This window comes from Heloderma suspectum, chromosome 3, assembly GCF_057233095.1.
Source record: "Heloderma suspectum isolate Gila_16-S chromosome 3, 16-S_ref, whole genome shotgun sequence".
In the NCBI taxonomy this organism is placed as follows: domain Eukaryota; kingdom Metazoa; phylum Chordata; class Lepidosauria; order Squamata; family Helodermatidae; genus Heloderma; species Heloderma suspectum.
In genome coordinates, this window is record NC_139460.1 from 312,621,744 (window position 1) to 312,693,832 (window position 72,089).

Sequence of the window (72,089 nt, forward strand, 5' to 3'; positions counted from 1 at the left end):
TCACCACTAGGGATGTACTAAAGTTCCACCACAGATCTCGGGGAGGCCGAATGCCAATGCATTCAGCCCCCCCCGAAATCGGTGGTGGAATGGACCGCCCCCCCGGGACGGGACTTACCTGGGGCGGATCTTCCTGGCGGCGGCGGCTCCGGCGGTGGCTCTGGCAGCGGTGCGGTGGCGGTGACGGAGGCTGGTCTTCCGACCGGCTGCCGCCGCCGCCACCACCATTTCCAAGTTTTTTTTAAAAAAAGTGATAGGCTACATAAAGATTTACGTAGCCTATCACGGCTAAATTTTAAAAAACACTGTGATAGGCTACATAAATCACGGCTGATTAAAAAAACAACAACAACACGCGTATGCAAATGGCAGTGCCCATGGGCGCCGACATTTGCGTTCCTTATTTTGGGACATCTTAGTCTACGTAAACATTTACGTAGATTATGGCGAAAATAAGGGGAATGCAAATAGTGTAGCTTCTATGTTATTTGCGTTCCCCTTATTTTCACCGTAATCTACGTAAATGTTTACGTAGACTAAGACGTGCCAAAATAAGGAACGCAAATGGCGGCGCCCATGGGTGCCGCCATTTGTGTACGCGCGTTGTTGTTGTTGTTGTTTTAATCAGCTGTGATAGGCTATGTAAACATTTATGTAGCCTATCATGGTTGACTGCAGGGATGCAAATGGCGGCTATGGCTGCTGCCATTTGCGTCCCTGCTAGCCAGAGGCCGGATGTCTGTCTGCTGGTGGAGCCGGCCGGCGGCTCCGCAGAATCCCTGCGGAGCGGAGCCGGCCGGCCAGGATTCAGGGGGGGGAGGGACAGAGCACCTCCCCCCCAGCCAGAATTTCGGGGGGAGGGATGGAGCGCCTCCCCCCCAGCATCAGCATAATCCGCGTACAGGTAAGTGACTTTCGTACATCCCTACACCTCTCTAGGGGTCATTTGCTCCCTGGATTGCAAAGTTCTGGACCTGTGCCCCATAGTCCAGCCCTAGCTCATTAAAGAGTGGGCATGGTGGAGTTCCCTAGGGAGGGAGTTCCACAGAGTGGGGGCCACCACAGAGAAGGCCCTCTCCCTCATCCTCATCAGCCTGGCTGTCCTGGCTGATGGGACAGAGAGAAGGCCATCCGAGGCTGATCTTGTTAAGCAGCCTGTCTGGTGTTGCTGGAGGTGCTCCTTAAGAGATGCTGGGCCGGAACCATATAGGGTTTTAAAGGTCAAAACCAACACCTTGAATTTGGCCCAGAAAACAACTGGTAACCAGTGCAACTCCTTCAGCACTGGAGTGATGTGATCTCGCCAGCGGCCGCCTGTAATCAGGCGAGCCGCCGCGTTCTGTACCAGCTGCAGCTTCTGAACTGTATTCAAGGGTAACCCCACATAGAGTGCATTACAGTAGTCTAAATGAAAGGAGACCAGGGCATGTACTACCAACGGGAGCAGATGGTCGGGAAGGAAGGGGCGCAGCCGCTGTATCAGATGGAGTTGGTACAGCGCTGTCCAGCTCACAGCTGACACCTGAGCCTCCATGGATAGCTGGGAGTCTAAGATGACCCCCAGGCTGCGGACCTGGTCTTTCAAGGGTAGCCATACCCCATTCAACACCAGGTCAATATCCCTCAACCTCCTCTTGTCTCCCACCAAAAGTACCTCGTCAGGGTTCAGCTTCAGCTTATTCCTCCCCATCTAGCCACTCACCGTCTCCAGACATTTGGGCAGGGATTCTACGGCCAACCTTGGTGAAGATTTGAATGAGAGGCAGAGCTGTGTGTCATCCGCATACTGATGACACTGCACCCCAGACCTCCCGATGATAGCCCCCAGCGGCTTCACATAGATGTTAAATAGCATTGGGGAGAGGATGGAACCTTGTGGCACCCCACAAGTGAGTGGCCACGGGTCCGAAACCTCCTCTCCCAGTGCTACCCTCTGGTACCTTCCGGACAGGAAGGACCGGAACCACCACAATACGGTGTCTCCAATGCCCAACCCCTCCAGGCGGTCCAGAATGAGAATAAATAGCAATTGCTAGTCCAATTATCCAGTGTGTTTTATAAGACAGGAGTCAAATGCCCTTTGTAACAATTCTTGGAGGTCTTGGATCCTCCTCTTCCCAGAATCCTCTGGTTTGCTGATCGCCTACACATAAACATTTTTAAAAGCATGCATACAGGAGAGGTCCAGGAGATGTTAAGGACAGCAGACATGTTCGTTAGACTTTATTCTGATAAAACACATCAACAAAACATCAGCTTGCTCCTGATGCCTATAAAAGTCACAATTCACAACAGGGGACTGCTGATAATTCTAAAAACTCTTTCAATAGAAGTATTACTTATCTCACCAACTACCAATTTGCTGTGTTCATGTTCTTATGGCTACCACCCATGAAGCTCCAACTTTACCTATAATTTCCCTCTGTGGCTTGGCTTTTGTTTCTCAAATAGCTCACAGGGTATATTTTATTTTAATTGAAAGAAAAGGGGTGCACTCTGTTTACAGATTGCTACCAAATAACACATGGGTTGGATAGGTTTGCATTATGCACCTGAATATCAGTCCTGCTTTCTAGTTTTTCACAATCTTCAAAGGGTCATGGTTGCTGATAATTCTTCAGAATTTGACGAACAGTGGGAAAGTTTTATAGTTACAGAAGAAGGTTGTGCTTTGGGGTTGAGCTCCTTTCCAGCTATATATTATAACCCAATGGAGCTTTGGTTTATCAAAGGAGCCTTATCCTATGAGTGGAGAGAGAGCCAGCGACATGGGTTCTGTCCATGAACTTACACATTAGCACGCAAGGGATCTTTAAGAACATAAGAACATAAGAAGAGCCATGCTGGATCAGATCTAGTCCAGCATTCTGTTCACACAGTGGCCAACCAGCTGCTAACCAGGAAACCACAAGTGGGGCATGAGTGCAACAGCACCCTCCCGCCCATGGTCCCCAGCAACTGGTGTACATTAGGGATGTACGAAACGCACTTACCTGGTCCCGCAGCTTGCTTTGCGGTGGGGGGGAGGCGCTTCGGTTCTCCCCCCGAAGATCAGGCTGGGGGGGGAGGCGCCCTGCCTCGCCCGTCCGAAATTCAGGCTGGGGAGAAGCTCCCCGTCTCCCCGGCTGCGAAATAAAAAAGTGAAAAAAACAAAACACCCGTGATAGGCTACGTAACGATTTATGTAGCCTATCATGGCTAGATTTCCAAAGTCAGCCATGATAGGCTATGTAAATCATTACATAGCCTATCATGGGTGACTTTGAAAAAAAAAAGTGCATACGCAAATGGCGGCGCCCATGGGCGCCGCCATTTGCGTTCCTTATTTGGTCCCGGTATTTGTGTTGCCCTTATTTTCGCCGTAGTCTACGTAAATCTTTACGTAAACTACCGGGTCCAAATAAGGAACACAAATGGCGGCGCCCATGGGCGCCGCCATTTGCGTACGTGCTTTTTTTTTCTTTTTTCAAAGTCACCTGTGATAGGCTACGTAACGATTTACGTAGCCTATCACGGCTGACTTTGGAAATCTAGCCGTGATAGGCTATGTAAATCGTTACGTAGCCTATCACGGGTGGTTTTTTTACTTTATTTTTTAATGGCAGCGGCAGCAGCCGGTCGGAAGACCGGCCGCCGCCCCCGCCCCCGACGAACCGCCGCCGAACTCCCACCGGGACCCACCGCCGAGAGGGACATTCGAGGGAGGTAAGTCCCATCCCGGGGGGGTGGGGGGCAGAGAATTTCACCAACAATTTTGGGGGGCTGAATGCGTTGGCATTCGGCCTCCCCAAGATTCGTGGAGAAATTCTCTGACATCCCTAGTGTACATAGGCTCACTGCCTCTGGTACTGGAGGGAGAACATAGCCATCAAGACTAGTAGCCATTGATAGCTTTTTCCTCCAGGAATTTGTCTAACCCCCTTTAAAAGCCACCCAAATTGGTGGCCATCACTACATCCTGTGGTAGTGAGTTCCATGGTTTAACTATACGCTATGCGAAGAAGGACTTCCTTTTATCTGTCCTGAATCTCCCACCAATCAGCTTCATAGGATGACCCCAGGTTCTAGTATTTTGTGGTAGAAAAATGTCTCCCTATCCACATTCTCCAAACCATGCATCATTTTGTAGACCTCTATCATGTCTCCCATTACCCTCCTTTTTCCAAGCTAAACAATCCCAGTTGTTGTAACCTTCTCTCATAGGAGAGATACTCCAGCCCCTTGATCATTTTAGCGGCCCTTTTCTGCACTTTTCCCAGCTCTACAATACTTCTTTTCCCCTTTTTTTTAGATGTGGAACTATACACAGTATTCCAAGTGTGGTCGTACCATTGGTTCGTACAGAGGCAGTATGATATTGGCAGTTTTATTCTCAATTCCTTTTCTAATTATGCCTAACATGGAGTTTGCCTTTTTTTTACAACAGCTGCACGCTGGGCTGACATCTTTCTTGAGCTGTCCACCACAACCCCAAGATCTTTTTCCTGGTCAGCCACCACTAGCTCAAATCCCTTCAGGCTATACATGGAAGTTGGGATTTTTTTGCCCCAATGTGATTCACTTTACACTTGCTTACATTGAACCACATTTGCCACTTAGATGCCCATTCTCCCAGTTTGGAGAGATCCTTTTGGAGCTCTTCACAATCCTTTTTTGTTTTGATCACCCTAAATAATTTGGTGTCATTGGCAAACTTGGCCACTTCACTCCTCCCTCCTAATTCCAGATCATTTATTAATACATTGAAAAGCATTTGTCCTAATACAGATCCTTGTGGGACCCCGCTATTTACATCCCCCCATTGGGAGAATTTGCCATTTATTCTTACTCTCTGCTTTCTGTTCTTTAACCAGTTACTGATCCATGAGAGGGCATCTGCTCTCATTCCATCTTTAAACTCCACCCCATTGTCAACAGCAAAAGGGGCCCTGTCAGACCTCTCCTGACAGCTGCTCACCAAGACAGAGACCAAAGACAGTGAGATGCTAATGTGCATAAGGGGAGAAATATGACAGCTGCTCAGACACCTTCATTTCCCTCATTGCAAATTGTCCCCTCAGGCTCCCGCAGGGGCCACACCCCTGCTCCCCTTGCCCCACTACCACTGGCTGTGTGGTGGTGACAGCAAAAAGAGGGTACTTTGCTTTAAAATAGCCCCTTTAGTGGCCACTGCACCACCAGATTTCGACAGCAAACTGCAGATTTTTCTTTTAAAAGTGCCTTTTTCTCCTGATGCCATGTTCCCAACAGGACAAGTGAGGGCCAGAAAAAAAAAAAAAAAAAGCCAGGGAGTGCCTGCAACCCACAGGCTGTGTGTTATGCACCTGACTATAAAGCTTTAAAAACCTGTTTGACAAGAAGAGACTGTGGGACAAAAGGCAAGTGTATGCATCATAGGTAATGCTGGCTCTGATTGTAATGCCACTTTCAACAAGGGATGGCCGAATTCACCCCCATCCATGCCATGCACCATTTGTCAGACCCTTGCCGGCTGCTCGACCCTGTTTGCCATGTACAGTGAGCCACTGGGGAGTCAGCTGGTGCCCGGTGAGTGGCAAGCGGCAGCCCATTCCCTTGCCATACCACATTTTGCATAAAATTGGTGGGTTGGCCTTTTTTCTAAATCTCCACTTATGCAAATGGCAGCCATAAAGGGCCATTTATGCAAGATTATGCAAGATAGCGGCCATTATGCAAGATGGTCCATTCACACCTCTAAACCTGCATAAATGGCTCCTTTATGGCCACAATTTGAGTAAATGGGGATTTACAAAAAAGGCCAAGCTGCCATTTTTATGCAAAATGGTGTCTCAGCAGACCAGTGGGGACTGATGCACTTGCCCAGCTCAGCACGCGTAGAGTTGGACAAGCATAGTAGTCCACGGACTGGAGTCTGGGAGGCTGAGCAGGGAAAGTCTGCCAGACTCTGCCCCCTTCCCGGACTCCCATGACCTCCCAACTTTTAACTCCCTTAAAAACTATTGTTTGTGTCTAGCCACAGTCAGTTTTCCCCACCACAGAACCATGCTCAACCACATGCATTCACATGAAGATGGGAAACCATGACTAACCCTATTCAGGTGTTATGATGAATGTATGTAGGGGAAGAACTGAATAAGTGTGAGATGATAACAGCTTTACTAGAGATATACCCCAGGGTGAAATTAGAGACTATTCTAGTCTTGCCTTTGAGTCTTAATGAGTCTTGTCATTGCAGTTCTGCACTGTGATACGACCTCCTCTATTTTTTCCCAGGGTACCTTTGTCCATCTTAAGGACTCAGGAATAGGAAGACTTCCTGCCTAGAGAAACCAAAGTCATGGAGAACTCTGTTCATATGACTGTACAGAACATGACCTAACTTTTTGGGTGGGGAAAAATGAGCAGCATATGTCCAAAGAGTACAGAAGGGAGATGTATTCTCATAAATAGATTCAAAAAGAAGTAGCTAACGCTTTTTGCCTTCATCCATGAGCAACAGCATTGATGGTGAAGTCCCAGGTCTAGTGTCAGGAATGAATCTGAGTATGTGGAGATAGCTAGCAGCTCAGATTCAGAATAGGAACAGCAAGAACAGGGGGAGGCTCCCTCCCTAGTGAGCTCAGATATGGCAAGGTGCTCTTCTCAAGATCTTGGCAAACAGATGGCTCAGTCTGGAGCCCCCCCTTCCTCCTCCATGCAAAGCCAGGTCTCAGGGGAGGAGGAGAGTGAGGGGCATGACTTGAGGGATGCTAGGGTCCATCGCAGAGCAAAGCAGAAGAAGTTAGAGGCAGAGCTCAGAAGCTCCTCCAGGTTGGCTATGCGTGATAGCCTACGTAGGGGCGGGGCCACTGTAAGGGAGGGGCATCCCCCTAAGCTAGTCTGGTCGAGAGCTCTTGTTCAAACTTCTGGCAACTTCTCTAACTTCCACTTTGGCTCCTTTATTGGTATTTGTAGTTCTGTGGAGTAGCTATTTTCTTTGTAGCCTGAGAGTTTCCTAGAATTTGCATTTGTAAGGAACCTGGTCGTTAACTAATAAAGTAGTGAGACTGAAGCCTGGTATCTTGGAGAGTGTTGATTGTGAAGGAGGAGGACAAAGGAACGTGACATCTAGGTGGGAGGGCTGCCCCGTTCTGCAGTGCCTGTATCAATCAGCTAAATGGAACTTCCATGTTAAGAGCAGCACAGTTCTAAATACTAGGGATGTATGAAAGTCACTTACGTTTCGCGGATTATGTTAATGGTGTGAGGGGGAGGCATTCTGTCCCTCCCCCCGGAATCCTCGACGAGGGGGAGGTGCTCCGTTCCTCCCCCCCGGAATCCTTCACGGCCGGCTGTGCTCTGCGGCAGCTCCGCAGAGCAGCCAGCCAGGCCCAGCCAGACCAGAGCCATCTGCAGCTGGATTTCTGGCTGCGGAGGGCTCTGGGGGAAAAAAAAAACCAAAACCGCATACGCAAATGGCAGCAGCTACAGCCGCCGCCATTTGCATTCCTTAGTTTGGGCCGTCTTAGTCTACGTAAATATTTATGTAGACTAAGACGGCAAAAATAAGGGGAACGCAAATAGTGTAGCTGACGCTACTTGCGTTCCACTTATTTTCGCCGTCTTAGTCTACGTAAATATTTATGTAGACTAAGACAGCCCAAACTAAGGAAAGCAAATGGCGGCGGCCGTAGCCGCCACCATTTGCGTACGCCTTTTTTTTTTTTTTACCCAGACGTTTTAGGCTACATAAAAACTTATGTAGCCTATCATGTCTCTGTAAAAAAAAAACACCTGCAAATGGCAGCGGCAGCAGCCGGTCGGAAGACCAGCCGCCGCTGCCGGAGCCGCCGCCACCTGGAAGATCTGCCCCAGGTAAGTCTCATCCCGGGGGGGGGATCTGTGGGGGGCGGGGGGTGGCAGGCCGTTCCGCCACAGATTTCAGGATGCTGGCTGCAGTCAGCATCTGCAGTAATCTTTGCACCTAGAAAGACAAAGTCTGTCACTGCCTCCGCATTTTCTCCCTCTATCTGCCAGTTATCCATCAAGCTGGTTGCCATAATCTTGGTTTTTTTGAGGTCTAACTGCAAGCCAGCTTTTGCACTTTCTTCTTTCACCTTCGTCATGAGGTTTCTCAGCTCCTCCTCGCTTTCAGCCATCAAAGTGTATCATCTGCATATCGGAGATAGTTAATGTTTCTTCCAGAGATTTTAACTCCAGCCTTGGCTTCATCAAGCCCAGCACATTGCATGATGTGTTCTGCGTACAGGTTGAACAGGTAGAGTGAGAGTATACAACCCTGCCGTACTCCGTTCCCAATCTTAAACCAGTCCGTTGTTCTGTGGTCTGTTCTTACCATTGCTACTTGGTCATTATACAGATTCCTCAGGAGGAAGACAAGATGACTTGGCATCCCCATACCACCAAGAATTTGCCACAATTTGTTATGATCCACACAGTCAAAGGCTTTAGAATAGTCAATAAAGCAGAAATAGATGTTTTTCTGAAACTCCTTGGCTTTCTCCATTATCCAGCAGATATTGGCAATTTGGTCTCTAGTTCCTCTGCCTTTTCGAAACCCAGCTGGTACATCTGGCAATTCTCGTTCCCTGAATTGCTGGAGTCTACCTTGCAAGATCTTGAGCATTACCTTACTGGCATGTGAAATAAGTGCCACTGTTCGATAGTTTGAACATTCTTTGGTGCTTCCCGTTTTTAGTATGGGGATAGAAATTTATTTATGTAGACTAAGACGGCAAAAATAAGGGGAACGCAAATAGTGTAGCTGACGCTACTTGCGTTCCCCTTATTTTCGCCGTCTTAGTCTACGTAAATATTTACGTAGACTAAGACAGCCCAAACTAAGGAAAGCAAATGGCGGCGGTCGTAGCCACCGCCATTTCCTTACGCAGAGTTGTTGTTGTTGTTGTTGTTTTTAACCAGCCATGATAGGCTACGTAAATCTTTACATAGCCTATCACATCTTGTAAAAAAAAAAACACCTGCAAATGGCAGCGGCAGCAGGCGGTCGGAAGACCAGCCGCCGCTGCCGGAGCCGCCGCCACATGGAAGATCTGCCCCAGGTAAGTCTCGTCCCGGGGGGGGGATCTGTGGGGGGCGGGGGGTGGCAGGCCGTTCCGCCACAGATTTCAGGGAGCCGAATGCACTGGCATTCGGCCTCACCATGATCCATGGCAGAATTCTCTACCATCCCTACTAAATACTAGATGCTGGAAGCAAGGAAGGAAGGGCTGTTGCCATCATGCTGTTTCTTTAGGCTTTCTGGAGGCATTTGGCTGGACACAGAATGCTGGCCTAGATCAGGGCTAGGCAAAGTGGGGTGGCCACCTCAAGCAGCTGATTTGGGGTGTCACAAAAGGGCAGCAAATGGTTATTTAGAGAGCAATCCTATGTTCCCTGGGCGAGCATCCCAGGGACCTCGGGATTGTTTGGATCCTCCCTTCCAAGGTCAGAGACAGCCCTCCAACCTCAGAAGGGGGAGTCAGATATCCAACCACCCTCTCCCATGCCCTCACAGCTGGCACCAAGAGACCTGTGATGGGTGCCTGCCGAGGTCAGAAAAATAACTTCAGAGGAGGAGGAAAGGAGGTGTTCCAGTTGGCAGGGAGGGGAGGAAACCAGAGAGGACAAGATATGATTTATCCTGTTCTTCCTCCAGCCTCCTTCCCTCCACCTCCAAAGTGCCCTTTCTAGATGGGCTAAAAAGCCCGTCTAGTGAAACGTGCATGTCATGCCTCCCTTGGACACCTCCGAGGATGAATGGGAATGGCAGGCTCCAAACCAAGGGGAAGGGACCAGCACAGAAGGAGCCCGAGCCCCCTCACCCCCTGTGGAGGTTCCAGGCCCAGTGGCAATCTCCCCAGAGGATTTGGAGGGCTAAATGCCACTGACCCCTGCAGAGCAAAGGCAGCTGCATGTCTGGGAGCAGCGTAGGTGAGCCTCTGTCCATTTGAGACAGAGAGGCTCTCAGAGGCAGGAGGACTGACTGGATGCAGCTGCCTCAAGTCATGGACATTAAAAAGGGTTGGCAGGCTGGAGCAAGACTGCTGAAGAGCAACGCCGTGTCACACGCCGGATCTCAGCCTCAGCCCTTGCTCACTGCCCTGTCTGTGTTCCCTTGTGCGTCTTGGACCTCGGACTGGACAACGGACTTCTCTTTGCCTCAACGCTTTGGACTCACTGCCTGGGTAAAATATTCCTTGCTACAAGCTGCTTTTTCATTCACCCAGCCTTGGACAGGTTGACAACCCTGTTATCAGCCTGTGATTTATCGCCGCCAACCATGGTCAGCTGGCAGGAGCTGACAGTGTAGGGCAGGAGGGTGGGGAGGCAAATATCACCACTCCTCCCTCTCTGCATTGGATGATTGAACACCCCCACGTTTGTGGTCTTCCAATTACCGAGGGTGCAATTGAGGGATGGACAGACTCAACCATGCCTGGCTTTGTCGGGTGCTCGCTGAGCCACTGCTGCTGCCTGCCCCTACTCGCAATAATGCCTGAGCTTTGTTGCAGCCCGGCAAGCACCCAACAAAGCTGTGGGGCCACCCGTTCTCTCTAGTGAGCTGCCCCTGCTCCATTCACGCCTGTAAAGTTGCATAGATGGCCCCTTTACAGCTGCCAATCGCACAATATTCTCTACCCGGAAGCTCCTGAGCCACCATTGTTGTGTACAATGGCGGCTCACTACAGAAGACAGGCAGCTGCTGGGCACTCACAGAGCCACAGGGTACTCGCTGAGCAGGTCCGCAAACACCCAGTGGTTCAGTAAGCGGGGTCCAGAAGGGCAGGAGAGGGGAGTCTGTTGGACTCCATCCACCCCCGTGGACTCTCGCGACATCCCTATAATCAATAGGCTAGCACCCTTAATTAATTATAATAGGTTTACTTCCTAGGAGAGGCATTTGTGGGATTAGATGCCAAAGTAATTGGCCAGTTTTGCATACTAGGTACCTTGACTTTGGGGAGTAGATGAACCATTTCCCACTCAGGCTGCAAAATGTTGTAGGCCAGTCCATACTAGAGTTCTGAAAGTTCCCATGTGCTTCCTTCTACCCAGCATCACTTAGGATTAGTTTCCATTGGACAGAAGACTGTTACACACCTTAGGCAGAATACAATCAACTCTTAAATCCACACTCATAGCAGCAGGGAACGAAAAACTAGGGATGTCAGAGAATTCCGCCATGGATCAGGGTGAGGCCGAATGCCAGTGCATTTGGCCCCCTGAAATCCATGGTGGGACGAAGCCCCCCCACCCCCTGCGAAAGGCACACGAAACAGAGCACTTACCTGCTGCCGTTCGCGCTGCTTTGCGAATGGCGGCCGCGTCTGCGGCTCAGCTTTCCTTATGGTCCAGCTCTCGCAGCCATAGGTTACTATGGGGAATACCATTGCTTTCACTATGTGAACCTTTGTTGTCAGTGTGATGTCTCTGCTCTTCACTATTTTATCAAGATTTGTCATTGCTCTCCTCCCAAGAAGTAAACGTCTTCTGATTTCCTGGCTGCAGTCAGCATCTGCAGTAATCTTTGCACCTAGAAAGACAAAGTCTGTCACTGCCTCCACATTTTCTCCCTCTATCTGCCAGTTATCCATCAAGCTGGTTGCCATAATCTTGGTTTTTTTGAGGTCTAACTGCAAGCCAGCTTTTGCACTTTCTTCTTTCACCTTCGTCATGAGGTTTCTCAGCTCCTCCTCGCTTTCAGCCATCAAAGTGTATCATCTGCATATCGGAGATAGTTAATGTTTCTTCCAGAGATTTTAACTCCAGCCTTGGCTTCATCAAGCCCAGCACATTGCATGATGTGTTCTGCGTACAGGTTGAACAGGTAGAGTGAGAGTATACAACCCTGCCGTACTCCGTTCCCAATCTTAAACCAGTCCGTTGTTCTGTGGTCTGTTCTTACCATTGCTACTTGGTCATTATACAGATTCCTCAGGAGGAAGACAAGATGACTTGGCATCCCCATACCACCAAGAATTTGCCACAATTTGTTATGATCCACACAGTCAAAGGCTTTAGAATAGTCAATAAAGCAGAAATAGATGTTTTTCTGAAACTCCTTGGCTTTCTCCATTATCCAGCAGATATTGGCAATTTGGTCTCTAGTTCCTCTGCCTTTTCGAAACCCAGCTGGTACATCTGGCAATTCTCGTTCCCTGAATTGCTGGAGTCTACCTTGCAAGATCTTGAGCATTACCTTACTGGCATGTGAAATAAGTGCCACTGTTCGATAGTTTGAACATTCTTTGGTGCTTCCCGTTTTTAGTATGGGGATAGAAATTTATTTTTTCCACTCTGTTGGCCATTCTTGTGTTTTCCAAATTTGCTGGCATATGGCATGCATCACCTTGACGGCATCATCTTGCAAGATTTTAAACAGTTCAGCTGGGATACCGTCATCTCCTGCTGCCTTGTTATTAGCAATGCTTCTTAAGGCCCATTCAACCTCACTCTTCAGGATGTCTGGCTCTAGCTCACTGACCACACCATCAAATCTATCCCCGATATTATTATCCTTCCTATCCAGATCTTCCGTATATTCTTGCCACCTTCTCTTGATCTCTTCTGCTTCTGTTAGGTCCTTGCCATCTTTGTTTTTGATCATACCCATTTTTGCCTGGAATTTACCTCCCATGTTTCTAATTTTCTGGAAGAGGTCTCTTGTCCTTCCTATTCTATTATCTTCTTCTGCTTCCACACATTGCTTGTTTAAAAATAATTCCTGATCTCTTCTGGCTAACCTCTGGAATTTTGCATTTAATTGGGCATATCTCCCCCTATCACTGTTGCCTTTTGCTTTCCTTCTTTCTTGGGCTGCTTCCAGTGTCTCAGCAGACAGCCTACTTGCCTTCTTGGTTTTATTTTTCTTTGGGATGTTTTTGGTTGCCGCCTCCTGAACAATGTTGCGAACAGTGAGTTGTCCTGGCAAAATTCTAGGGATGTCAGAGAATTTTGCCATGAATCTCGGGGAGGCCGAATGCCAGCGCATTCGGCCCCCTGAAATTGGTGGCGAAACGGTCTGCCCCCCCACCCCCCCGGGACGGGACTTACCTTGTTCGAATGTCCCTGGCGGCGGCGGCTCCAGTGGTGGTGCGGCGGCGGTGCGGCGGCGGCCGGTCTTCCAACCGGCTGCCGCCACCGCCATTTCCAAGTTAAAAAAACAAACAAAATCGTGATAGGCTACGTAAAGATTTACGTAGCCTATCACAGCTAGATTTTTAAAAAAACACCATGATAGGCTACGTAAATGTTTATGTAGCCTATCATGGCTGAGTGAAAAAAAAACAAAACACCGCGCGTACGCAAATGGCAGCGCCCATGGGCGCCGCCATTTGCGTACGCATGGTGTTTTTTTTTTCACTCAGCTGTGATAGGCTACGTAAACATTTATGTAGCCTATCACAGCTGACTGCAGGGACGCAAACGGCGGCGGCTACGGCCGCCACCATTTGCATCCCGGCCGGCCAGGATTCGCAGTGGGAGGGATGGGGCGCCTCCCCCCCCGCCAGAATTTTTTGGGGAGGGACAGAGCGCCTCTCCCCCACTGCGAATCAAGTTTCGGGTTCAGGTAAGGGACTTTCGTACATCCCTACAAAATTCTATCAGCCTATGTTCCGCTTCATTTTGTTGTCCCAGACCATGCTTGCCTGTAATTCCAGGTGTCGTTTGACTACCCACCTTAGCATTCCAGTCTCCTGTAATGAAAATAACATCTTTGTTTGGCATACTATCCAGTAGGTGCTGCAGATCCTCATAGAACTTATCTACTTCTGCTTCTTCAGCATCTGTGGTTGCGGCGTATATTTGGATCACTGTGATGTTAAATGGCTTACCCTGATTTCGAATTGAGATCATTCTGTAATTTTTTGGATTGTATCCAAGCACTGCTTTAGCCACTTTATTGTTAATTATGAAGGCTACTCCATTTCTTCTGTGGTCCTCTTGTCCACAGTAGTAGATCTGGTGGTCATGTGATGAGTAGTGGCCCATTCCAGTCCATTTCAGTTTACTGACACCCAAAATGTCGATATTTAATCTTGACATTTCCCCAATAACCACATCCAATTTGCCCTGGCTCATAGATCTTACATTCCAGGTTCCCATGGTGTGTTGATCTTTAGAACATCGGATTAGTTGTTCACCACCAGCACCATCGGCTGCTAGCTGTCCTTTCGGCTTTGAGCTAGCTGCATCATCACATCTGGGGCTAGTTGAACTTATCCTCTGTTCCTTCCCATTAGCATTTTGACCATCTTTCGACCTGGGAGTCCCATCTTCCGATGGTATACTGACATATCTCTGGTTGTACTGATCCATTTAGTTTTCATGGCAAGAATACTGGGGTGGGTTGCCATTTCCTTCCCCAGGGATCGTATTTAGTCTGACCTCTCTGCCATGACCTTCCCGTCTTGGGTGTCCCTTCACGTTTTAGCTCATGATGTCACTGAGGTGCTCAAGCTCCAGTACCATGACAAGGTAACGATCTCCTTTGCTGAAGAAAATATACATAGCCTATCACGGCAAAATACAAGGATGCAAATGGCAGCGGCTACAGCGGCCGCCATTTGTGTCCCTGTGCAGCCCATTGGCCGGATGTCCAGCCATGGGCAGCCCCAGCCGGCAGCTCCGCGGAGTCGCTGCGGAGCGGAGCCAGCCTGGGAGAATTTTGGGAGGAGGGACAGAGTGCCTCCCCCCCCCACGAATGTCACCCTTCGAAAAGGTAAGTGACTTTCGTATATCCCTACAAAAAACCTAAAACCATTTTTATAAGAAAAAAGCAATCCCTAACACTTTTCCTAAGTAACCAAGAAGCCTATTTCATTCTTTTGTCCTAGACATAATTGTCCTAGACATAATAATTGTCTAGGACAATTATTATGATAGTTTTATTGTTCTTAAAAAAAAAAAAAGACATTCCACATTAATCCCACGTGCAAAAAAAAAATCCAGGGAGTCACTGGAATTCTAAATTGAATATCTGTTTGTATACTTTTTAACTGCTAGATAGATTTCTCAAACACAAACAGTGGGTATTTTGTCATTTACATATGAAAATTAATTCATAAATCTTTTTTAATATTTACAGCAGCCCTGGCACAGCCTATCAATAAATGACTTCCCTTACAGAACTATCCACAGATTTATACATTGTATTTTATTTTATTTTAAAAAGGAAGAAGGAACCTGATCTCATATCCATGACAGAGGAGAGACAAATGAACCTGAGCAGGCAACATTGTCTTTTTTTAATGAAAAAGAAATGCCGTTTTGTTTTGTTTTTGTATGACTTTTCCTTGTAGATGTTGTTTTCTCATTTCATAACTGCTTTAACAAAAAGAATGTGCCATCAATTTTAGCATGCTGCATTGTTCCTGTCAACCATATTCAAAGTGAATGGCAGAGATAGAGAAACAAAATCTGAGGCTCTTGAGATGAAAACAAAAAGTCTCATGGTCTCATTTTAGTGAGGTAAATGCATGACCAACTAATTTGCCATTTCTATCTATCATCTATCTATCTATCATCTATCTATCTATCTATCTATCTATCTATCGTCTATTTTCTTAATCACCCATCTGGCTGGTCACCCGGCCACTCTGAGCAATCTAACAGTTTAAACAATAAAATTCACATTAAAACATTGTATTTCTAAAAATACTCTAACCCACCCCAAATGCCTGCCTGAACACTGACGTTTTCAATGTGTGGTGGAAGCTCATTAAAGAGGGGGCATGGTGGAGTTCCCTTGGGAGGGAGTTCCACAGAGTGGGGGCCACCACAGAGAAGGCTCTCTCCCTTGTCCTCACCAGCCTAGCTGTCCTGGCTGATGGGACAGAGAGAAGGCCATCCGAGGCTGATCTTGTTGGGTGGCCTGTCTGTTGTTTCTGGAGGCACTCCTTGAGATAGGCTGGGCTGGAACCATATAGGGTTTTAAAGGTCAAAACCAACACCTTGAATTTGGCCTGGAAAACAACTGTTAGCCAGTGCAACACCTTCAGGACCAGAGTGATGTGAACACACCGGTGGCTGCCTTTAATCAGGCAAACCACTGCATTCTGCACCAGCTGCAGCTTCTGAACTGTCTTCAAGGGTAACCCAAGAGTACATTACACAGAGGAGACCAGGGCAGGTACTACCGGTGGGAGCAGATGGTCAGGAAGGTAGGGGTGCAGCCACCATGTCAAGTGGAGGTGGTACAGCGCTGTCCAGCTCACAGATGACATCTGAGCCTCCATGGACAGCTGGGAGTCTAAAATGACCCCCCAGGCTGTGGACCTGGTCATTCAAGGGTAGCTGTATCCCATTCAACACCAGGTCAACATCCCCCAACCTCCTCTTGTCTCCCTCAGTCTTGTCAGGGTTCAGCTTCAGCTTATTCCTCCCCATCCAGCCACTCACCATTTCCAGACATCTGGACAGGGATTCTATGGCCAACCTTGGTGAAGATTTGAACGAAAGGTAGAGCTGTGTGTCATCCACATACTGATGACACTGCACCCCAAACCTCCTGATGATAGCCCCCAGTGGCTTCACATAGATGTTAAATAGCATTGGGGAGAGGATGGAACCCTGTGGCACCCCACAAGTGACCAGCCACAGGTCCAAAACCTTCTCTCCCAGTGCTACCCTCTGGTAGGGATGTACGAAACTCACTTACCTTTGCTCCATCCCTCCTCGTGGAATCCTCGATGGGGGGGGAGGCGATCCAGTCCGCCCCCCCAGAATACCCAACGGCTGGCTCCGCTCCACGGCCAGGCCACAGAGCCGCTGGCCTGGGCTGTCCGCAGCTGGCTTTTCAGCTGCGGACAGACTGGTGTGGACACAAACGCGTCCAGCTAGACAGCCGTGATAGGCTACATAAGAACTTACATAGCTTATCATGGCTAACATAAAAAAAAATGCAGCGAACGCAAATGGCGGTGGCTACGGTGGCCACCATTTCTGTGGCCTATTTTTCGCCTACTTATCTTACATAAATATTTACGTAAGATAAAACAGCGAAAAAAAGGGGAATGCAAATAGTGTGGTGGACGCTATTTGCATTCCTTTATTTTTCGCCGTTCTAGCCTATGTAAATATTTACGTAGCCCAGAACGTAGGCATGTACGAAAGTCACTTGCCTTCTTACGAAATTGAATCGCGGTGGGGAGGAGGCGCCCCATCCTTCCCCCCCGAAATTCTGGCCGGGGAGGAGGCGCTCCGTCCCTCCCCCCCAAATCCTGGCCTGCCGGGTGCACAAATGGTGGCGGCCATAGCCGCCGCTGTTTGCGTCCCTGCAGACAGCCGTGATAGGCTACGTAAATGTTTATGTAGCCTATCATGGCTGATTTAAAAGAAAAAAAAACACGCGTAAGCAAATGGCAGCACCCATGGTCGCTGCCATTTGCGTTCCTTATTTTGACACGTCTTAGTCTACGTAAACATTTACGTACACTACGGCGAAAATAAGTAAATACGTAAAAATACGTAGACTACGGAGAAAATTATTTTTGCCGTCTTAGTCTACATAAATATTTACATAGACTAAGACGTGTCAAAATAAGGAACGCAAATGGCGGCGCCCATGGGTGCCACCATTTGCATACGCGCAGGTTTTTTTTTCCTTTAAATCAGCTGTGACAGGCTACGTAAACATTTACGTAGCCTATCACAGTATTTTTTAAAAATCTAGCCGTGATAGGCTACGTAAATCTGTATGTAGCCTATCACTTTTTTTTTTTTTACTGGAAATGGCGGCGGTTGCAGCCAGTCCGAAGACCGGCCGCCGCAGCTGCCGCCGCCAAACCACCGCCGGAGCTGCCGCTGCCAGGATGATTCGCCCAAGGTAAGTCCCGTCCCAGGGGGGCAGGGGGGCAGACCATTTCACCACCAATTTTGGGGGGCCGAATGCGCTGGCATTCAGCCTCCTTGAGATTCGTGGCGAAATTCTCTGACATCCCTACCAGAACGGCGAAAAATAAAGGAACGTAAATAAATTCTAAAGAATCCAGCCTCACTGGAATCTGTGGCGGAATTCTCTGCCATCCCTACCCTCTGGTACCTGCCGGAGAGGAAGGAACAAAGGAACTCGACAGTCTTATAGGCCCCTTCCAACCCTACTATTCTCTGATCCTCTGATTCTATGATATGACCTGTGACTGACACTGTCAAACCTGATGACACCATTTATAGCATCATAGAATCATAGAATAGTAGAGTTGGAAGGGTTGGAAGGGGCCTACAAGGCCATCGAGTCCAACCCCCTGCTCAATGCAGGAATCCAAGTCACAGCATCCCTGACAGATGGCTGTCCAGCCTCATCTTGAATGCCTCTAGTGTGGGAGAGCCCACCACTAGGGATGTCGGAGAATTTCTCCACAAATCTCTGGGAGGCCGAATGCCAATGCATTCGGCCCCCCGAAATTGGTGGAGAAATGGTCCGCCACCCCCCTGCCACCCCCCGGGATGGGACTTACCTTGCGCGAATGTCCCTGGTGGCAGCAGCTCCTGGCAGCGGTACAGTGGTGGTGCGGCGGCGGCCGGTCTTCCGACCGGCTGCCACTGCCGCCACTTCCAAGTAAAAAAAAACAACAATAACAAACGTGATAGGCTACGTAAAGATTTACGTAGCCTATCATGGATAGATTTTCAAAAAAACACCGTGATAGGCTACGTAAATGTTTACATAGCCTATCACAGCTGACTTTGGGGGGGAAAAAAAAGCGCGTACGCAAATGGCAGTGCCCATGGGCGCCGCCATTTGCGTTCCTTATTTGGGCATGTGTAGTCTACATAAACATTTACGTAGACCGCGGCGAAAATAAGGGCAACGCTATTTGCATTGCCCTTATTTTCGCCGTAGTCTACGTAAATGTTTATGTAAACTACACGTGCCCAAATAAGGAACACAAATCGTGGCACCCATGGGCGCCGCCATTTACATACGCGCTTTTATTTTTCTCCCCAAAGTCAGCCGTGATAGGCTACGTAAACATTTACGTAGCCTATCACGGCTGACTGCTGGGATGCAAACGGTGGCGGCTACAGCTGCCGCCATTTGCGTCCCGGCAGGAGAAGAGGTTTCGCAGCTGGAGGGATGGGGCGCCTCCCCCCCGGCCAGAATTTTGGCAGGGAGGGATGGGGCACCTCCCCCCCGCCCAGAATTTCGGGGGGAGAGATGGAGCGCCTCCCCCCCACCGCGAAGCAAGCTGTGGGACCAGGTAAGGGACTTTCGTTCATCCCTACCCACCACCTCCCTAGGTAATTGGTTCCATTGTTGTATTGATCTAACAGTCAGGAAGTTTTTCCTAATGTTCAGCCAGAATCTGGCTTCCTGTAACTTGAGCCCATGATTCCGTGTCCTGCACTCTGGGATGATCGAGAAGAGATCCTGGCCTTCCTTTCTGTGACAACCTTTCAAGTACTTGAACAGCGTTATCATATCTCCCCTCAGTCTTCTCTTCTCAAGGCTAAACGTGCCCAGTTCTTTCAGTCTCTCTTCATAGGGCTTTGTTTCCAGTCCCCTGATTTTTTTCCACAATGCCACAGGAACCTGATACATTGGAGGAAACCAACATGTTGGCCAGATGTTGCACAAACAAGAGTTCTCCTTCCACTTTCGCCACCACAGAAAGTGCTAGGGACAGGTGAGAATTTTGTTCAGTTTGGTGTTGTTGATAAGAACTTGCCAAGAATTGCAAATTTCTTCATAAACAGGATAGAAAGAACTTAAGATTCATTCATTCATTTTTAATGAATGTGGTAGAAACCAAAACTGATAGGTTAAAGGTCTGGGTTTGAATGCTTATATATTCAGCCATGTTTGTGGTAGCCAAGTGGGGTTCCCTCTCCTCTTTACTGACAGGATCCTCATCTTTAACAGATACATGGCAGAGAGTTATAGCATGGTTCCAGTTCTCCATGCTGGAAATACCTGTACCCATTGTTTATTGTTTATTATTTATTATTATTTATTTCATTTCTATGCCGCCCAATAGCCGAAGCTGTCTGGGTGGTTCACAAAAATTAAAACCAAACAACACACAATAAAACAATTTAAAATATATAGAACATTAAAACCACAATATAACAATGCAACCACAATAAAACCTAGCAGCAGTGCAGGAGTTTAAAATACAGATTTAAAACAGCAAAGCTAAAAATTTAGAAAGCTAAAATGCTAAAATGCCTGGGAAAATAAAAAGGTCTTCACCTGGCACCGAAAGGAATACAATGTAGGTGCCAGGCAAACCTCACTAGGGAGCTCATTCCACAGCCGGGGTGCCACAGCAGAAAAAGCCCTCCTCCTAGTAGCCACCCGCCTTACTTCCTTTGGCAGGGGCTCACGGAGAAGGGCCGCTGACGATGATCATAAGGTCCGGGCAGGCACATATGGGAGGAGGCGATCCTTCAGGTAACCTGGCCCCAAGCCGTTAAGGGCTTTGAATGTTAAAACCAGCACTTTGAATCGGGCCCGGAAATGGACTGGCAGCCAGTGCAGCTGGAAAAGCACTGGCGTAATATGAGCTTGCAGGCCAGTCCCTCTTAACAATCTTGCTGCCCTATTTGGGACCAGCTGAAGTTTCCGGACTGTTTTCAAAGGCAGCCCCACATATAAGGCATTATCAGAGCATGGATAACTGTAGCTAGGCTATGTCTGTCCAGATAAGGGCGTAGTTGGTCCATTGGATTTGGGTAATTCATTTTAGGGATGTACGAAAGTCACTTACCTTTTTGCAGGGGTGATTTGTGGTGGGGGGGAGGCGCTTCGCTTCTCCCCCCGAAGTTCAGGCAAGGGTGGGGAGGTGTCCCGCCTCGCCTGTCCGAAATTCAGGCCAGGGGGGGAGGCGCCCCACCTCGCCCGGCCAAAATTCAGGCCAGGGAGAAGCACCCCGTCTCCCCGGCCGCGAAAGAAAAAGTAAAAAAAAAAAAACCATGATAGGCTACGTAATGATTAACGTAGCCTATCACGGCTAGATTTCCAAAGTCAGCCGTGATAGGCTACATTAATCGTCACGTAGCCTATCACGGGTGTCTTTGGAAAAAAAAAAGCACGTACGCAAATGGCGGTGGCCCATGGGTGCCGCCATTTGCGTTCCTTATTTTGGCATGTCTAGTCTATGTAAAGATTTACGTAGACTACGGCGAAAATAAGGGAACACTATTTGCGTTGCCCTTATTTTCGCCGTAGTCTATATAAATGTTTACGTAGACTAGACGTGCCAAAATAAGGAACACAAATGGTGGCGCCCATGGGCCGCCGCCATTTGCGTACGCGCTTTTTTTTTCCCAAAGTCACCTGTGATAGGCTACGTGACGATTTACGTAGCCTATCACGGCTGACTTTGCAAATCTAGCCGTGTTAGGCTACGTTAATCGTCACATAGCCTATCACGGGGGCGTTTTTTTTTCTTTTATTGGAATGGCGGCGGCGGCAGCACGAACACCCGCCGAACCGCCGGCCGGACCCGCCGCAGGGAGGGACATTCGGCGAAGGTAAGTCCCGTCCCGGGGGGGGTGCGGGGGGTGGGGGGGTGCGGAGGATTTCTCCCCGAAACTTGTTCGGGGGGCAGAACACGTTGGCGCTCGGCCCCCTGAAGTTTCGGGGAGAAATTCTCCGCCATCCCTAGTTCATTTTCAATAAGAAATTATTTAAACTTGCAATTTTCTTTATAAAAATTTAGAAGAGTTTTGAAAGAACTTGAACTCACTGAAGTTCTCCAAATTGCATCTCAAACCTCATTCTCACTTGAGTCCATATCTGATTGCAAGCTTTTTTTTTCTTTTCACATGAAATTCCATGCATATTTTATGCATATTTTTCCAAATGTACACATCAGTTCTGTGCATCTTTGAAATGTATGCATTCTCCTCCAACTGATTGAAGCACATTTGTGTGCATTTTTCAAAATTATGATTTTTTTTTATGATAATTTTTCAAATGTATGCACACTATCAAAGGTTTTTTTGGGGGGGGGTCTGCGAATCACAGTACAAGCTTGGAAATGTATGGACTTTGACTGCAGATTGCATCTGACACTGTGTTCAGTCCTGAAATGTTGACCTGGGTAAATCCTGATCAAAAACAAACTGAAATTAATTTCTTATGATCCCTACTAACATGAACCACATGTCTTACCCCAGTATCACGCTGGGGTTCTGTGTAAGATATGTAGGAGTTCTTTGGAAGATGATTCAATTTAAAAATGGGTCCCTTGTGGAAAGTGGAAAGTTTGTAGGGATGTCAGAGAATTCTGCACGAATTTTAAATGGGATCGATTTCTGACAAATCCGGTCTGCGGAATCCTCAGAATGGAGCGGCCTGGTCAACCTGGACCGGAGCTCATGCAGACCCTTTTTTTTGTCCGCCAAATGGTGGATTTTACTAAAATAATTACAAAAAGAAATCTGCAAATTGGAAATGGAGGAAGAACACAAATGGCTTTACCCATTTTATGAGGCATTTCCCTGTTACCCAAGGCTTTCTTTCACTGGGGCTGAGTCTTGAAGTCCACAGAAATCCTCCATCTTTTCTGTTTATTATCTGTGGAGGTAAGGTCAGGTCCGGTGAGGTCAGGTGAGGTGAGGTGAGGTGAGGTGAAGTCTGGTCTGGTGAGGTCAGGTGAGGTCAGGTGAGGTCAGGACAGGTCCGGTGAAGTCAGGTCCAGTGAGGTCAGGACAGGTCCAGTAAGGTCAGGTGGGGTCAGGTGACTGGAAGTTACATGGGGAATCCCCGCAAAGGGCTTTACCCTTTTTATGGAAATAAATAGGCATTTTCCCTATGACTGGAGGCTTACGGAGACTGACGGCCAGTGCGCGGAAAGGGTATTTCGGTGGTACGTATGGAATTATTTCCGTAAGTTTGGGGAGCCGAAAAAAATGGGGGAATCCAAGGCATGTGGATGGCGGAATGGGGCAGCCCTTGGCTCTGCGGAATCCTCACAGAGTGGAACCACTCCGTGCGGATTCTGGGGGGGGGGAGGAACAGATCACCTCCCCCTCCCGTGGATTCCCCACCAGAATGGATGGTGAGGAATCCGTACATCCCTAAAAGTTGGGAATCCAGTGACGTAAGGTAGATTAGTTAGAAGTGGAAAATGATAAGTTTGTTAAGAGTAATCAGTGCATGGACACAGGCCTCCATCTGTCTGTATGTCTGTCTGCCTATCTATCTATCTGGGCTAAGTTTCCTTGTGTAAAAGGATGCTACCTGGAATTAAGAAGCCCTCACATGGGGCAAATTCTGGTTGTTTTTAATGTGTGGAACATGTGTCTTCTTCCTCATTCTCTGTCTAGGCTGCTTCCTCCCCCACCCCCAATTCCATTAGCACATTCTTATTACCATCAATTTCTTTCCCAATACTGGTGCTTTTTTTTGTTTTACTCGTTGGCTTTCTTTCAGGGTTTGAGGAAAACTTTCAGTTCCTGCTTTCAATCCCCACTAACTTTTAGGAATATAAAACAATGCTCTTAGCTGCGTTTGAATAGGGGCTTGTCACATGCTGTAAGTCCATAAATGTATCCAAATGTGCTGATCCTGTGTAATTACATTTGTGGAGAACAAAGCCAAGGATGGAAAATTAGTGTCAAGATTCATTAATCACTGTATCAACTAGTACTGTGCTGAAAATTTCTTCCACATTTTTTATCGTTCGCATTCGATTTGATAGAAAAGTAATTGCTTTTTGAAAAAAAAAACTCAAATCAAACTTCAGTGAAATCTTTATAAGTGTGGTGCAGAGTTATTGAGCTTAGCTACAAGATGGAAAAGGGATGTGACTGAGTGTCCTGCCTATCATTGTACAATCATCATTCCAGTGGTCTGCAGCAGCCTTCCTGGCTTCCCTGGAGGGAGTAAACTGCCCACTACTTCCATGGCAAAATTTTGAAGGTGAACAGGCAAAGAACACCATGGATTAGTTAGTGAAGGAGCTGGCTCTTGGAGCCAGGATGCTCTTGAACCTTTTAAGGTAGACAGTGAAAGAATGCCTTTGTTGTTCCTTAAGTTCTTAAGGGTGCTAACCTATGCATGTTTAGACAGAAAAGGCCTACAACTCCCAGCATGCCTCTCAGCTAGGCCTTTTCTCTGTCTAAACATACATAGGATGGCTCCCTAAGGTTTGGAAGCCTGCACTTGTTGGGACGGGACTTTAGTATGTTCGAAAGAATTTCAAGAAAAAATTTCAATTTTGGAATTCATTCTAAGATTGTAATGAATTTGCTTTTAATTTCTTATTTTAAAAAAATCTGTAGGGTCGGGGTGTAAAGAATATGTCCTGGATGTGGGAATAAGGTGGGAGAACTTTCTGAGTATTTGGGGGTTGGGGGCTAAATTACCTTACTTTACAGGTAAGGGTAGGGTCCCCCCCCCTCCAGCAGCCCAGCACTTTAAAAAAAAAAAAAAACCTTACCAGTTGTGATCTGCAGTCAGTGAGTCTCCCTGCTCTCCACGGTGTTCTTCTTACTTCCTTCTGACCATGTTGTATTCACCATGGAAGCAACACTAGCTAGTGTTGCTTCCATGGTGATCTGACTCAGGAACAGCACCATGGCTGGAAACAAGCCAGAACACTGTGGAGAACATAGGGCAGAGGTGGACAATAAATGGGCTGCATGTGCCCTTCACCCCCAACAGTGTCTCTGAGGTAATTTAAAAAAAAAACAACTTTTAAAAAAAGCTAAATGTAACCCTTTTAGTGCTACCAAGCCCTACGGGTGCACGAAAGCCACTTACCTGGTCTCGCAGCTTGCTTCGCGGTGGGGGGGAGGCGCTTCGCTGCTCCCCCCGAAGTTCAGGCCAGGGGGGGAGGCTTCCCTCCACACCCGGCCAAAATTCAGGCCGGGGGGGAGGCTTCCCGCCTCGCCCGGCTGAAATTCAGGCCAGGGAGGAGGCGCCTCGCCTCGCCCGGCCGCGTAATAAAATGTTATAGGCTACGCATAGCGTTGCCCTTATTTTCGCCATAGTCTACGTAAACATTTACGTAGACTACAGCGACCAAATAAGGAACGCGAATGGCGGCTCCCTATGGGGGCCGCCATTAGCGTACGCGCTTTTTTTTTTTTTTAAAGTCACCCGTGATAGGCTACGTGACGATTCACGTAGCCTATCACGGCTGACTTTCCAGATCTAGCCATGATAGGCTACGTTAATCGTCACGTAGCCTATCACGGGGGTGTTTTTTTTTTTTAAACTTTCGCGTTCACGGCCAGGTGAGGCGGGAAGCCGCCTCCCCGGCCTGAATTTCAGCCGGGGCGAGGCAGGAAGCCTCCCCCCCGGCCTGAACTTTGTGGGGGGAGCAGCGAAGCGCCTCCCCCCCACCGCGAACAAGCTTCGGCGAAAGGTAAGGGACTTTCGTCCACCCCTAGTTCTGTGGGGCTTACTCCCAGATAGGTATGTATAGGATTGCAGTCTAAGGACACTGTCCTGTATATGTTTAGACAGGAAAAGGTCGTAGGACTCCCAGCATTCCTCAGCCAGCCATGCTGGCTGGGAAGATGCTGGAAGTTGTAGAACTTTTTTCTGTCCAAACATGTGTAAGGTTGCACCCTAAATGCCTCACATCTTCATTCTCAGTGTGAGGGCATTAGCCAGCACCCTCATGACTACAAGCCTGTTTTTACACTAAAAATTACATTACAAGGGAGACAGCAAAAGGGGGTTTATCAAGCTCCTAGTAGATCACATTAACACCAGCCAGCTTCCACTGATTTATTTATTTATTGCTTTGTTAACCAGCTAGCCTGATGAAGCATGCTGGAGAACTCAAAAGCTTGCACACTACTTTGTGAACTTTGGCTTGGCCTAATACAGATAGTGTCGTAAAATATATTTTGGAATTTTGAAACCAGTTGTTGATTTTATATATTTTTTACAATGCCTTTGGTTGTTACTTTTTGATTTGTATTTCCTGTTGCTTTGATTTTTATGCTTCACACAGCAAATAGAAGAATTCTGAGAGAAAGACCCATCTTGAAAATCTGAATGAATTTCCTCAGTTATGCGAACTAACCTCTAACATCCCTTATTTACATGAGACGTGCACTTCCAAAGCAACTGTTTATATTATACTATCTGTTGGCATTAATTCATATACAATTATTTTGATTCCCATCGGCATTAAAAACAAAAGAAAGTAGATGTTTATGGGCAAAATAATAACCTTATATGGATTTTGTTATTTTACAGTTGATAGAGAATATAACCCCTTCATGGATCACTGCCTTGTTGTGGCAAAGGGGCTTGCGTAACTCAGTGAAGCCATAAGCTATGCCATGACCCAAGACAGACAGGTCATGGTAGAGAGTTCTGACAAAATGTGGTCCACTGGAGAAGGAAATGGCAAACCACTCCAGTATTCTTGTTAAGAAAACCCCATAGAATGCATCACAAGGCTAAAAGATATGACACTGGAAGATGAGCCCCTCAGGTCGGAAGGTGTCCAATATACTACTGGGGAGGAGCAGAGGGAATTTCCAAGTAGTGCCAGAAAGAGTGAAGCGGCTGGGCCAAAGCTGAAAGGACACTCAACTGTGGATGTATCTGGTGGTGAAAAGAAAATCCGATGCTGTAAAGAACAATATTGTTTAGGAATCTGGAATGTCAGATCAATGAATCAAGGTAAGCTGGAGGTGGTCAAATATGAGATGGCAAGATTGAACATCAACATCTTGGGAATCACTGAACTAAAATGGACAGGCATGGGCAAATTTAATTCAGGTGACCATCATATCTACTACTGTGGGCAAGAATCCCTTAGAAGAAATGGAGTAGCACTCATAGTCAACAAAAGGGTGGGAAAAGCAGTACTGGGGTACAATCTCAAAAACGATAGAATGATCTCAGTACGAATCCAAGGCAAACCATTCAACATCACAGTAATTCAAGTCTATGCCCCAACCACTGATGCCGAAGAAGCTGAGGTTGATCGGTTTTATGAAGACCTACAACACCTTCTAGAACTAACACCAACAAAAGATATCCTTTTCATCAGAGGGGATTGGAATGCTAAAGTAGGAAGTCAAGAAATCACCAGGATAACAGGCAAGCAGGGCCTTGGTGTACAAAATGAAGCAGGACCAAGGCTAATAGAGTTTTGCCAAGAGAACACGCTGATCATAGCAAACACTCTTTTCCAACAGCACAAGAGGTGACTCTACACATGGACATCACCAGATGGTCAATATCGAAATCAGATTGATTATGTCCTTTGCAGCCAAAGATGGAGAAGCTCTATACAGGCAGTCAAAACAAGACCTGGAGCTGAATGTGGAGCTGAAGATCATGAGCTGCTTCTTGCAAAATTTCGGCTGAAATTGAAGAATGTAGGGAAAACCACTAAACCATTAGGTATGACCTAAATCATATCCCTTATGAATACACAGTGGAGGTGAGGAATAGATTTAAGAGATTAGACCTGATAGACAGAGTGCCTGAGGAACTATGGATGGAGGTCCGTAACATTGTTCAGGAGGCAGCAACTCAATCCATCCCAAAGAAAAAGAAATGCAAGAAAGCCAAGTGGCTGTCTGATGAGGCTTTACAAGTAGCTGAGGAAAGAAGGGAAGCGAAAAGCAAGGGAGAAAGGGGAAGATATACCCAACTGAATGCAGAGTTCCAGAGAATAGCAAGGAGAGACAAGAAGGCCTTCTTAAATGAACAATGCAAAGAAATCGAGGAAAACAACAGAATGGGAAAGTCTAGAGATCTCTTCAAGAAAATCGGAGATCTCAAGGGAACGTTTTGTGCAAAGACGGGCACGATAAAGGACAAAGGAGGCAGGGACCTAACAGAAGCAGATGAGATAAAGAAGAGGTGGAAAGAATACACAGAAGAACTATACAGGAAAGATCTGAATGTCCCTGATAGCCATGATAGTGCAGTCACTGAACTTGAGCCGGGCATCCTCGAGGGTGAAGTAAAGTGGGCGTTAGGAAGCATTAGTAACAACAAAGCTAGTGGAGATGACAGTCTTCCAGCTGAGCTATTTAAAATCCTAAAAGATGATGCTGTTAAAGTGCTGCACTCAATATGCCAACAAATTTGTAACACTCAACAGTGGCCACAAGACTGGAAAAGGTCAGTTTACATTCCAATTCCAAAGAAGGGCAAGGCCAAAGAGTGTTCAAACTACCGTACAATTGCGCTCATTTCACATGCCAGCAAGGTGATGCTCAAAATCCTACAAGCTAGGCTTCAGCAGTATGCGAACCGAGAACTACTGGAAGTACAAGCTGGGTTTCGAAGAGGCAGAGGAACTTGAGATCAAATCGCCAACTTTCACTGGATCATGGAGAAAGCAAGAGAATTCCAGAAAAATGTCTATTTCTGCTTCATTGACTACGCTAAAGCCTTTGATTGTGTGGATCACAACAAACTCTGGCAAATTCTGAAAGAGATGGGGGTACCAGACCACCTTCCCTGCCTCCTAAGAAACCTGTATGAGGGTCAAGAAGCAACAGTAAGAACCAGACATGGAACAACTGATGGGTTCAAAATTGGGAAAGGAGTACGACAAGGATGCTTATTTAACTTATATGCAGAGTACATCATGAGAAACGCTGGGTTGGATGAATCACAGTTCGGAATTAAGATTGCCGGGAGAATTATCAACAACCTCCGATATGCAGATGATACCACCCTAATGGCAGAAAGCAAAGAGGATCTCAAGAGCCTCTTGTTGAGGGTGAAAGAGGAGAGTGCAAAAGCTGGTTTGAAACTCAACATTAAAAAAACTAAGATCATGGCATCTGGCCCCATCACTTCCTGGCATATAGAAGGGGAAGAAATGGCAGCAGTGACAGATTTCATTTTCTTGGGCTCCAAGATCACCGCAGATGGTGACTGTAGCCATGAAATTAAAAGACGCTTGCTCCTTGGGAGGAAAGCTATGGCAAACCTAGACATCATAGTAAGAAGCAGAGACATCACCTTGCTGACAAAGGTCCGTCTAATCAAAGCTATGGTTTTCCCAGTAGTAACATATGGCTGTGAGAGCTGGACTATAAGGAAGGCTGAGCGCCGAAGAATTGATGCTTTCGAACTGTGGTGCTGGAGAAGACTCTTATGAGTCCCCTGGACTGCAAGGAGGTCAAATCAGTCCATCCTACAGGAAATCAACCCTGAGTGCTCATTGGAAGGACAGATAATGAAGCTGAAGCTCAAATATTTTGGCCACCTAATGCGAAGAGAAAACTATCTGGAAAAGTCCCTGATGCTGGGAAAGATTGAAGGCAAAAGGAGAAGGGGACGGGAGAGGATGAGATGGCTAGATAGCATCACTGATGCAATAAATATGGACTTGAGCACGCTCCGGGAGAGAGCGCAGGACAGGAAGGCCTGGCGTGCTATGGTCCATGGGGCCACGAAGAGTCGGACATGACTGAACGACTGAACAACAACAACAAGAGAATATAAACCTTGTGTCAAAGAAGTTTGTTTGTCTGGCTTGCACCTTTTCCTAATTTTTCATTGTCAGGATTAAAGAATGCATAGTGTATTAAAGGATACATTTATTGGTCTCACATATTCACCTTGTGATAGGGATGGCTGACCTCACCCCTGCCTGTACCACACACCGCTTGCTGGACCCCAGTTATCCTTTGAAATTTGCACATCTCTGAATTTTGAAATGGAGTTCTCCAATCCAAAAATGTGTACACTAGGGAAAATAACAGGGAAAGGCATTATATTAAGAAAGTTGTTTGCAAAAAAATGTTTTTATTAGGCAAAATGCATTCAAGTATGGATGTATTATGAGAAATGTGAACAAAAATGCTTATGCGTTTCCATTCAGACTTCTGTATGTTGGCCTAAGTATATTGAATTTTAGACTACCTTACATTTTGGGGAGCTTTGTCTTCAACAGGCAGACTTACTGTATTTTTAATGCTTTGGGTCCCCCCCGGCTATTAATGCTCGTGTTTTAACTGGAACAGTATTAAACTGCTAAGGTCGTGTTTTTTTCTCTCAATGCAGTTGGGAAAAAAGGTGGGATATAAATGTGATACACCACACACACACAAACACACACACACACACAAGCATGCAAATGGCGGCCGCTATGATGGCCGCCATTTGCAGCCGCAGCAGCCCAGCAGTAGGGATGTACAAAAGTGACTTACCTGTTCGCGGATGTGATTTGCGATGGGGGGAGGTGCTCCCTCCCTCCCCCCAGAATCTTTGAAGTGGGGGGAGGTGATCCGGTCCTCCCCCCCGGAATCCTACCTGGCCGGTTCCACTCCGCGGCGGCTCCGCAGAGAAGCCGGCCAGGGCTGTCTGCAGCCGGAGTTCTGGCTGCGGACAGGCTGCTGCGGACGCAAAAGGTGGCCACCGTAGTGGCCGCCATTTGCGTCCAGCTAAGCTGACTGCAAGCCACCTCATATCCATAATAGAAACTCTGTGATTCTCCATGGAGCCTCCTTAAGGAGAAAGCAGGCTTGGACGTATGTATAGGGATGGACAAAAGTCCCTTTCCTGTTCTCGAAGCTTGCTTCACGGGGGGGGAGGCGCTTCGGTTCTCCCCCCCAAGTTCAGGCTGGGAGGGAGGCACCCCATCCCTCGCCAGCGAAATTCAGGCCATGGAGGAGCGCCCCGTCTACCCAGCCGCGAAAAAAAAGTAAAACACACACACACACACACCCGTGATAGGCTATGTAACGATTTATGTAGCCTATCATGGCTAGATTTCCAAAGTCAGCCGTGATAGGCTACGTAAATCGTCACGTAGCCTATCACAGGAGACTTTGAAAAAAAAATGTGTACGCAAATGGCGGCTCCCATGGGGACCGCCATTTGCGTTCCTTATTTTGGCACGTCTAGTCTACATAAAGATTTACGTAGACTACAGCGAAAATAAGGGCAATGCAAATAGCGTTCCCTTATTTTCGCCGTAGTCTACGTAAATGTTTACGTAGACTAGACGTGCCAAAATAAGGAACGCAAATGGCGGCGCCCATGGGCTGCCGCCATTTGCGTACGCACTTTTTTTTTTTTCCAAAGTCACCCGTGATAGGCTACGTGACGATTTACGTAGCCTATCACGGCTGACTTTGAAAATCTAGCCGTGATAGGCTACGTAAATCGTTACGTAGCCTATCACAGGTGTGTGTGTTTTTTACTTTACTTTTTTTTTTGTAATGGCGGCGGCGGCAGCCGGTCAGGAGACCGGGCGCCGCCCCCGCCCCCGACGAAACGCCGCCGAAACGCCGCCGGGACCCGCTGCCGACAGGGACATTCGGCCATGGTAAGTCCCATCCCGGGGGGGGGGGCCGGCGGAGAATTTCTGCACCAATTTCGGGGAGCCGAATGTGTTGGCATTCGGCCTCCCGGAGATTCGTGGAGAAATTCTCCACCATCCCTACGTATGTATCAATCAATCAACCAATAAGTAACTAAATGTCTCTAATTCAACTCCAGTCGACTTTTAGTGGGAGAACAGTTCGGTCAAAGCTGATCACATCTGAAAATGCCACACTATGAATGTCAATGCACATTTTCCATCCCAGTTATGACCACAGAGCTGACATAACACATTTCTATTATTTCCTAGAAACCTCCCACTCTTTCCCTGTACTTTGGAACCACCAGATTAATCTTCATCAGTGCTTATTCCTCCTATTGTTTGCTTTATTTCCATTCTTTATCTTGCAGAAATATTTGTTCTTTCACCCATGTTATTTATTTGGCTTTGCTGGCTGTCTCATTTGCTATTTATCTTATTTCCATTTCTTATTACTGGCAATCCAGGCATTCTTTCCCCCGGAGAGCTGTCGTAGAACTATATTCATTTTATCCCCTGTTCTCAAATTCCTCTGTGTTAATCATTTATCAGCCCCTTGCAGAGGGGGAGAAGGGAAACAGGGCAGATTCTCTTGAAAATAAATGATCACGTGGCTTCACTTTGATCACTACAGTAAGTTAGGAAAGCATCATTGCACACATTATGCTGCCTTCACATCGCATCCCTTCCTGTTAGTAAACCAAACAAGTAAACCATGTCAGAACAGGCTATCCCCCATACAACTGTTATTGCTAAGAAGATTTAGCTCTATGCGCACAATGAGGTTGCTTGGCAATTCCCATATGTATCAACCTCATCTTCACAAGGGTCAATGTTCATTTTAGGATGTAATTTGAAGTGTTTTCTGCTTGGGCTTCTTGCCATCTTTTCAAAAATCAGTCATAGAAGGAAGCCTTCCTGGTGGGATTGACTGCAGAAGGGAAGAAAAGAAAAAGTGGTTGTTCAGGAGTTGAGCTCAGATTCCATTTTTGCGGTCAAAAGCCTTGCTGTGCTGCTGCTACGCAGCAATATTTTATGGGTGTAGGAATTCTTGTTTACATGGATTTCCTCTCCCTGTAGGAGCCTCCCCATTCATTTCAATGGAAGAAGTATTCCAACCAAAAGTCTAGAGTGTCAGACATAGAATGGAGAGAACCAAGCTCAAATCCCCACTCACCAGGCAGCCCCCCCAAGTGATCCTGGACCAGTTTCCTAACCTAATCTACTTTACTGTGATATTGTTAAGTATAGCAGTCGAGACCATACATGCCACCCCATGCTCCTTGCCATAAAGGCATGAAAAAGTGCCATAAAGAATTCAAAATAAGAAACAGGCACAATGAGGACTAATGAGATCCAAATTAGTCTCATGTCATTTCAAAAAGAGCTAAATTATTTTCTGACCTTATAGAAAAATAGCCCAGTCAGGCAAACACAATTCTGACTCTAGCCTAATGTGGGTTTCCCTGTCCTTAACTGTGAATAGCCCATTCAATAATATAAAATGTCAAAAGACAAGAGTAACTTGTATGGAGGAACAATAGTACATTTTTTGCATACAGATTAGGGATGTGTGAATCAGCAAAACTTGAGTTCATCAAGATTCTCCATTGTCTATCTTGAAGCTTATTCAGGCTCATGTCCATCTTGGATTCTAAGATCTTTTTTGGCACAAAAAAATCATGTGCATTTTTGTGCAAGTTTTTCCAGTTGTATGTATCAGCGATGCACATTTTTGAAATGTACACAGCTTCCCCATGGACTAAAGAGTGTTTATGCATATTTTTCAAATGTACACATTTTTTTCATGCACAGCTTTCAAATGTATGCATTTTTAAAGCACATTTTTGTTGTTGCATGGATCACGATGCAAACATGGAAATGTATGGACTTCAGATCACAGATTCCATTCACATCCAGGTTCAGATTGGATAAATTCTGGTCAAAAATGAACTGCAATTAATTTCTCACCCATCCATAAGACCAATGTTCGCAGGTTCCATCCATGACATTGTCAGTTTAAAAAAGATCACATACAGTAGCAGGAGATATGGATGACCTCTGCCTGAGACATTCATGAGCTCATGATGGGCCCCCAGGTCCTCCTCACAAGAAGCAAGGCGCAAGCCAGACTCCTACTGCTTGTCCGACAATGGTGGGCAAGTGTGACAAGCCACCAGAGGGTCCACGGGCACCCAGTGAGAGCTCGCTGTTTCCCACTTTTCTGTGAGCCACCATTTTGTGCAAGATTGCAGGTAAGCTATTTACAGAAACCTTGATTTTGCACAAAACAGCAGCCATTAATAATGCAATTGGTGCAAAAATGCAGGTGTAAATGGTCTTATTAGAACATTTACACCTGCAATTTTGCACAAATCATGCTATTTACGGCTGCCATTTTGCACAAAATTGTGAGTTCCATAAATAGCTTACCCACGATTTTGTGCAAAAGGGCAGCCTGTGGAAAAGTGGAAACAGCGAGCTTGCCCAACTCAGCACATTCCAAGTTGGGCAAGCTCAGGAATCAGCAAGCTGGTGTCCTGGGAACTAAGCTGGAGAAAACCCACTGAGCTCCACCCCCAAACCGGATTCCTCTGACATCCCTGTCAATTGCTACTGACAGCCAGAGAGATGACTATGCTGGAATGGATTGATGCTTACTCTGACCTGGTACAAGGCAGCTTCCTAACTATAGGAACGTATCAGGAAACTCCCCCCTTCTTCTTGATTGAACAATAAATTCTTACTTCCAAGTGCCAGCTTCTTTTGGAGACAGTAACGCTTGGTTTCTGCTTCCATGCCACATAAATCTTTGGAAGAATGGTGGTGGAGGTACAGCTGGGAGCACTTTCCATCACTCATGAAAACAAAGATAAAACAAGGTAAATCCTTTCAACTCAGCCCTAGTTCCAACAAACTCAACATCTTCCATCACAGCAGTTCTGAATCCTAGTTGCATTCTGGGAGCTAACTAGCAAGATAAATGGAATTATGTTGGCTGCCTATGTCTGAATGCTGTCTAATTCTAGACTGCATTGCTCAAATTAATTAATGCCACATCATTATCTTTAGATGGCAGGCAGATGTTCAGGTTATGGTATTTGTGAACCCTGAATACTACTTCTTTGCCGATCAAGAGCTGTTGCTTTATAATTGAGAAATCAAGGTCTAACCCTACTGGAAGTGAATTGGTTTTGTAATTATCTTAGTAATAGACATCAGTTATTATTCAGTGAGGGTCCTCTTTCTTCAGCTGATGGGTCATGACAAAACCCTAGGATCCATATATGGTCCATTTCTAATTTTTCCTCTGTAAATGACTTGCCATCTGTTAGTCATTCAAGTTCACCTATTCTCGTTCCAGAAACACCAATAAATTAATTGCAGACTTGCAGGTTGGGTTAAGATCATAACATTGATTTAGGTTGAAATTTTTGTGCCCACCCCCCTTTGAGATGGATTTGAGCTGCTAAAAATAATCAAGCATGTTTGGCAATGAAATGAGGTTCAGCACATTTTATATTGGCTTCCAACAGAGATGGGTTCTATTCCATTTGAAGGACTGATTTAATGGATAATGTAGGTGGATAATCCACTAACTTTCCAGGATCTTGATTGCTCTGCTGTAGTTCCTTTGTTCAGTGAAGGCTTGGATTTTTGGAATGTGCATGTTGAAGTTATTTACAGCTGTGCATGGCAATTTGATTTGTCAGTGCATTGCATCTTGGGAAATGCAGTTTTTGTAGGCACTATGGGATACTTGTCAGAAATTCTTGCACATGTGAATATTTATTATGCTATGTATTGGCTTGTAGGGGAGGTTTGCAGGCCACAGTGGAACAATAAACAACACTCCCTGTAGCGGCAGTGGCTGAAACAGAAGACAGAAGTGCACCTAGATATCTCTGTTGTGTTCAAAACAAACTGTTCTGCCTAACAGACTCTCAATGGATTTGGTGAGCTTTTATACATAGATTTAGTGTGGACGAGAGCCTCACAAAGTGGCAGTCATCATGGCAAGCCAGGCAGTTTCCTAGAGAATAAATCTACTTGTGACAAAGCTTTGCAGCCCACCATGCTGAGTGAAAGGCTGAGGGGCTGCCTCTTAAGGAAATCCATTCCTAAACATTTATCTGTGGGATGGCTACAGTGGGTATTTTTGAGAGAGAGAAATAGGAGTAGAGTGGATAAGAGAAGGAAACAGGTTTATTCTGTAGCTCAGTGGTAGAGCACATGCTTTGCCTGCTGAAGGTTGCAGGTTCAGTCCCTGGCATCTCCAGGTAGGCTGAGGGATGCTCCTGTTTGAAAGCTTCTAGAGCTGCTGACAATCAGTGTATACCAGCTAAGGATGTCTATCACTGGGAAATCCAGTTCTTTTTTTGGTTCGACTGATTTCTGCAGCATGGACAACTTGCTTTGCATCTGCGAGCTAACCTATGAGCTGTTCCCCAAACTCCAGCAACTTTTCTGCACACTTTTGGAATGTTCTGCTATTTGTACAAATGGTGGCCGGATTCCTGTGAATTACACAAATTTGGCCATAATTTGCGCAAATTCAGCTGTAATTTCTACAAATTGCTCAGAAATGTGCACAAATTGCAGAATCTTTGCAAAAAAAAAATGCCCCCAATTCCCAGAAAATCCACAAACAGGCCTGGCTCGCTGCAGTTCGAGTCAGGTGCCTCAGTGGGCAGCAAAACGAAGTCCAGGAGGCCAAGCCTTGGAAAACCCATTGAGCGCAACCCTGAAATGGTTTTCTCTGGCATCCCTAGCACCAGCCTTTCCCAATCTGTTGCCTTTTAGATGTTTTGGACTCCAGTTCTGAGGATTCTTGATCATTGGCCATGCTGACTGAGGCTGATGGGAATTTAAGTCCAAAACATCTGGAGGGCACTGGGTTGAGGAAGGTTGCTGTACACAATACTGAGCTAGATGGACCAATGATGTAGCTTAGCAGCAGACAGCTTTGTGTGTGAAAGAGAGAAGGGTGGTGGTAGAGAGACTGCACTGCAGCAGCAGCATATGGCTAGAATCCAAGGAATTAAGCAGGTAGTTGCACCTTTTTATCCAAGAAGACTTGTGCTGCTTGACCAGCAAATTAGCAAAACTTGAGCTCACCAATTGGAGCTCACCAATTCCAATTGGAATTCCAGAGAATTCCCATGTGGACATTTTTCAAATGTCCACATGCTGTTGAATGCAATTGGGGGGTGGGCATGAATTCCATTGGAAGCTCAGAAACGTACAGACTTTCACTGCAGGTTTTGTCCAAATCCATGTTCAGTCCAGAAAGTGTGAACTGCAAAAATCCTTCTCAAAAACAAACTGAAACAAATCTCTCATACATCCCTATGCAATAGCCTGCCCTACACTGGATTCAGAAGCTGGATGTGTTAGAGACAAACTAGAAATGACATTTGCCACCTAGTCTGTCCTCACATGCAAGATTTTTCTTTCACAAACATCATGTCTGCTTCTGCCTTTAATAAATTATGCATAACAATCTATTTTTAAAATGTAAGAAGGTAAGAGCAAATGAATGCTTGTAACTTCAGGTGCATGCTTACTTGAAAGGAACTGTGCATAGGACAGCAGACTTTGGTAAAACAGATGTTGCCTCATCTCTGTTTCATCCCAGGTTAAGTAATCCTGGCTGCAACATAGTGGCACTGTAAGTCCCACTGAACCCAATAGACTTGCTTTTCACCCAAAAGTCGAAGTATGGAGAAACAAATATACTGTTTTCCCAGGTTCATGTACAGCAAGTAGGGACTGCCCCTGGTAAATAATGCAAATGGAATATAGTGTATATGTGAGTGTGTTTGTGTGTGAAAAGTAGGGATATATGTGAATTTTGCTTCTGTTTAAAAATCATGAGAACATGTCCCGTTTGCAATCCTGAACATGAACAGGAGCAAGAGAGCTTTTAAAAATTATTTTGCAAGGTTCCAAATTTGCTATCAAGTTTGAAAAGTGTATTTTGTTTTTTAAAAAGTGCACTTTGAGATGCACATCTTTCAGAAAATATGCACTCATGTACCAATGAGGGGGAAGTGCATACTTCTGAAAAATATGCACAGAAATGCACACTTTTTGCATTTGTAGTGTCCAGTTTTCCATTCAAACAAGCTGAAAAACAGGTTGAAAACTAAAATGGTAGGGACTTGAACTGAGCTTTGTAATAATGATTTTCAGAGAATTTAGGCTAGCTCAAAATCTCTGGTTCTCCCATCTCTAGTGAAAATTTATTTTATTTAGATATTACATTTCTATACCACCCAGTAGCTGAAGTTCTCTGGGTGGCTAAATTAAATAAATTTAACCACCCAGCTTGAATATATTTGTTTTATTCATTCATTTACTACATTTATATCCCACCTTTCCTTCAAGGACCTAAGGCAGTTTTAGGGATGTCAGAGAATTTCTCCACGAATCTCCGGGAGGCCGAATGCCAACTCATTCAGCCCCCCAAAATTGGTGGAGAAACAGTCCACCACCACCCTGCCACCCCCCAGGATGGGACTTACCTTCGGCGAATGTCCCTGGAGGCGGCGGCTCCTGGCGACGGATCGGTGGCGGTTCAGCGGCGGCGGTGGTTGGTCTTCCTACTGGCTGCCGCCGCCGCCATTTCCAAGTAAAACAACAACAACAACAAACGTGATAGGCTACATAAAGATTTACGTAGCCTATCACGGCTAGATTTTCAAAAAACACCGTGATAGGCTACGTAAATCTTTACGTAGCCTATCACGGCTGACTTTGGGGGGGGGGAAGCGTGTACGCAAATGGCGGCGCCCATGGGTGCTGCCATTTGCATTTCTTATTTTGGCACGGGTAGAGTACGTACATATTTACGTAGACTACGGCGAAAATAAGGGCAATGCAAATAGCGTAGATGCTACGCTATTTGCATTCCCCTTATTTTTGCTGTAGTCTACGTAAATATTTATGTAGACTAACCGTGACAAAATAAGGAACACAAATGGCGGTGCCCACGGGCGCCGCCATTTGCATACACGCTTTTTTTTTCTTCAAAGTCAGCTGTGATAGGCTACGTAAAGATTTACATAGCCTATCACGGCTGACTGCAGACCAGGGACGCAAACGGTGGCGGCTACTGCCGCTGCCATTTGCGTCCCGGCAGGAGAAGAACTTTCATGGCCAGAGAGGCAGGGCGCTCCCCCCCAGCCAGAATTTTGGGGGGAGGGATGGAGCGCCTCCCCCCCACTGCGAAGCAAGCTTCGGGAACAGGTAAGTGACTTTTGTCCATCCCTATTTTACATTAGTGCAGTGCTGAAAATTTCTTACACATTTTTTTTAACCATTCACATTCAATTTGAGAGAAGAGAAATTGCTTTTGAAAAGAAATTCAATGGTGAAGAAATTTCAGAGCAATTCTGATGGGTTGGGTTTGGGTTTCTCAGGCTTTCCTTACTTAGGAGGTGGCTGAGGAGTGAGTGCAAATGTCCTGTTTTTCATTGTACGATCATCTCTCCTGTAGCCTGTAGCCTCCTCAGCTTCCTAGCCTTCAATTAAAGCCCAGTTTAAGGCACCATGAGGTAGTTCCTCCCATAGGGCTTTTTCAGAACAGGATGTGCAGTCACCCTGGGAGGCTAGCTGTGACTGGATAAGCTCAAAACACCACAAAAATACCATATAAAACATCCTGAATGAGGCAGAACAATGGAAGCCTCTTTCATTGGGGGAGAAAACTTTCAGGAAATTGGAGGACAGATTTTGGCAGAGCACCAACTCCACCTCATCCCCGGAGCCAGACACAACACTGCCCCTACCTTCATTGTGGTGGCTGCAAACTAGGGGCCAGCCTGCTAAGACAGTTGATACTTTCACAGCACAACCCTGCCCCCCCAAAAAAAAAACTTGGGGGGAAAAGAAAGAAGCTCTGTTACAAGTCCTGCCAATAGGGAACCCTACCTGGGAGAAACTGTTGAGAATTTCTCCTCCCCCTGGAGAAATTGGGTGAAATGGTCTCCCAAATTTCTCTGCCCACAAATAAGGTGGAGAATTTTGAGAGGCCATCTGTGAACAGCTCTAGTTTACATAATTCCCCTCCCACCTTTTTATCATCACAACAATCATGCAAGGTTGGTTGGTCTGAGAGACAGCCAGTGGCCCAAGGCATCATCTAATGAGCTTCATGGCTGAGGGAGGACTTAAAGAACCCAGTCCTAGTCTTTGGCTACTTTTTTATGCACAGCTTAAGACCCTGCAAAAATAACCCTCTTGATGTGTACTTGAAATGAGTGATGTCCAATGTAATGAATTTACAAAATGCACCAAGCACTTCTTTCCTTTATCCCTTAATTATGTTTACATAGCAGACTGTGCTAATATGGAATTTTAGAGTTAACAAAACTGATAATGTCATCACTTGCTCTTTCTGTGTTAAAGTCGCCTCTGTGTAATTGGTACTGTTTCATACAAAAATTACCATATAAATTATGCCATTGAATTCGGCAACTGAAATAACAGCATTTGCCCACAAATGGAGAGTCTCAGTTAACTATTGATTGCCTACCAAACAAACCACTCTAACCATCATAGTATTCATTATTAATACATTAATATGAAGGCTTATTTTGCATTCATTGCAGGGGGATCAGTTATGATTAAAAGTTACAAAATGAATGGGCAATGCAAAGATTCGTACAGTATTTTCTTCTAATGGAAAGGAATTTTAGAATCCATGTTACGTAGAATAAACATTCATTACATCTTTTGTTTTTGTCAATTATAATATTTGAGCTGGGGGCCAGGGGTGGGGGAGTGGAGGCAGGCTTCTTGTTGAATTTTTTTTTTCATCTATGCTTATGTTCATGGAAGAGGTGAGACACACAGATACTGGGTGAATTGGAGGCACAAGTTTATTTAACTGTTTATAATAAGATGTGCTGCAAGCTTAACCAGCTGTGTGGGAATATAATAAGGGGGTGGTCATGCTTGGACCTCCTCAGTGCAGGGTTATGGGTCACCCCACCTCTGCCCCTGGCTGGCAACCTATTGGGTGAAGGAGCACCTTCCAGATCACAGTGTCACCCCACCTCGCAAGCCTCTAGTCTGTGAGTGTGTGCCCTCAAAGCAGGGATATCAGAGGAATCCATCCAGGACATGAAGTTCACTGAGTTTTCAGCACCTCAGACCGCTGACTGTGTCGAGTCAGGGCAGCTTGTGGATTTTCAGGGTTTCTCCTCCCTTAAAACATCATTTAGGTAAACTGCAGCCACAATTGTGGCTGTAATTTGCTTTCTTTGCGTAAATTGTGCCCGTAGTATGCTTAATTTGTGCAAACTGCACCTGCAATTTGCACAGATTCCAAATGCAATCTGTGTAAAATTAAGCATTTAAGGCCACAATTTGTGCAGATTAAGCATATTATGGCCCCATTATGCATACATTATGCAAAGCACAGTCACAAGTTGTGTAAGTGGCAATTTAAGGAGGAAAAAAAGCAGAGAAGGTTCACAGATTTTAGGGAAAAGCCCTTGACTCATGTAGCAAATGTAAGCTGGGCCAGGACTTCTGGGGAAATCTGGTCAGCCCCCAAAAGGTGGATTTCCTGAGACAGCCATCCCTATCTCAAAGGCTGGCCTCAGAGAGGCTCCTTTCTCTATGCCTGGGTCCCACAGTGCAAAGGAATCATTTAGGGAATCCTCCTTCACCATCAAGGAGCCTCAGGGTGCACTGCTCACCGAGGAGCATGTTGGTCTCTACACCACACTGCCCTGCCACTCTGACTGATCTGTTTAGGGAGCAATCCTATACTATTTAGACAGGAAAAACTCCTACAACTCCCAGCATGTGGAAAGTGGCAAAACTCAAGCTCACTGGGGTTCTCCAAATTGCACTTCAAAGCCTGTTCCACTTGTGTCTGTATCAGAACACAAGCTTTGTTTGTTTCCCTTTGAACAAAAATCCATTCATACTTTGAACAAAAATCCATTCATACAATGTATGGACTTTGACCACAGATTGCATTCAGGTCTGTGTTCTGTACTGGGAGGTGCAAACAGGGTAAATTCTAGGGATGGTGGAGAATTTCTCCACGAATCTTCGGGAGGCCGAGTGCCGACGCATTCACCCCCCCGAAATCGGTGGGGAAATTCTCCGCTGGCCCCCTGCCCCCCCCAGGATGGGACTTACTTTCGGCGAATGTCCCTCTCGGTGGCGGGTCCCGGCGGTGTTTTGGCGGCATTTCGGCAGGGGCGGCGGCCAGTCTCCCGACCGGCTGCCACCGCCGCCATTACAAAATAAAAAAGTAAAGTTAAAAAACACACACACACCCGTGATAGGCTACGTGACGATTTACGTAGCCTATCACGGCTAGATTTCCAAAGTCAGCCGTGATAGGCTACGTAAATCGTCACGTAGCCTATCACGGGTCACTTTGAAAAAAAAAAAAGCACGTATGCAAATGGCAGCGCCCCATGGGCGCCGCCATTTGTGTTCCTTATTTGGACAGGGGTTGTCTACGTAAAGATTTACGTAGACTACGGCGAAAATAAGGGAACGGCCCATGGGGCGCCGCCATTTGCGTACGCGCTTTTTTTTTTTCCAAAGGCACCCGTGATAGGCTACGTGACAATTTATGTAGCCTATCATGACTGACTTTGGAAATCTAGCCATGATAGGCTACGTAAATCGTCACGTAGCCTATCATGGGTGTGTGTTTTTTTCTGTACTTTTTTTTTTTGCGGCCGAGGAGACGGGGTGCTCCTCCCCGGCCTAAATTTTGCCCGCGAGGGATGGGGTGCCTCCCCCCTGGCCTGAATTTTGGCCGGGCGAGGCGGGGCACCTCCCCACCTCGCCTGAACTTTGGGGGGAGATGCGAAGCGTCTCCCCCCCACCGCGAAGCGAGCTGCGGGACGAGGTAAGTCCCTTTCGTCCATCCCTAGTAAATTCTGGTCAAAGTGAACTGAAACAAATTTATCATACAACAATAGTCAGAACAGGATGTGTACCTGATGTAGATGGACCTGAGTCAACTTCCCTCCACTGGTGCATGAAAACCCCCATGGCACAGCTGCCTAGGGATGTATGGATTCCCCACCATCTGTTCTGGTGGAGAATCCGCCTGGGAGGGGAGGCGATCCATTCCTCCCCCCGCCGAATCCTCCGGAGTGGCTCTGCAAGGATTCTGCAGAGCCACCCAGCTTGAGGGCCGCTTACCTGACCTGTTTGCTTCCATGCCGATCGCCATGTTGCTTTAAAAAATGGTGATCAGTGGGATGTGCCCATAGACTTAGACGCAAATAAGTCTATGTGTCCATAGGCTTATACGCAAGATTCCCGGCTCTATTTTGCATATAAGTCTATGGACACATCCTGCCAATCGCCATTTAAAAAAAAAAAATGGCAATCGGTGCAGAGGCAAACAGCTCTGGTTAAGCAAGCAGCTGAGAGCCATTCCTCACGGAATCCCCCTGAAGTGGAAGTAAGTGGGGCCATCCCGCCGCAGATTCCAGTTCTCAGTTGAATCCACGGCAGATTTCTCTAACATCCCTACGAGCTGCCCAACTCAGGCTTATGCGTGGGAGCTCCCGTTGGTTGCCTAATATCACAGCACATTATTTTCCAGATCACAGAAACCTCAGAGGCTGCAACAATTGTGGCAACTTCTTGACTGGAGGTTGCAAATGCAAGTTTACAGCACAACTCAATGGCAGAAACATAAGGCTCTGAATATGTCCATAATGGGGCCTTTTCAGTGGAGGCTGATGGTGCCAATTTCAGTGGGGCTGTGAATCCACTCTGGGTTTCAGTCAGAAGCAGTCAGAACTCTAATGCAGCTATCCAAGGTGCTGAACCCGATAGCTCTTTAGAATTCTGAGTGGTGCTGACTCTGAATCTGCCAGAGCAGATTCATTGTCCCATTGAAATTGGAGCCACCAGCCTCCACTGGGCCTTTTCAAGCAATGTTTCCATTGCTCTCAGACCATCTTTACCATGACTGCTAGTAGACATTTAAATAGCACCAATGGCTTGCTGGATATTAGGAACAAACAAATGTAGCTCTGATGCACATACAAATTTGTAATATGCTGAACGTGGCCTACCTTAAAAATACAAGAGGAAATTTGCAAGTCCAGAACAAGGGCTTTCCTGGTATATCACCTTGTTGCCAACAGTGGCCAGTCCACAAGGCAACAGCCCTCTACTGCCGTTGCCCTCCGTCACCTGTCTCAGCTAGTAATGGGCAAACTTACCCCCCAATGAATACACCATTTGCTCAGAAAGCTGTGAATTCATCCATGTAATCCTGGATGAGAGTTCTCCTATAATCTGAGATCTCATTTTGTGTACATGAGTTTTTGTATATGTGCAATATTAAACTGCATCTTGGGTACTGTGGTTTGTAACTGTGTAACGTGCCATGATAGCATAATGTTCTGTACCCCTTCCTGTTTGATCGTTTCCACGTGACCTTCCTACATAATGTAGGAAAAGGGTTAAACTAACCCATTCAGTGAACACACAGAAATGTTTAGCTCAGATGCAGACTGTGCATGCTCCCCAGCTTGAAATCTATTCTGAAATTAACAAGGAAGTGTAGGACAGTGATCCAAGCTTGCTACAAAGGTGAGCATTATGAATGTATGAGTTTCAATCCATGAGCCAACTAATTATAAAATCTGTTGGCATCACTAACCACATCTGATATTCAGAGGCATACTGCATCTGATCACAGAGGTTCCATTACATCATCATGGCTAAGAGCCATTCATAGACTTACATTCAGTGAACTTGCCCAATCTCTTTTTCATTTCAAGTTGTATAAGCCAGTGCCAGTCATCACCGCATCTTTCAATGGTGAACCTGTGGCAATCACATGCATCCGACACTGACATGTAGAGGGCAGGCTTAGAAACCATACAGGGATGATAGCTCTCCAGCAGACCAGAAAGAAAGCATTCAGCACAGCCCTTAACTGTTCTAGTTATCAATAGCACTGTGCACTAGGGCTGTGCACTAGGGCTGTGCACTGCTTTAGCCCGAAGCCTGAAGCCCGAGTCAAATTGGGCTGCTTTGGGCCCCTTCCAAGAAGCAGAGGGGACACAGAGCAACCTGAAGTGGGTCAGGGGCTCTCCAAATCACTTTGGTGCACTTCAGAGCTTCGGCACCCTGGCCCAGTCGCGCCAGCACCTCCAGCTCCTTACCTGAGCTGGAGTCACTATCGTCAATGCCATCGCCATTGTGGCCACCACCTACATCACCGCCTCCATTGCTGCCACTGCCACTGTCTAGGGATGTCAGAGAATTCCACCACGGATTGAAATGGGATCAAATTCCCTTCAGTCTGTGCCACGGAATCCTCTGTGGAACGGCACCACGAGGTCCTGCAGAGCCAGCAGTCATGCGGCTTTTTTTTCATTGTCCACAAAGAGTAGCAGAATTTTCGTAAGTAAAAACGCAGTGTAGTATATTCCGATAATAAATACGTACTTTAAAACAAAAAAAAAGGAATTGTGCTCACCGCCTTGTTTGTGGGTGTTCTTTTTAAATTGAAATCCTCCGTCTCCACTTATTTTCATCCAAAACACTTCCTCTTCCTAGGTGCTTCCCAAAAGAAGGCTGTCTTAGGTGTGCCTGAGTGATAAACTCTTTGTTTAAAGTAACGCTGTTTTAAAGAAAGAAAAAAAAACTTTTAAAATGACCATGCCGGTCCTGGAGTGGCATGGTCATTTTAAAAGGTTTTTTTTTTCTCTTTAAAACAGCGTTGCTTTAAACAAAGAGTTTATCACTCAGGCACACCTAAGACAGCCTTCTTTTGGGAAGCCCCTAGGAAGAGGAAGTGTTTTGGATGAAAATAAGTGGAGACGGAGGATTTCAATTAAAAAAAACACATAAATATTTACAAAAAAATAGCAATTCTTACAGAAGTTATGCAAACTCACGGAGACGGCTGGGCACCGGAATTATGGTTTTTGGTATGGATTTATCTTCGTAATTTTTGAGCAGGAAAAAAAGAGGAGAATTCCAGGGTCTTGTGAATGGTGGAACAGAGCACTGGCCGCCAACTGCGGAAGTCAAGCGGCACTGAAGGTACACAATTTGTACACCCCTACCACTGTCTCCACCTCTGCTATCACTGCTGCCACTGTCACTGCTGCCATCATGGCTGCCACTGCCTGCTCCTGCCGCCAGCTCCTGAGCCCTGGACCATGCTGGCTCTTGTTGCAGGGAGTTGCCATTTCTAAAGTGGCAACCCCCTGCAACAAGAGCTGGTGCACGTCCAGGACTCAGGAGTTGGCGGTGGTTGGGTGGTGGTGACGGGGTGGTGACAGTGACAGCAGCCACAGTGGAGGTGGAGGCGGTGGCAGTGGTGGCAGCATTGGTGGTGGTGGTGGCAGCCACAACGACAGTGATTCCTTCTCGTGATGGCTGCCGGCGTATGTCCCGAGGACCTAGACAAGGGGCTGGGAACTTGCACAGCATGGCAGGCGAGTGGGGGTGCTCTGCAGTGGGATTCAGCCATCCAAATCCTGCTTTGTGTTTGGGGCCAAGGCAGGTCAGGGCCCCCCTGAATCATCCCGAAACAAATTGGGCCTACCTCAGAGCTCCGAAGTGGCTTCTGAGTTGGCTCGGGGGTCCATGCACAGCCCTAATGTGCACCCCTTCGGTACAAAGCCTGAATAACAAGGCAAAGCGGGCTGATTTGACGGTGCCTCATTGTGATACGAAGCAGATCAGACCAGCACCGAGGTGCACTGAAGCAAAGTCGCTCCTCCATGAGGCTCCTTGTCTGCCTCGGAGATTTGTAGCTCTTCTTATGCCTTCTGAGAAGCCCAGACAGGCTGTCTCCAAAATGTATCGAGTTCTGAAAGATCATGCAGAAGGGGCAGAGGAGGAGGAGGAGGAGGGACTGTGCTTTGGTGAATGGGAACTCTAGGGCTGAACCTAAGCCAGCAGTCTCCAATCAGAGACAGTGATGGAGGAGGGGGGTATATATACAGTAGCTTGACAAAAAGGCTGTGTTTGTTCATTGCGTGAGGTGGTTGGTTGGGAGAGGGCTGTGTTTGTTTGGTTAGATCTGGTGTGTACGTGTGCACTCATTGAAGTTTCTTTACATATTCCTTCCTTCTCCATTCAAATCTGTCTTTTCTAGATTATTTAAAAAACCATTTACTAGTTAGCTTCTTCTTGGCTTGTTCCTTCGCTCCCCCCTGCCCGCCCCCATTCCATTGTTCATTGTGCAAGGTGGTCAGTTTGGACTTGGGTGAGGGCTGTGTCTGTTTATTTGTGGGGTTTGTCCATGCATTCACTGCAGCTTCTTATTCCTTCTTATTTTTCTTATTTTCTTATTCCTTCTTATTTTTCTTATTTTCTTATTCCTTCCTCCTAGTCCTTCTCCATTCAACTCTGTCTTCTCTAGATTTTTAAAAACAAACATTTACTTCTTGACTTGTTCCTTCACTCCCCATCTTTAATTATCATTCAACCATTTAGTTTTTTCTTTCTTTCTAAATTCTAAAATAAAGAAACATTACTATAGCAGCTGACCCCTGCCTTGCCTTATTGTTTTGGCCACTCCCTCCTCCCCGTTCTGAAGTGAGCTGTCTGTTCCTTTTCTGGCTTGATGCTTGAAAAACATAAATTAACGAAAGTTTTTTTTCTATTCTTTGCTTGCTCTTAGCTTTTATCCACCACCACCACCCACCCTGCTGTCCTCCTGTATTTCTTGAACTGTATATGTTTTCCTTAAGAAGAATTCAATATAACATAATAAAGAAAGCCCTTTTCTTTGCTTGTAGGTAGTTCTGCATTTGGTTTTCTTTTGCTCTTCTGTGTCCCTGTCTCTCTCTCTGTGTATGCTTATGTTGTGGTCAAGCAAAGCAATATGCCCACATTGCAGTGCAGTGGTCAAAGCATTGTCCTGTTTCAAGAATAATTTGCCCCTGTGGGGAAGGCACTACCTATTTCAGGAATAAATTTGCCCTGGTAGGCAGATACATTTATAAAGAAATAAGTATTTCCAAGATCAAAGTATAATCTTTTTAACTGCAGCAACTATAATATGCACTATGGGATCAGATATGTATATAAAAACTAGATCAACCAGGCCACCCTCCCACCTTGCCATGTGTGGGTGGAACAGCTGAGCTTGGAGGCACTGATAACTGTTTCCCAAGATCCAGTATCATGGCTGCTTGCACCAGACTTCCCTCCCATGTAGTCATTCATTCCCCATTACTGGGCATAGGCTCCGGGATTACTTTCCCTCAGTACTTCCCCCTGGCACCAGACTTGCCCTCATGGATGTTTGTTAAAGGCTGTACAGTGTAGTCAGTCCTACAGGGCCTTATGAGCATTGTATGGTTAATCTCCTCTATTCCCCTCGCATGTAGTCATTACTGGACATAGACTCCAGGATTGTTTTCCCTGGCCTTGCTAACTCCCTCACACCAGACTTGCCCTGCATGGATGTCCATTTAAGGGAAGTGTACTCATTAATTCCAATTACCGTGCCTCAGAGCCCTGTATTGTTTTGTCATCACTACCTCGCCTGGTCAGGAGTGGGTATTCCATTCAGCCACAGACAGCCTGATTTAGTGGAGAAGCTGGTCTTCCTCAAAGTTAACCTGCCCCTGCTGGGCTACCCCACCCACATGCCCTAGGGCAACTGAGCGGCACACTCACACACCCACCATGCTGTTTCTTTTTATTATTTCTGTGAGCTAGTTTTTGTCTTTATTTAAGTCAGCCAGGGCATTACATTTTTATTACAACTACTAGTATTACTTTATTTAAGCCTCTGCACACCCGCCTGCCTGCCTTGCCCAAAGGAACCATAACTGATTTAATGAGCCTTTCCTAGTTTCACTGTAATGCTCATGTGTATGCATGGCTTAATCTTTGAGACAAGCCTTGCAGGATCAACCTGATCACCCTCCTGCCCCACGCCCCATGTTCCATGGCTAGGGAGGAATAGCTGAGCTTGACGGCTTTTTTTTTAATATATTTTTATTTATTTTATCTTTATAAACACTACCAAAATTACCAACAACCTACTCAGTACTTCAGTTCTCATCCATACAATGTTTTAGTTAGGACACCATAATAACAAAAAGAAAAGAAAGAAAGGAAAAAAGAAAGGAGAGAAAGCAAGGAAGTCAAGAAACAAGAAACAAGTTATTTCCCCTTCCCTCCCTCTCTCCCCCTCTCCACCCCTTAAGAATTAAATTTAAACTCCAACATCTCCCAACCTCCAATGGTATTCTATTTTTAAAAAACTATATCTATTACACAATCTTATAATTTAGTAAAACAATCTTTTATATCAACACAACAGTTCTACACTTCATTCCCAAAAGCCTGAATATTAGTCATAATAATAATAATAATAATCAAAAGAGAGAATATAGTATTGTATAATAATAAAACTTAAGATGAATCTTCAACAGTCAATAATATTTTTATACTAGATATTTTGTCTATTTTAAAATATAAAATAGAAGAAGAAACATAAAGAGAAAGAGAAAAAAAGAATAAAAAGAGAATACATTAAGGTAAAGAAATATGTATAAAACCATTTCTTCTGAGTTGGCCTTGATCATGAAAGCTACACACAAGCTGTTAACAGTACTTGTTTAGAAATTCCATTTCATGGAATTGTGACAGAGTTCTCACGCATTTTAACTTTCAACCAAGCCTCCGCCATTTCATGATTCGTAAACTTCTTCATCTGGTCTTCAGACACAATACGAAGTGTAGCAGGATATTTTAAGTAATATCGTAAGTTCATTTGTTTTGACAGATTCTTTGCTTTGATAAATTGCCTTATTTTATTTGCCACTTCTTTGATGTAATCTGGGAACAGCATAATTTTTTCCTGTTTCCAGGAAAGGCTTCCAGCTTGTTTTGCCAAATTCAGGATATAACACTTTGTGGAGACTTTTGCAAATTGAACTATAATTGTATAATCATTCCCTTTAGGATTTGGCACACGAAATGCCTGCTCAATATCAAGAGAATAATCAGAGGATATACAAATTATCTCATGAAAAAAATTATCCACAAAAGTAGACAATTTCACATCAGTAGACAAGGTTTTAATCCCCACTATACGTACGTTGGCTCTCTTCGTATAGGCCTCCAATTGAGAGATTCTGTCAGATATATTTTTACAAATAACTTGTGTTATAGTTTCATTTCTTGCCACTCAGACTTCAAGCTCATTAATTTTGGACTCCATTTTTTTCTGTGATGCATTAATTACATCCATGGCTCTCTGCATATCAGTGATGGAATTTTGAATTAAGTCCAGCCTTTGAACGAGTCCCGAAAATTGCGAAGATAGGGTTTTCATCTTCATAAATAATTCTGCTAACCCTCTGTTTTCGGCACCTTTGACACCGGAGTTTGTCAAAAGACCCTTTTCGTCTCCTCGGTTCAGCCAGTTTTCTCCAATAATTCTTACAGGTCCTCAGATGTTCTCAAATATTGTTCAAAATCCTTAAATCGTCTCTCATGGGTTGCTGATATTTCTTGCAGGATATATTGTTATGGAACATGCCAGCCCTGTTTTCTCCTATAAAATAGGAGTCTCATTACAGCTTTTCACGTTGGTACAGCCCTGGGGGAAACCCTGGCATCCAGCTCCTCCACTATCGCGTGGTGGTTACCTTACTCCAGGCAAAAATCCAGAGCTATTTGCCTTGCCCCCCCTTTCAATTCTAGGGGAGATGAAAAGATTTTGCAACCTTTTAAAAACCTGTTTGAGAAAGCTCCCATGGAGAGCCTGTGGAAGCTGCCAGGGCTACATCGGTCCCAAACTGGAAGTCGGGCTTGACAGCTTTGACACCATGGGTCTATTGCATATTTGGACCCTGTTGCACCCATGGGTCTCTCTCCCTCTCTCTCTTCCTGCCTGCCTGCCTGCCTGCCTCTTCCAGCCTCTGCCTGCCTCTACCTGCCTGTCTGCCCCATGCCTGGGTGGAATAGCTGAGCTTGGTGGCTTTGATTAGGGATGGCGGAGAATTCCACCACAGATTTTAGTGAGGCCGAATGCACTGGCATTCAGCCCACCGAAATCTGTGGCGGAATGGCCTGCCACCACCCCGCCACCCCGCGGATCCACCCTGGGATGAGACTTACCTGGGGCGAATGTTCCGGACAGTGGCAGCTCTAGCAACGGCTTCGGCAGTGGTGGCTGGTCTTTCGACCAGCTGCTGTGGCCGCCATTTGCAGTCTGGTCTTTGCTGTGATAGGCTACGTAAGTCTTTACATAGTCTATCATGTATGGGTAAAAAAAAAACAACGGCGAACACAAATGGCGGCTACGTAAATATTTACGTAGGCTAAAACGGCAAATAAAAAAAGAATGCAAATAGCGCCCACTAAGCTATTTGCATTCCCCTTTTTTTCGCCGTAATAGTCTACGTAAATATTTACGTAGACTAAAACGGCGAAAAATAAGGAACGCAAATGGCAGCTGCCATAGCCGCTGCCATTTGCGTACGCCATTTTTTTACACAGACATGATAGGCTACATAAAGACTTACGTAGCCTATCATGTCTCCCTGGCTGGATGCAAATGGCGGCTGCTACGGCGGCCACCATTTGCATCCGCACCAGCCAGTCCGTGGCTGGAAATCTGGCTGCAGACAGCCCTGGCCTGGCCGGCTGCTCCATGAAGCCGTCGCGGAGCAGAGCCGGATGTCGAGGATTCCGGGGGGGAGGACCGGATCTCCACTCCCCCGTCGAGGATTCCGGGGGAAGGGATGGAGCGCCTCCCCCACCACCATGAACAGAATCCATGAAAAGGTAAGTGACTTTCGTACATCCCTAGCTTTGATGCCAAGGGCCTATTGCTTATGTGCACTGCACGGCACTCACAAGTGTCTCTCTCTCCCTGCCAGCCATGTGCCTGTGCTCTTGCCTCAGTCTGTCAAGACAACTGTCATGGTTCTTATCCAATGTGCCCTCCCGGCATGGGTGGATTTCTGTTTCCAGGAAGATGGACGTTACATCAGAGGAGTCTGATGTCCTCAGCACAAGAGTGGTACACATTCTCCAGTTTCAAGTCCGATGAGTAATGCACTGTTACTCCCTTCTCCTTACACATTGGCATGTAAGGAGTTTGCTATCTGTATCTGCTTTTCATTTGCTCTTGGTGCTTGCCCCAGGGCAGTCCAGCCTCAGTCACCCCTCATAGTCTTCCCCTATTACATAATATGCCCTCTTGGCAGGCTTGGCTTTAGTTTGTCTCCACCACCATGTTCCATATGACTTGGTGGGCAAGGCAATGTTGATATGTTGTAACTTTTCCCTTTCTCCCTTTATTATGAAAAGAAATATGTAAACATAATTAATGAGCATTTTTTGTAGCAAATTCAGCATATGCTGTTGGAGGTGGCATTACTGTGGCTGCATGCACCACGCTTGCCCTTCAGTAGCTCCTCGCTGAAGGACTTAAAGTCTACTCATTCAATCTAGAGTGTCCAAAGCATTGCAATAATTATTCTATGCCTTGGTAGGCAAGGCACTGTTGATCCACTGTTGAGGCCCTGGGTCACTCCTCTGCATAGAATATGAGGTCAGTGTCCGTTGCCACGTCTTATCTCTAGAACTACCACAGGCCCCACCTGGCAGAGTTGCTGTGTCTTCCTGCCTCTGTCAGAAGACCACTGAGAGCCTGAGGTCATCGGAGATCACCAACAGCAAGGTTCAAACTGGATGATGATGTGCACTTGCAACACTCTCAGTTCCTTCAGTTCCCTTGCAACTTTTTTTTTAAAAAAAGTAAATAAATAAAAGCTGTTTGAAATTAGGCAGGCATCAGGCATGGTGTGGCTAAAACAAAGCAAAACATGAAAATATAAAAAAAAATATAAAATATTCATGTTGCGTGTGCTGGGGTGGGGAAAGCACATCACTAAAAAAATGAAGAACTCTGCCAGCCAGCCTGCCAGGTAATGTGTGTATTTAGCCAAAGAGAACCTGAGCCTGTGATTCTTCTGAATATAGGGATGTCAGAGAATTCCACCACGGATCTCGGTGAGGCCGAATGCCAGTGCATTCGGTCCCCCAAATTCCATGGCGGAACGGCCTGCCACCCCCCTGCCACCCCCCGCAGATCCCCCCCGAGACAAGACTTACCTGGGGCAGATGTTTTGGGCGGCAGCAGCCTTGGCGGCAGCTTTGACGGCAGCGGCGGCAGCGGCGGCAGCAGCGGCAGCGGCTGGTCTTCCGACCAGCTGCCGCCACCGCCATTTGCAGTCTTGTCTTTTTTTTTCTTTTTTTTTACAGAGATGTGATAGGCTACGTAAGTTTTTACGTAGCCTATCACGTCTCTGTAAAAAAAAAAAAGATGAAGAAAAATAAGGAACGCAAATGGCGGCGGCTGTAGCTGCCGCCATTTGCATACACATTTTTTTTTTACCCAGACATGATAGGCTACGTAAGATTTTATATAGCCTAAAATGTCTGGGTAAAAAAAAAAATAAAAAAAAAGGCATACGCAAGTGGCGGCGGTCGTAGCCGCCGCCATTTGCGTGCGCGTTTTATTTTTCCCCTTACCCAGAGCCCTCCGTGGCCGGAAATCCGGCTGTGGACGGCCCTGGCCTGGGCCTGGCCGGCTGCTCCGCGGAGCCGCCACGGAGCACAGCCGGCTTTCGAGGATTCCGGGGGGGAGGACCGGATTGTCTCCCCCACCAGCGAGGATTCCAGGGGGAGGGACGGAGCACCTCCCCTCCCCAGCAGAACCCGGCGGACCCAGGTAAGTGGGGTTTCGTACACCTCTATCTGAATAAGGGTTGTTTTGCACTTCAAAGAAACATACAGCAGAGATTAGGGATAGTGACCTCCACTTCAACACCTTATCCCTTCTGAGTTTGTCTGAGTTTCTGGGAACAGCACATTTCATCTGTGCCTAGCACAAGAACTCCTGGGCCAAACTGTCTGAGATTTGGCTGTTGGGAGGCCCTCCAGGGGGGCTAAGAGGGGCCCAGATTTCAAGCACTTCTGTGGAAACAGTGAAAAGTTTTAGCTCTTTGCTTTGAGAGTTTGTGTGTGGGGGGGGGATTAAAATTTAACTCCACCTAGCACAAAATCCATCAGGCCAAACCATCTGAAATTTGGCAGTTGGAGTTCCCTCCAGGGGTGCTGAGGAGGGCTAAAATTTCACATATGTATAATAAAAATTGAAAAAGTTATGGCTGTTTGTGTTTTCCCATGCAAATCAATGGAGAAACACCCAAAATGAGTGATTCGGATGTCCAAATCTCACTTTGGATCTGGATCCAAGAAGAAGCAGAGGGGGTCCAAATCAGTCCAAAGTGAAGTGGGGCCACTTCAGAAGATCTGAAGCGGTATTTGAAGTGGAGTGGGGCCTCTGTGCACAGCCCTAGTTATCAACCACTCCTTTTGCAACATGGTGGGGAGATTAAGGCATTTCCTTAATAAGTGAGATGGCACAATTATCTGGCAATTAAGGTTACAACCCAAAAGGTAACCTAGAAATAATTTGAGATAGATAAATAGAAAGATGATAGATGGATGGATGGATGGATGGATGGACAGACAGACAGACAGACTGACAGATAAGATAGATAACAGATGATAGATAGATAGATAGATAGATAGAATTAAATCACCAGTTAGTATAATATTTATACATTTTCAATATGTGTACATGTGTATGTTAATTAATTCTCCAGTTAATTCTTGATAAAGGGAATGAAAGTTTTTATTTTCCTCTTTCAAGATTTTGTTGGAACATATTTCAATAGACAATTGAAGCAGAACTATATAAAATGAGATGTCTTCTCAAAATACCCGTTGTCAGTGCCATATATTTGACACGCTTACTGACCTGACAAGTTTGAGGAACCACGTCAGCTTCCTGAAAAGGCAGGATTACTTTTGACTCCTACAAATGACAAATCAATAGGCATTTTAATCAAGCAAAACCCAGTTAAGGACCCACATTCAAGATGGCTCACTTGGGGCTGAAATAAATGACACTAGGCTTCCGAGAGCTGAAATGTTCTGAAGGATTTGGTTGTATCCAGCTGTGTCCATCTGCCAGCAGAATAGACACCACTAGTAGAAGAGATGTCCCCCTCTTTATGGAACCTCCTGCATGCCCTCAAACCTGCTCCAGAGGATGGGGGGGGGGATTTGGAGCAAATTTGGAGGACAGGGGGGAGCCTGAGGGGGGAAAGGTCCACTCATGTGGTGTTGAATATCACCAATTATTCCAACAGTAGCCTGGTTTGGGGTTTCTGGAGTAGAAATGTATATAGATCTGGGAGTCCTTTATTGCCACTGTAGAAACAAAGGAAGGAAGAAACTGGTGATCAAAATAAGTCCTCACACGAGCATGACCATCACCATGTATAAAAAAAAATGAATGGACAAATTCTGATATACAAAGTTATGACCCACATTGACTGCAGTCGTATTCTTCAGCTTTTTAAAATGCCCCTTTTAACCAATTCTGAAGCCAGCCATTTAAACAGAGCATGATCTAGTCTTGCAAATGGCCATTTTCAATAGTGGAAGTAAATGAATGGTACCATGAATAAGAATGGTGTGTTGTGCTCATACACAGCAATTTAACTGTGTAGAGCCCATTTCCCAGATTCCCTGCTCCCTCTCGTTGGACTAGGAGAAAGCCTGCTGCAGGCCTGTATTAAGACTCCTGCCAAAAAGCAGTATATAACTCTGTTAATAAACCTGTTACATTACCAATACCTGTGTGGGGCCTGAATAAGTAGTTGAGGTTCAACAGACCACAGAAATGGCTCATGAATAAGTCTGTGGACAAAATGGGTCAAAGTCCAGTAATCTAGTGAGCTGAGGTGAGCTAAGGTAAGCACTGGGGTTGAAAACTGGTTTGCAAAGTACTGCAATTTCTGTCCTGTATCACAGGAACTATTTCTATATTTTGGATACATGGGTTTTTAAAGAACATCTATTTTGATCAAGGTCATGTTTATTATTATTATTATTATTATTATTATTATTATTATTATTATATTTCTGCATGTGATAGACTGCCATTCTTAATAGTTTGGCTATCTCTCTATCTAAAATTATTTCTAGGCCTCCTTTAAGGGTGGAACCTTTCAAGGCGGCATATGAGATAAAAACCACACACAGTGGGTACAATTTGAAAAAAATCCATAAAAACATGTTCCAATAAAATCCATAAAAACAAAATGTGCCAGTAAAAACTAATGCCCCATGCCTAAGGGAAGGTCAGTGAAAACTGGTGGGTCTTCAGAGCTTTCCTAAAAGTCCCACAAATAAGTGGTCTGACAAACTGCTGATGGAAATTTATTCCAGAGGTGTGGGGCCACCACTGAGAAGACTCTCCCTTGTACTCACCAGCCTAACCACCCCTGGTGGCAGGCAGGTGAGAAGGGCCTCTGTTGATAACCTCAGTGTCCAGGCAGGCCAGTACAGGAGAAAGCAGTCCTTTAAGTAGCTTAAGCCCAAACCATTTAAGGCTTTAAAGGCACTTTAAATTGGGCTCATTAATCCACTGGCAGCCAGTGCAGCTGGCACAGTATGGGTGTCACATGAGCTGACTGCCTGGCCCCCACCAATATTTGGGCAACTGCATTCTGCACCAACTGAAGCTTCTGAACTGTCTTCAAAGGCAGCACCACATACAGTGCATTACAGTAGTCCAGCCTGGATGTCACCACAGCATGAATAACTGAGGCAAAATCCTCCCTCTAGTTAGGGTCTCAACTGGCTTACCAGCCTAAGCTGGTAAAAAGTACCCCTGGCTATCACATGAGTTTCCCAGTTAGTGTCGAGTCCAGGAGCACTCTCAAACTGCACACCTGTTCCTTCAGGGGGAGTGCAACCCCATCTAGGACCAGATGTAATCCAGCTTAGTTGGTTTCCATAACCACACTACTCCTACAGTGCTTCCAACTTTTCTGGGTAAGTCTCAGCTTGATTGTTCTCATCCATCCTAAAACCACCTCCAGGCACCAGTTCAAGTTGTCAACAGCCTTCCTAGGACCATTCGATGGAAATGAGAGGTAGACCTGAGTGTCATCTGCATATTGCTCATGTAGATGTTGAAAAGCGTAGGGAACATGATGGAAACCTGCAGCACCCCACAGGCCCAATGGCGATGGGGTGAAGCAGAAGTCCACAAGAACCACCTTTTGTGTACGCCTTCCTGGCTTTTGTGCAGTTTTGTCTCCATTCTAAAAGATCAAAATGCCTCTCCTAAGGCTTAGTTACTGTCAGGAAGAGCTTTAAGCTAAAGTATGGTGGCATTTTTGGTAAAAACAAAAACCCTCCCTGTTGCCTTTGGCCCTGTCCACCACTGGAATGCAGCCTCCTGAAAGCTTCTCTGAATTGGAATTTAAAAGAGGTTCAGTATCCCTGGAGTAAACTATCCCCTGCACTGGGTAAATGTTGAAACAGAGATTAGCATCCAGCTCTAACTGGGTACAAAAATACCTTTCATGCAGTGGTGTCTGGTGGCTCCTATTTCGGTGTGGTGTGAATCCATTCTGGGTGTAAATCAGAACCAGCCAGAACTCTAAGGAAGCTACCTAAGGTGCTGAACCATATCCGCAAAATAAGTTCATCACCTTGGGTAGCTCCTTTAGAGTCCCAGGCTGGTTCTCACCGACACCCAGAATGGATGCACAGCCCCACCAAAACCGGAGCCACCAGCCTCCACTGCCTTGATATCTTTTACATCAGAATGCCATACTTGGCAGCAGGGCCAGTCCTACAGTTACATAATAGGCAGACATTGGCCAAATAAATAAATAGGAACAACTATTCCCAGTATGGAGAGGACTATGACGCACCTTCCATGTCGCTTTTCAAGATGAGAAGCCTATCATAAAAAAAGAAGTGGCAACCCTAGTTCAGCACCAGAAACATGCTTGAATACACAGGAATCGAAAGCCAGATTTTAAGAGCCCTGGGCCTGGGTGGACGAATCCACTAGTTTCGTTTTGTCCCACGTTCATCTTTTTAAAAACTGTCTTTCAATCCCATACAGTATATGAAGAAATTAGTGAATTATGGTAAGTACTTCTCAAAAATGAACTGAAACAAAATTTTCACTCCTCCCTAAGTCTACCTAGCCATGCACTGTGGTCTGCTAAAGAAGGCAGCCCACAGCCCTTTTTACAAACCCAGGCTGATAGCAAAACTGGGAGATTTATGGAGACTTTGATGGGCTCCCACATATTTCTGAGGCTGAGTTTAGCTGATGGGCCATGAATTGTACTGGCTTACTATACATTTTACTGCTCAAAAGTTGCCAAATCAACAAGATAGTAATGATCTCTGCTTTTCACAACCGACATAGAATATGTTTCTCCTTCTGTGTGTATATTGCACAGTGTATTGTTGTTGAGGTGGGTGGGTGGGTAATATTAAAATCTTGCCATTTTGGTAAAAAAATATTCCCAAGAAAATATTCCACCCTCTAAATCTGAAAGGAAGGAAGGAAGGAAGGAAGGAAAAAACACTGCAAATATTTGCGTACATCTCGAGCCTCCTGAATACCCACCTGAAATATTCATTTTTTCCCTAGTCAGGTCTGCAATGGGATGAGCAAACTGTGCTCCATCATTTCATGGGACATTTCAAAGCTGTTGTGTTGTTTGCTTTACCCATTCCTGGGGAAAGCCTGAACATTCTTGAGCACTGCCAACGTGGAGAGGCTCACAACCCAGGTTTTGTACTGAACACATTGGGGATCGTTGTTTTCCCATAGGTTTATTTCTCCCCACCTTATTTTTATTTCATTGTATTGTAAAAAAAAAAAAGGGGGGGGGAGCAAGAAAAAAGGTTAGTCAATCTCTAAGCTCCAAAAAACAAAACACCCCCACCCCCAGCACACTCCTGTTGCTGAATCCATAAAATAATAATCATAGGAGTTCAAACACCTTGCAGACACCTACAGCGATGGATAAGGGTATTTCAACAAACTGAAATATAAATAAATATCAAATAAATAATTCAGGCAGCCATGTAGCTATTTACTTTCTACTGCAGAAGGGAGCTTTTTATCTATTGAGTGACAAAGCTAGGAGAACAGCAACACTTTGAAAAGGAAAACAAAACACACACACACATACACCCGAATGTATATATTTTAAAGAGACTTTTTTAAGCAGTAAAAATACTCAGATGATAAATTAATATGGGTGGCATGTTTTGTTTGATCAAAACTACACTTTGAGAATGAGGAGGAAATGTATTCAGGAGATGAAGACATGCTGGATCAAAATATGCAACGCTCTTGCTCTCAAGGATTGGAAAAGCCAGTAATCTTGAACTTTATCCTGACCAGTGCCCTGTTCTGAGTCTGGGGTATTATGCTCGAGCAAGATGCTCTCATTGCAGCCGCTTCCATGAAAACATCCTCCTCTTTGCCACTATTGCTACTACCCATTTATGTCTTCTCCCCCTGGGACAAACTGGGCAGGGTTCGTAGCTCAGTGGCAGAGCAAATGCTTTGCATGCAGAAGGTCTCAGGATCAATCCCCGGTATCTCCAGTTAGGGCTAGGAAAGGATCCTTCCTGAAACCCTGGAGAGTCGCTGCCAGTCATTGTCAGCAATACTGGACTAGATGGACCAAGGGTCTGACTAAGTATAAGGCAGTTTCCTATGTTCCTATGTAAACTGGCACCACTTCCCAGAGAGAGGTCAATTCAGCCCTCAAATACTGTTCCCTCTCTTCATTCCTCTCACTCTTTCCTCACCCAGGGCCAGGGGCTCTGGCAGTGGGACCCATACTCGGGCATGGGCCTCTGCAGGTGCCCAAATGATACTAACCCCTGACCTTGGCCATAATATTAACTCATGGATCAGGGATGGGAAACCTCCAGCCTGCAGGCTTGCTAAGGCCCACAGGGGTTCCCCATCAATCCTGGCAACTCCTTCCCCTGGTCTCACCCCCCTCTGCCACAGAGGGAAAAACTCTTATCTCCAATCAGCAGCTGGGCCACTCTTATCACATCTATGTTTATAGCAATCAGCTTGTGAGCATGTGCAAAGACAGTGGAGTTTGGATGCTTGGTCATGGAGGGTGCGTATGAGCAGAAAATATAAATATGCATATTATAATAATAAATATTACAAAAACGTTAATGTTCATTGGAATGATGTCACAGCTCATTGTGCCATTAAGCAATACAAACCTACCAGCTTTGACTTACAAGTTGACTCATTTCTCATTTCGGCAGCATTATTAGATAATTATTCATTAATTAGCTTAGGCATCCTGTACCTTATCTTGCCTGATGCTTTATGTGTGTGGTTGAGGGGATGAAGGGAAGGGGTAAGATGTTTCTGCCTTTCCATCACACGAGGGGAAGTGGAGCTATGTGAATGCATCAACCAGTGATTAGCCACCCATTTGCCTTCAGAGGTAATTTTTCAAGGAGGTTCAAGGAATTATGAAAACAATAAGCACTCTTTTGCCATGTGATCCTTGCATTTTGCTATTACTTTCTTTCAACATCTATTGGTTTGTCCATCTCTCTGTCAGTCTTTTTCCATGAAGGTTAACCAAAGGCACTGGGGTCTAGATCCTCTAAACCAGGGGTGGGCAACACATGGCCTGCAGGCCAGATGTGACCCCCACTGGGTCCCCTGCCTCTATGCAGCCTTCACCACATGATTGGCAGATGGGAGGGCGGGGGGAACTCAATTTGAGAGCTAGTGTGATGTAGTGGCTAGAGTGTTGAGCTGATTGCCGGGAGAACCAAGTTCTAGTCCCCACTCAGCCATGGAAACTCACTGGGTGACTTTGGGTCAGTCACAGATTCTCAGCCCAACCTACCTCACAGGGTTGTTGTTGTGAGGATAAAATGGAGAGGAGGAGGATTATGTACACTGCCTTGGGTTCCTTGCAAGAGGAAAAAAGGCAGGATATAAATGCAACCAATCAATCAATTCTGCTGGGAAAGCAGCTGTGTGGCCACAACCGGTTGTAGCACAGTCACTTCTGACTGCAGTGGTATGGACAGGGTGCAGTCATTATGGGGTTCTGGGGGGTCCAATGCAACCCCCCCAAAAGCCTTTGAAATTGCCCACACCTTGTCTTACCCCTTTAGGAAGGCCAGCAAATCTCCCAGAACTCTGAGAAAACCAGTCTAGTATGTCACTGCGAAGAAACCTGGATGCTTAACTTTCTTACCCAATTTGAACAATTCACCGGCCACTTCTACCGTTTTGGAATTCAGTTTTCAAGCTCTTCCCACCCCCCCAAAAAAATTGAGGTAGAGGATGAGTCTACCTCAGTTTTTTTGGGGGGTGGGGGTGGGAAGAGCTTAAAAACTGAATTCCAAAATGGTAGAAGTGGCTGGTGAATTGTTCAAATTGGGTAAGAAAGTTAAGCATCCAGGTTTCTTCGCAGTGACATACTAGACTGGTTTTCTCAGAGTTCTGGGAGATTTGCTGGCCTTCCTAAAGGGGTAAGACAAGGTGTGGGGAATTTCAAAGGCTTTTGGGGATTCCAAAACTGAAGTACTTTGGCCACATAATGAGAAGACAGGATCCCCTGGAGAAGATGCTGATGCTAGGGAAAGTGGAAGGCAAAAGGAAGAGGGGCCGACCAAGGGCAAGGTGGATGGATGATATTCTGGAGGTGACGGACTCGACCTTGGGGGAGCTGGGGGTGGCGACAGCTGACAGAAAGCTCTGGTGTGGGCTGATCCATGAAGTCACGAAGAGTTAGAAGCGACTGACCGAATAAACAACAACAGAGGATGAGTCAGGGTAGGGAGTTGGGATTTACACATTACAAGGCTCAGCAGTTGCCTCCTGATGTAATGCTAAGTGGCATTGACTTTAACACCATGAAACATTTAGTATTAGTTGAATAGTTAATGGGCAAAACAGGTTTGAACAGGACACAGAAGTCTGTTTTCCCCAAAGCTCAGTCTTTAAGATGCACATGAAAACAAGATGTAATAAACGTATGCCTCTTGTATGAAAACAAGAGCTTTAACACTACAGAAATCCCTGCAGTGTTATCAGGCTGTAAGGACGTGGCTCCTTCTCCCTTATTTACAAGCTCAGGGGAGAAAGGAGGTCATTGGAAAGAACCAGCCATAGCTGAAAGACTTCAGCGCATAAGAAAAGCAATGCAGAATCAGACCAAAGACTAGTCCAGCATTTTGTTCACACAATGCACTGGCTGCCTGTGGGAAACTCACAAGTAGGACATGAGTACAATAGCAGGACCCCCTTCCAGTCATGTCCCCCCAGCAGCTGGTATATAGAGGCATACTGCCTCCAATACTGGAGATAGATCACATATAGCCATCAGGACTAATAGCCATTGATAGCCTCATCCTCTATGAATTTGTCCAATCCACTTTTAAACCCATCCAAGATGGTAGCCATCACTACATCTTGCAGCAGAGAATTCCATAGTTTAACTGTGCGCCGTGTGAAAAAGTCCTTCCTTTTATCTGTCCTGAGTCTCCCACCATTCAGATTCATGGGTTGACCCCAGGTTCTAGTATTATGAGAGAAGGAGACAAACTTCTTCCTATCTACTTTATCCACACCATTCATAATTTTGTACACCTTTGTCATGTCTCCCCGTACTCGCCTCCCCCCCCCCACCAGCTAAACAATCCTAGCCATTGTAACCTTTCCTCATAGTGGAGTTGTTCCAGCCCCTTCATCATTTTGGTTGCCCTTTTCTGCACTTTTCCAACTCTGCCATATCCACTGATTTTACCCTATTTTCAGAGTGTCCATGACCATGCATTTTTGGTTCAGGGTCCCAGCATACTAACAAGGAGGACGATATCTCTATGAATCCCCCTCCTCCAATATCCAACTGGAGGAAAAGGGATTGCAGTGTTTGATTTCACAATGCATATGCATCCAGTCCCCAGATGTGTTCCAACAAAGGAAAGAAATTGCCACAGAAACCAGGATTAGGATAGATCTCTGAGCATCTAATAACACTAGGGAGCTGATCTAAGACTTCCCAATTTAATAATTATGGGAGGATACTGTAAGGGTACAGAACCCAATTCAACTTCCCTTGCTCCAAAGAGTAGTTCCTTTAGCTCAGTGGTAGAGCTCATGGTTTGCAATATGCACAGGATCACAGGTCCAGTCCATGGCATTTCCAGTTAATTTACATGTACATGAGATGTTGAAAAGGTAAAGAAAATACTATCAGTGGATATGGATGAGAATGTGGATAGGGAGACATTTTTCTTCCTCTCTCATAATACTAGAACCCAGGACCATCCCATGGAGCTGATTGGTGGGAGATTCAGGACAGATATAAAGAAGGACTTCTTCACACTGTGCACAGTTAAATTATGGAATTCATTACCATAAGATGTGGTGATGGCCACCACTTTGGATGGCTATAAAAGGGGGTTAGACAAATTCCTAGAGCAGAAGGCTATCAAAGGCTACTAGTCTTGATGGCTATGTGCTACCTCCAGTACCAGATGCAGTATGCCTATGCACACCAGTTGCTGGGGGACATGGGTGGGAGGGTGCTGTTGCACTCATGCCCTGCTTGTGGGTTTCTCGTAGGGATGTACGAAAGTGACTTACCTTTTGCGAATTATGTTGATGTTGGGGGGAGGCGTTCCGTCCCTCCCCCCGGAATCCTGGCTGGGGGGGGGAGGTGCTCCGTTCCTCCCCCCCGGAATCCTCAAATGGCCGGTTGTGCTCCGCAGCATCTCTGCGGAGCAGCCGGCCAGGCCCGGCCAGGCCAGAGCCGTCCGCAGCCGGATTTTCGGCCGTGGAGGGCTCTGGGTAAAAAAAAAAAAAAAAAAAAACAACGCGTATGCAAATGGCAGCGGCTACGGCTGCCACCATTTGCGTGCCTTCTTTTTACCGTCTTAATCTACGTAAATATTTACATAAACTATGATGGCGAAAATCAAGGGGAACGCAAATAGTGTAGCGGGCGCCATTTGCGTCCCCTCTTGATTCCCCCTTTTAGCCTACGTAAAGATTTACGTAGGCTAAAACGGTGAATGAAAAAGGGACGCAAATAGTGCCTGCTACGCTATTTACATTCCCCTTGATTTTCGCCATCATAGTCTACGTAAATATTTACGTAGATTAAGATGGCCAAAAAGAAGAAATGCAAATGGTGGCGGCCATAGCTGCCGCCATTTGCGTACGCATTTGTGTGTTTTTTAAACCCACCCCCAACCATGATAGGCTAAGTAAAGATTTACATAGCCTATCGCGTCTTTTTTTTCTTTTTTTTTTAACCTAGCCATGATAGGCTAAGTAAATCTTTACGTAGCCTATCATGTCTTTTTTTTCTTTTTTCACAAGCCTGGAAATGGTGGCAGCGGCAGCTGGTCGGAAGACCGGCCACCGCTGGAGCCGGAGCCACCACCGGAGCCGCCGCTGTCCGGAAGATCCGCCCCAGGTAAGTCTCATCCCGGGGGGGATCCGCGGGGAGGCAGGGGGTGGCAGGCCGTTCCGCCACAGATTTCAGGGGCCCAAATGCACTGGCATTCGGCCTCACCGAGATCCGTGGTGGAATTCTCTGACATCCCTAGTTTCTCGTGGACAGCTGGTTGGCCACTGTGTGAACAGAATGCTGGACTAGATGGACCCTGGGTCATATCCAGCATAGCTCTTCTTAAGTTCTTATCATGAAAGACAGTCCTAAACTAGAATGACCAATGATCTGGCTTGATATAAGGCAGTTGCTTCATAGTTCCAAAGTAACAAGGTAAAGGTAATTCTGAGGAATTTGAAATAGTCACAATAAACTAGGGATAGGAGACCCAGGGATGTTGAAGCTCACCGAAATTCTATTAACTTCATTTGATGCTTGGTTCAGCTTATCCCCATTTTCACTTATGACATGTTTAGTGTTAAAGTGTGCATTTTGAATGGAAAAGTGTGCATTCCTGTGTGCATTTTTTCAAAAGTGTGCATTTTCCCCATTGACTAAAGCATAAAAATGTGTATTTATTTTTTTAAATGTGCATTTCAAAGTGGGATTTTTAAAAAGAAATTATGCAATTTTTTTTACACCATCGCAAGTTCAGGAATCTGCTAATATTTTTTCAAAAAAATGCAGTCCCGTTTGCACTTGCAATCAGGGTTGCGAAAGGCACAAGTTCAGATGTTCTGTAAACTGAAACAAAATTCTCATTCATTCAATTCTCAAGAAACACCAGAAAACACCAAAACAGGACTCTCTTCTTTGTTACACTTGTGCATTTACTTAGATACAATAAGGGTATCACAAGATGTTCATTGATAGCAGTTATAATAATGGCAACTATAATAAAGACCAGATGCTTCGGTCTCCTCTTTCATAAGGGGTGCTTCTAAATGAATGGCTCCTATAGCTAACAGTCAAAAGACATTGTGCCTCTATTTTGTCCTTTCTTCCTTACTGGATTTTTTGCTGATAAGAACAAAAAAAATTGGAAGAAGCAGTGGGAAAACATTGGAAGGCTTTAATTGGAAGCAGATGCCATCTGAACACCCACACCCATAAAATTCCATGAATGAGGCCAGATGATTGCAAGATCATGCCTCATCTGAAGCACCCCATGGCTGCTTGTGCTCTGTCATGACCTACACAGAGAAACATACACATCAGATTCTTGAATTCTTGGTTGCTACTATTCTACAGGAATTGGTCCAGGTACTGGAATTCTATTTTGCTGCACAAATCTATCTTCTCATGAGTCCACAAACTTGGCGCTCTTGAGCAGTAGCAGCTTCACAGTTCTGGCTTACCATGTATTGTAATTTATGAGATAAAAACCAAACAAGCTCAGAATTAGAATCACTGGAACATCAAAATAGCACTGGCAGGTGAGACCAAATGTCCCGCCATGGCCACACAGGTGAAAAAATGGGGAGAAGTGTCCAAGTACACAGAAATATATTTAATGCATTTCAAATTTCTTCTTTGGTGGCACTCTTAGGGTGCAGTCCTATTGGATCCATTCTGGGTAAGTACCCAAACTCAGGGGCTTAGAAGTGTCTAATGCAGAGTGGGAGGCTCAATGCATTTTAGCTAGATAGGTATTTTCTCCCATCTAGCAGAGGCTTCGGGGCGAGGGAAGGAAGGAGGCTGGGGACTGCTGGGGATAGCTCCTATCCTCACTTCCCCAGTCTCTTCCCCTCCCCACCCACCGGCACTCCCTCTTTTACCACTCTACAAGCTCATGTTTGCAAGCTTATAGCAGCAATCAGCCCAGTTCCCTCCCTACCAGCTGCATGGGGGTGGGGGCAAGGGAGGGGAACATCAGTTCCTGGCTTCGACCTTGGAGCCCTGTCTCCAACCTTGGAGCCTGGAAACTGAAATATCCTATGTCTGCCAGATGTCTGGTCTGGGGAGGAGGTCACCATGGGGAACATGGGTCTCTTAGGACCCCGCAGACTTCCCTGGAGCCCTAGCACATCTACCATAGCTTGCAGGGTGTAGGGATGGCGGAGAATTCCACCACGGACTTTGTGTTGTTGTTTTTCCTGATAAGGGTATATACAACATAGTTCCCAGGGGCCAGATCTAGCAAGGCATATACAAATAATAAAGAAAGAGTGACCAAAACCAACCACCATCTTGTAGAATTCAAGAGGGATTCTCTAGAGCTAAAATATAAGGAATACATGGGCTGAATCATGCTTGCATTAAAACTCCTGTATTTGTATCCAAGTAAGGGAATGATATTCTCTCAGCTTTGGTGCATTGAGACCATTATACTTATGTACACTTAATAGTCAACTTGATTGTTTAAACAGAAGCCCTCCCCAGCCCCCAGCCCATCAGTCATTTTCTGTCTAAACCATCACCTTGATTCTGACATTTAGAAAAGGTAAATAATCATTTATGACAATCATGTCAAACAGTTTGGTATGATACCTTATAACAGGGAATTCAGAGGTTAGGGATTTTGTTGGCACATCATATCAGGCTATTAAATCTGCTTTGATTCTGTCAAAGTGATTAGCAAAATGAGCTGGTTAATGCAGTCATCCCATATGCCACACGGAACTTTGGCCTACTTTGTTGAACGGCAGTTCAGTAACCACCCCCTTCACTGACAAGTGAATGCTCATAAATGCCATTACTTGAACATTCACAGTGCAATGCTATACACGTCTACTCAGAGATTAGTCTCTCAGTGGGCAGAGTACAATGGGGCATTTCCAACCCTGCCAATTTTCTTTCGCCCCACCAATTGCAGCGCGCAAGTGGCCCCCACCACTTGCTCAATGATGATTTAGCACTTCAAGGCAACTCAAAAGAAGCAGAAACATTTGTTTCTGGAAGGAGGCATGTTGACGGAGCTCATATAAGGGAGGTTTGCCAACTTGCCTCCTTCCAGAAATGAACATTTCCACTTGTTTTGGAGCTTCCCCTTGGAAGTGCTAAATCTCCCTTATGTAAGCAGTGGGTCCTGCTTGCACAACACAATAGGTGGGACCCACCACTTGTGCAACAGAATCAGTGGGGTGGAAAAGAATTGGGGGGGGCATAAGCACCCCATTGGATACTGCCCATTGATTTCAGTGGAGCTTACTCCCAGGCAAGTGGCTACAGGATTGCATTTGTCACCTTTGCTTATGTCTCATTCATCATCTTTCCTTATGTCTGAAGTTGCTGGATACAAATGAACTTGAATGACTCCATAGGCATTCCCAAATCATCTAATTTATTTATTTCTGTATTTCTATACCACCCAATAGCCGAAGCTCTCTGGGCAGTTCACAAAAATTAAAACCAAAAAGCTCAGGATAAAACAATATAGAATATAAAAGCATTAAAACCACAATGTAACAATACACCCAAAATAAAACCTAGCAGCAATGCAGAGATTTAAAATTCAGATTTAAAACACCACATCTAAAAGACTAGGAAGCTAAAATCCCTGGGAGAATAAAAGGTCTTAACCTGGTGCTGAAAGGAATACAGTGTAGGTGCCAGGCAAACTTCTCTAGGGAGCTCATTCCACAGCCGGGGGGGGGGGGACAGCAGAAAAGGCCCTCCTCCTGGTAGCCACCTGCCTCACTTTCTTTGGCAGGGGCTCCCAGAGATGGACCCCTGAGGATGATCTTAGGGTCTGGGCAGGCACATATGAGAGGAGACGATTCTTCAGATAACCTGGCTCCAAGCTGTTAAGGGCTTTGAATGTTAACACCAGCACTTTGAATCGGGCCCAGAAATGCACTGGCAGCCAATGCAACTGGAAAAGTACTGGACTAATGTGATCTCATTGGCCAGTCTCTGTTAACAATCTTGCTGCCCTATTTTGGACTAGTTTCCAGACCATTTTCAAAGGCAGCCCCACATATAATGCATTGCAGTAATACAGACAAGAAGTTATCACAGCATGGATAACTGTAGTTAGGCTATCTCTGTCCAGATAAGAGTGTAGTTGGTATACCAACTATATATCTAACAGAAAATGCAATGAAAAATAAGGAACCTTCACAGTGATGAGTGCTAAAATATAACTTCAATCCAGCCAGAGAGATCCACAGGCACAGCTTTGTGGGTTCACATTGTGATGGCTCTCCAGGTTGCTTTTAACTTTACATATGCAGCACCAGTTGATGTTGTTTATGCTGATCAGGTTCCACATTCACATCGTAGGCAGATGGATGCTCACATGCAATCCAGTGACCACATGCAACCAGAATTGGACTGGTGTGCACGCCTATGTTATGAAAGAGTTGACTGATTTCACAAATGCCAGGTTGTTGGGTACATTTAAGGGGAATGTCACTCTTGATGTGATCATGCATGCGATCACATCAAGCTTGCTTTTTTACAGTGCTTTGTCAACACTGATGAAGCAGAGGGCAGAAAGGCAGGAAGGAGCTGACAGCTTTGGGCAAACTGCGTGCATGCACCATGCTTTGTACACAGGTTTGATATAAAGAACAGAATGATGGGGAATTTCTAATGCATTGATTCCACTTTGGAAGCAAGCCTACGCCATCTGGAACTGCAAAATCCAAGGAAAAATTCGGATGTGAAGAATGTAGGCTGTATTCTTAGCTATAGGGGCTCCTGTGAAACATGGGCTTGTGGTCTGAAACACATGGGCACAGCCACCTGTCCACCATCAGTAGCACCTCTGGCTTCATACAAATGTATGAAGCTGCATTATACAGGTCAGGCTTTTAGACCTATTTGTCAGACGTCTTTCATATTGCCTGCTACCTGATTCTTTTATCTAGAGATGCTGAAGACAACATAGGTCTTTCTGCATGCCAATCGGGTGCTCTGCCACCAAATTATGGTCTCTCATCATAGTGCCCCCTATGGGCCCTCCCTAGAGGGCATACCTGAACAGGTAACAAGCCTCTTCTGGGCAACAGTGTAGGGTATATCTGAGTAGGCACGATACATCTTTCCATGAATCAGAATCATAGACTTGGAAGGGACCTTGGAAGTCATCTGGTCCAACCCCCTTCTCAATGCTTAAATACTTCCATTGAACAAGATCCACCATCTCCTGAGACAGTCAGTTCCACTGCTGAGCAGCTCTTACCATCAGGAAATAGGGTTGGGTGAGAATTTGTTTTTTTCCTCACAAAACATGTAAGGATGCCCTGTTCAAAGCCTTGAATGCATGCATGAGCACGTGTCCGCTGAAAATGTTCACAGATTGCCAGGTATGTGTTTGCATTCGATTTGTGCAACTTTCCCAGTTTGATTGTGTGAAAATTCCCAATTTGTGCAAATTCCCTGTAGACTGAATCATCCCCACTTTAGTCTGTGGAGGGAAGTTGTGCATATTAGGAAATATGCACAGATTGGGGAAAATTGCACAATGTTCAAGTTAGTTCATTGCTCAATTTGTGCAGCTATCATGAATTCAAACAGACATGGGGCACGTGACAGCTTGCAAGGTGATGTTCAGAGAATCCTAGTGATCTCGAACATTGCCCATCCCTGTTAGGACGTTTCTCCTAATGTTTAGCCAAACTCTACTTTCCTGCAAATGCAAAAGATTCCCAACCATCACTTTGCATTTTCTCAAAGTTTATTTCAGGTCTCAAGTTGCATGTGGGAGTGGGATATCTGGACTTTGGTTTAATGTATCCACCTAGGGCTTTTGTTTTATGACCTGAGCTCGTAATATGAGTATAGTAATGGGAAACATGGTCTCTGTGTGTGTGGGTGGATGTGAGCTGAGGAATGAGATAGGAGAAGCTTAATAAATTACACAGGATTGGTTCTTTGGCTACATGTACCCTTTTCTCCCCAACATGACCTATACGTTCTGAGAGAGCTAATGCAGATTTGCTGAACATGGTGCTGGCACATCTCCACTGGTGTTAAAAGGATTAAAGAAGTGATGAATGAGCCCACAGGAAGTTTTCCTACCTGAGCATGTCAGAAATCCTGACAACCTCTGTGTGGTATTTGCAGTTTTGCTGGTTCATCCAGCAACATTGCACCTGCAAAATAATTGTGGGTGTGCAAAAAATGACAACAAGAAACATCAGATCCACTCCCCCCCCCCTTTATTGATGTCTCATTCACTTCCTTTCAGGCCTGATTGCAATGTCATAAAAGGAAGAAAGTGCTGGCATCTAACACATTCAGATAATCATATCTGAAAAGCAAAGAAATATCCCAGTCCTTCCTGTATGATTTTGCTTACCAGGCATTTCATAGATTTAGAGATGAAACTACATGCAGAAATTAGATGGGTACTTTGTCATTCTGCAGTAGTCTTTATTCAAAGATCTCAAACAGCTTGAGCAGCAGTAAATCAAGCCTAAACTGAGCAGCACTGTATTGGCCTCCTTCTATTACTTCTCTAGAAAGACAGAAATATCCAGACGGCATGAAGCGTCTGTCACCAAGGATGCTTTCTTTAATACCATCAAGCCATTGTTTTTTTCCTCAGTTGTCTGCATGCAGAATTAAAACAGGAGCCCCATGCAGAATTTAATATAGTGCAATATTTATTAGCAATGTGTTTTCCCCCATAGCCAACACTTTTCCATAATGTCCACTCACAAGCAAGTTCTATTTAGCAAAGGACCTTGACAATGGAAAACAAAATGGATTGTTTGCCCCTTCAGCCATTTTGTTGCTTCCAGCTACTGATTCTAGCTAGAGAATGAATAATTGCCCCCTTGCAAAGCCTCTCTGTGATTGCCCCATCTTGCTTGCTTTTCCCATGGTGGAGAGTCATGCATTTCCTCTGATTTTTTTTTAATTAATAGTGAACAAGCTATTAAAGACTATTAATGGCAGAAGCTCCAGCAGAGCAAAGCTACATCATCACTTAGCATTGGTTTATGGGGATTGTTAATCTGCTGGTAATGGTTCAGAAGAATGCTCTATGCTCAGTGGGTTTTGCTTCTCCCCACCCCCAATTTTCCTCTTCATGGATCACTGCCTTGTTGTGGCGAAGGGGCTTGCGTAACTCAGTGAAGCCATAAGCTATGCCGTGCAGGGCCACCCAAGACGGACAGGTCATGGCAGAGAGTTCTGACAAAATGTGGTCCACTGGAGAAGGAAATGGCAACCCACTCCAGTATTCTTGCCAAGAAAACCCCATGGAATGTATCCCAAGGCTAAAAGAGATGACACTGGAAGATGAGCCCCTCAGGTCGGAAGGTGTCCAATGGGGAAGAAAAGAGGGCATTTCCAAGTAGCACCAGAAAGAGTGAAGTGGCTGGGCCAAAGCCAAAAGGACACTCAGCTGTGGATGTGTCTGGTGGTGAAAAGAAAGTCCGATGCTGTAAAGAACAATATTGTTTAGGAACCTGGAATGTAAGATGGACTTGAGCACACTCCGGGAGAGAGAGCAGGACAGGAAGGCCTGGCGTGCTATGGTCCATGGGGTCACAAAGAGTTGGACACAACTGAACGACTGAACAACAACCACAACCCCAAATTTTGCCTCTCCTGAAAAGGCCCCTCCCAGTTTCACCACCTGTACATGAACCAGTAAAATTGAGAAAGAGGAATGTTACCCTAGGGCACCTTTTTGGTCAGTCCAAAGGATTATTTTAATTGATCAACTGTAAAATCCTATGCATGTTCAGACAGAAAAAAGTCCTGCATGCTGGCTGGGGCATGCTGGGCATTGTAGGGCTTTTTTATGCCTAAACATGCATAGGATTGCACCCTAAATGTTGCAGCCCCCAAATGTTGTCAGTGTTGGAAAGAAGAAAGGAAGGGGAAAGGTGGATAGTTATCTGGGGTATTGTGCCAAACGTCTGTTCTAAACCTTCTTGTTCTCTCTTTTTCAAACAATCTGCCAACTGACAAGCTATAAACCATCCCAAGAATACATGTTGTCTTTCCAAGAATGAAAAGTTCTTAGAAAAATCCACCAGGTAGAATCTTCAAATGACCTCTAAGGCTGACAAATCATCTGAAAGGAAGAGAGAGAGAGAGAGAGAGAGAGAGAGAGAGAGAGAGACTATATTGTGAGCAGTGCCTGCTGTTTCTTGTGCTGAAGTCAGAAGAAAATGCCAAGAGGGGAAGAATGTAGCTCTCTGAGACTATTTAAAATTCCAGTAGGACGACTCTGCCTGCATTCCAATTTCTTCCCCTAAACACACAAAAAGGCATCTGAATGTCAGAAAATCACCACATGCACCCGGATTCTTTGACAAGCGGCAATTTATTTAGACCGCCCTCAAGAAAGTGAAAAGCTATTCTTCTTTCCAAATGTTGCGACTGTTCTAATTGAAAGATTACACCAGGGTTGCAGATTTCCTTTAGACTAAATACTGTTCCAAGCATCAACAAGAAGCACAGATGAAAAGAACACATTGGATCCCATTATGTGCCATACAGGAGGCACCCAGAAAAATATTAAGAGGTCAGTGTGAAGAAGGCCTCCCTAGAGAGTTGTGGGGCAGGGGAGGGT

The 72,089-nt window shown here is 45.7% G+C and overlaps 1 long non-coding RNA gene across 1 annotated transcript; it reads right to left on the minus strand.

The window, feature by feature from the left end:
* Positions 1 to 31,368: 31,368 nt before the first annotated feature.
* On the minus strand, positions 31,369 to 44,782 carry LOC146351562 (uncharacterized). Its single transcript, XR_014788908.1, has 3 exons — positions 44,737 to 44,782; positions 33,992 to 34,101; positions 31,369 to 32,175 (listed from the first exon to the last, which is right to left on the minus strand). It is a non-coding gene; the product is annotated as an uncharacterized LOC146351562 (long non-coding RNA).
* Between the last annotated feature and the right edge of the window lie 27,307 nt (positions 44,783 to 72,089).